This window comes from Bos mutus, chromosome 3, assembly GCF_027580195.1.
Source record: "Bos mutus isolate GX-2022 chromosome 3, NWIPB_WYAK_1.1, whole genome shotgun sequence".
NCBI classification, from domain to species: domain Eukaryota; kingdom Metazoa; phylum Chordata; class Mammalia; order Artiodactyla; family Bovidae; genus Bos; species Bos mutus.
The window spans coordinates 15,879,804-15,951,892 of NC_091619.1; the positions used below are offsets into that span (position 1 = coordinate 15,879,804).

A 72,089-nucleotide genomic window follows, 5' to 3' on the forward strand; every position below is an offset into this window, starting at 1 on the left:
TATAAATGCCAGGTTCAGAATTCAGTTTAAAATTCAAATGTGAAATGGCTATCCATTAAAAGGATACATATTAACAGCATTATTTGAGTTGAAAAATTACAGACTTTTTCTAATAGAAAGATTGATTTCCCTGACTGATTTTCCAATGAGGATTGACTTTACCAATTAGTTCATATGGCAAACATTTTCCAAAACTTAAGTGAGCTTAATCTGCAGCCCTAAGATTTTGACAAAAATATAAAGTACATATTCATTATATAATACACAAAAAATTATAAACCTTACAACTATTTATGAGAAAAAAATTTAATATCACTTTTAAGATGTATGACAATAAACAACTTTTCAAAATTATTTTAAGGTTATTCTAGCAAAAAACAAAAATGTGAAGACAACTGGCTTACAAGATTAACTGAAGAGTATCTGCTAAGTGCATGGGGTATAGTGGTATGGAATAAGAAGTCCAAGGTGATTCCTAGATTTATAACCAGGAAATATAAATTTGAGACTAACCCAAAATTCATGTATGTTCACATAGAGAATGGACAACAATGCAAATAACTGCTGATGAGGGAAATTAACTTTGTCTTGTGTGTTTGCACTTGTCTTGTATATTTGTAGTAATTTGCAATTATTGCCTTGCAAATTTATATTTGTAGTAACAAATGCATTTTAGTGTATCTGATTATACATTTATATATTTTCTCTTTGAATTCTACTTTAAAATAGTTATACATCTTATTGTTTGCCTCATTATATAATAAGTATAATAATAAAAAAAATTCATGTATGTTCATGGTTCATTAAGGTACCTCTTAAATATTTTCCATTATACTTCATTAATTTTTTTTTTCTGGCCACACCATGAGGTTTGTGGGATCTTAGTTCTCCAACCAGGGATCAAACTCTAGGCCCCCAGCAGTGAGAATACTAAGTCCTAACCACTGAACCACCAGGAATTCCCTACTTTATTAAATTTTGCAGGAGATGGTATACATGGTTTAGAGGTGAAAAACTTTCCCCTTCTTCCTTTCTGGCTAACCTAGTAATTAAATTGACATAAAGCAGATTAACAGGAGAGAAACAAATTTCACGCATAAGGGAGCCCCAAAGATATGAAACACAAAAATACTCAAGCAGTTGAGGCTTATACACCACCCTCAGCTAAGGAGAAGGGGGAAGGGTCTGGGGTTTCAAAAGGGAGGAAGACAATTCACAGTAAGATGAGAAGAGCAAGTGCATGGTAAGCAACTGCTTGCCATACCATGTAGTTAAGTCTCTCTGATAAAAAGTTATCTTTGGTATTAGCTCTTTTTCTGCCATCAATCTAAATTCTTTTAGGCAGTTAAAGGGAAAGTAAACAGCTCTTTCAGAGTCTGTTGGGCCTTATCAACTCAAAATAATTCACATGTCAAAGTGGTGTATTTTGGAGTCACATATTCTGCTCCTCCTCAATGGTGATATTGGAAATTTTGGAAATCTGTGAAGGTCTTAAAATTTAACTTTCAAGAATATCTAAGGTCCACTATAGCTTACACATTCACATTAATTCTGACTTCTGTTTTATAAAGAGGTCTAAGTTGCAGTTTTTATGTAATATAAAAGTTAACCAGAGAGGGAGAAAAACAGTTTACCAGGAAATAAGGCACCCAGTTTTAAGTTAAAAATTAAAGGACTGGTTTTTGGTCCAAGATGCAGTTTGTTAACTGGATTTACCTTTTTACCTTAAAGAACTCTGACCCTACCTCATTCCCTACAAAAATCACCACCAACCACCACACAAAATATATGAAACAACAATTTTGAAGATACTGGAGATCCGCCAGTGAAGAACAGTGATCCCTGAGAGACTGGAAGCAATAAAGAGAGCTGTGCAATTAACTTCAGAGGGCTCCCAGGCTCCTGCACAGGGGAGGGAACTCAGGGGAAGCTGTTGGAGTCCCTGAGTTGAGGAAGTGCAGCTGAGATTACGGGGAACTCAAGGTGGCTAATGTCTTCGGGACAGAGTGCTAGAGAGGAGAGACCTGTACAGAGAAAGAACTCTGGAGATCTGCGGAGGGTATTCAGAGCATTGTTTGGTGCCTTTGTGTGAAGAAACTATCCCAAAAATGCTGGGAAGAGAACTATTGAGAGAATGAGAGTAAAGAGCATTCAGCACTCACAGAAAGCTGGGAAGACAGCCTGTTCCCAACAGCTGATACTGGGAAACCTCATGATTCACAGGGCATGGGGTAGAGTATTCAACAGTCTTTCTTCAGTAATGGGAAATAATTAGCCCTTGACTAATGGTTCTTAGTGAGGGGAAATTGTGCTCCACTCCCCCAGGGAACAATGTCTATAACATCTCGAGGTGTTTTTGATTTGTAAGGACTAGGGGCAAGGTGCTACTAGCATTTAGTGGAGAGCCAAGGATGCTACTAAATATCTTGCAGTGACCAGGACAGCCCCCCTGACAACAAAGTATTACTTGGCCCAAAATGTCAATAGTGCTGAGGCCGAGAAACCTTGCTGTAGACTCAGCACTGCTCTTGTCCATTCTGCTGCTGCTGCTAAAGTCATTTCAGTCGTGTCCAACTCTGTGCGACCCCATAGCAGCCCACCAGGCTCCCCTGTCCCTGGGATTCTCCAGGCAAGAACACTGGAGTGGGTTGCCATTTCCCTCTCCAATGCATGAAAGTGAAAAGCGAAAGTGAAGTCGCTCAGTCGTGTCCAACTCTTAGCGACCCCATGGACTGCAGCCCACCAAGGTCCTCCATCCATGGGATTTTCCAGGCAAGAGTACTGGAGTGCGGTGCCATTGCCTTCTCCCTTGTCCTTCCTTAACAAACCTCAAAAGCAAGACTCAAAAGGATCGTACTGTTTCCAAGTAAATTAACTGCATCCCAGAGCAAAGCTCAAGCTTTATAGGAATACAAAAATGAGGTACTTGACAGGGTAAAATTCACAATGTCTGGTATTCAATTCTTCCTCATTTAACAAAGATTACCAGGCATGCAGAGGTACAGGAAAAAAACAGCCAATCAAAACCAGTCAGAACTGACACAGACATAAGAAGTGGCATAAAATGACATTAAAAGTTATTACACCTAAATTCTATAAATTCAATAGGTTAAGCAGAGATATGGAAGATATTAAAAAAAAGATCCAAATCAAATGTTTAGAGATAAAAGTTACAATCTCTTAGATGAAAACTACACTGGATGGGACTTAATAGCAGATTACATATTTCAGAAGAAAAGATTCATTAACTTGAAAGTATAGCAATATAAACTATCAAAAATGAAACAGAGATAAGAGAATTTTTAATGACACTCAAAAAGAAAAATACATCAGTGAACTGTAAGACCATGTTAAATGGCCTAATATCTAAGTACTTGGAGTCCTTAAAAGAAAGAGAATAGAGGAGAGAACTGAAAATATAGCTGAAGCAATAACAGCCAAAAATTTTCCAGATTTGATGAAAACTATTAATCCACAGATCTAAGAATCCCAATGAATCCCCAAATACCAGAAATACTAAAAATACATCAAGGCACATCATAACCAATTTTTTTTTTAAGACAAGAAGAAAATCTTAGATGCATCCAGAGAAAAAAGACATCTCATATATAGACAAAAATAAGGATGATATCAGATCTCTCATTGGGAATAATGCAAGCAATGCTCAATATTATGTGGCCGTCTGGATGGGAGGGGAGTTTGGGGAAGAATGTATACATGTATATGTATGACTGAGTCTCTTCAATGTCCACCTGAAACTATCAAAACATTGTTAATAAGCTATGTGAGTGCTGCTTGCTCATCATGTCCAACTCTTTGTGACTCCGTGGACTGTAGCCTGCCAGGCTCCTCTGTCCATGGGATTCTCCAAACAAGAATTCTGGAGTGGGTTGCCATTTCCTTCTCCAGGGGATCTTCCCAACCTAGGGACCAAACCCACAACTCCTGAGTCTCCTGCAATGGCAGGCAGATTCTTTATCCAATACAAAATTAAAAGTTTTTTTTTTTTTTTTAAAGAAATTATGCAAGTGAGAATATAGTAGAGCAGTGCCTTAAAAATACTAGGGGGAAGAAAACTGTCAGTACAGAATTGTATACTCAGCAAAAATTTTTCAAAAGTAACAGCAAAATAAAGACATATTCAAACACATGAAAGCTGAAAGAATTCATTACCAAAGAACCCACTAGAAGACCCCCACACTACACACATAGATACATAGTTCAAGAATATAAAGGAAGTACTCAAGCTGGATCTTCACAAATGAATGAACAACCCTGGAAATGACAACTACATGGGTAAATGAATAAGATTTTTTTCTTACTATTTAAATTCTTTGAAAGACAAATGGCTGCCTAAACAAAATAGTAGCAATGTAATGTGAGGGTTTTTAATACTTTAAAATGTAGAATGTGTGATAAAAAGAGCATAAATGTCATGAGAGAAGAAACAACACTATTGTAAGGCTCTTACAGTAGGAATGGTCCTGCATCTATCAAAGAAACTGAATGTATAGTTGAAAACCCTCCCACAAAGTAAACTCCATGCCCAGGAGGCTTCACTAGTGAATTATACCCAACATTTTTGAAAAAAAAAAGGCAATTCTACACAAGCTCTTTCAGAAAATTGGAAAGGGTAATACTTCCCAACTCATTCTATAAAGCCAGCATCATTCTAATATCACATCTAGAAAAAGATACTACAAGAAAACAAGGTTAGTTTTACATTCAAAAATCAATCAGGGTAGACTTCCCTGGTGGTCCAGTAGCTAAGAATGCCCCTGCCAATGCAGAGACACAGGTTCCATCCCTGGATCCCTAGTCTGGGAAGATCTCACATGCCATGGGGCAACTAAGCCCCCTTGCCACAACTACTGAAGCCTGTGCACTCTAAGGCCTCCACGCTGCAACTGCTGAAGCCCAAGTGCCAAGAGCCTGTGTTCTGCAACAAGAGAAGCCACTGAGATGAGAAACTCGCACATACCACAACAAAGACCCAACGCAGACAAAAATTAATTAATTCACAATAATAAACAAATTTAGAAAGAAAAAACACACGATCATCTTAATAGATGCAGAAAAAGCATTTGATTAAATCCAACATCCATTCCTAATAAAAACTCCGCACATGAGGAACTTTAGGTAGGATTTCTCCTTATGTTAATAAGCATCTACAACAAACACATAGCTAACATCATCTTTAATGGTTAAAGACTGAATACTTTCCCCCTAAGATCAGCAACAAGACAAGCATATCTGCTTTCATCACTACTATTCAACATTGTAGTGGAAGTCCTAGACAGTGCAATAAAGAAAAAAAAAAAAAAATAGAGCTGTCCAGATAGTAAAAGATGAAGTAAAACTCAGATAACATGATCATATTTGTAAAAAAATCTAAGGAATCTATTAAAAACTTACTAGAACTAGTAAATGAATTTAAAGTTTACAGATATAAGATCAATATATTAAAAAGTAAGTGTATTTCTCTATACAAGCAATGAACAATCAGGGATTGAAATTTTAAATGTTCTTAATAGCATCAATATATATAAACTTCCTAAAGATAAATATGAAAAAAGATGTATAAAACCTGCACTACAAATTGCAGCTGAGGGAAATTACAGAAGATTTAAATAAATGAAGAAAAATAACTTGTTCATAAGAAAACTTGTTTAAAGATATAATTTGTTCATAAGAAGACTCAATTTGCTAAGATATCAATTCAAAACCCCAGAGGTTTTTCGTAGATATTGACACAATGATTCTAAAATTTATATGGAAATGCAAAATATCTAGAATAGCCAAAACAACATTGATAAAGAACAAAGTTGAAAATAATTTCAAGACTAGTCACAACACTTCAGGAATCAAGACGGTATGATGCTAGTGTTAAGAAAGGTAACTAGATCAAAGGTACAGAATAGAGAATCCAGACCAATACACAAAAGTGGATAACCAAAGAATTCCCTGGCAGTCCACTGGTTAGCATTCCATGCGTTTACTGTAGAGGGCAAGGGTATAATCCCTGGTCAGGGAACTAAGATTCCATAAGTCTTCTGGTGTGGCAAAAAAAAAAAAAAAATCAATTTTTTGATCCAGGAGCAAGGACAACTGAATTGAGAAAAGAATGCATTTATTCATATAAAGACGTGTGCTCAGAGCAGTTTTATTTGTAATAGAGAAACACTGGAAACTACCTAAATGGTCATTGACAAGTGAATGGGAAAATTGTGGTACATCCAGACAATGAAATACTAATCAATAAAAAGGAATGAATTATTGATACAAGCAACAACATGGATGAATCTCAAAAAAAAGAGTATATACTATATGATTCTATTTAAAACTTGAGAAAATGCAAACTAAAGTGACAGCAGATCGGTGTTCACTTAGAGGGTAGGAGGAAGAGTTTACAAAGGACATGAGGAGGAAACTTGTGGGTGTGAGATAGGTTCATTATCTTGATTGCAGTGATGGTTCCATAGCTGTATGTGTTCATACATGTTAAGTCTCTTCAGTCATGTCAGACTCTTGTGTGACCCTATGGACCATAGCCTGCCAGGCTCCTCTGTCCATAGGATTCCCTAGGCAAAAATACTGAAGTGGGTTGCCATACTCTCCTCCAAGGGATCTTCCCAACCAGGGATTGAACCCATGTCTCTTATGTCTCCTGCATCAGCAGGTGGGTTCTTTACCACTAGGGCCACCTGGGAAGCCCTCATAGGTGTGTATGTGTATCAAAATTTACCAACTTGTATACTTTAAATACATGGGGTTTATTATATGTCCCCATTTAACCTCAATAAAGCTGTTTACAATATTAAAGGAGAATGGTGAAAATACTATTAAGTTTCATACAGTTGGCTTATTTTGTTATAGTTCTATCAAAAACAAGGAAGAAAATTTATTCTTTATATAAGCCACACAAACACCAAAGAAAAACTTTTCCATATCCACAGGCTACCAATTCTATTGCTAGATTGTCACCTTCCCCATCTCCCTCCAAACTTGGCCAGATATTTCGTATGTGTTGTCAACATGAATACCTCGGAAAAATATCTGGTGAAGGCTCTAGGTCACAGTGTGGGTGACTGGGCCAAATACATTGCTGCTATCTGATATATGCAGAAGTTATATTGAGTATAACTGACCTAGGAGAGCTGTTGGTACCTTTACAATCTCAGCAGAGCTGGAGTCTATTTAGGGGTTTTGATGGATTCTAACTACATGTGTATATATATATATATATATATATATATATATATATATACACTTTTAAGTTATCTGTATAAACTATCTTATTTATTAAGAGAAGTCATCTTGATTTATGGATTTGATTTATAATGTGCCACTATCTGCACGCACGACGTGGAAAGACAACAGGATACTTTGGGCTCTTGCTGCCAAAGAAGTATCGAAGCAATTTGTGTGAGTTAGTAAAAGAAGTACTATAATTAACAGGACAATTTGGCACCATCCATGCCCTGAGGAAACTGGAGTACTGTATTGGAAAGGAGACAACTTAGGCAGTCTGCTAAAATTACAGAACATCAACAGCCACCCCTTATGCCAAATCATCTTCAGTTTGAGTCATTCTTGCATGCTTTATTTCTCAAATTCCATCTGTCTCAGAATGGTATACCTTACCCCCAGTTAATATTGTGGATTTAAAATACTGGGCATTCTTTCCTACTGACAAACTGATGGAGAAGTTCACATAATCATGGAAAACTGTTGTTGTTGTTAAGTCACTCAGTCATGTCCAACTCTTTTGTGACCCCATGGACTGTAGCCCACCTGGCTCCTCTGACCATAGAATTTCCCAGGCAAGAATACTGGAGTGGGTTGCCATTTCCTTCAGGGGATCTTCACAACCCAGGGATTGAACCCTAGTCTCCTGCATTGGCAGGTGGATTCTTTATCACTGAGCCACCTGAGAAGCCCCAATCAAGCAAAATATCTGATTTTTATATAAAGATATTTTAAATAAAAATACTAATTGCTCACCAAAAAAATAGACTGAGGATCTCTGAACTTAGACCCAAACCCAAAGCCAAGTTTGTTTATCTCTGATAAATCTCTCTTGATGATTCCTCCGGTCCCACCTTTACTGTGTGAGTAGTTACAGAGCTGTGTTGGCAGAAAAACTTTGTGTACGGATGTTCTGGGGGTAAGCAATTCTAGTAACCCTTAAGACTTAAAACTAAGACTGTGGTATATTGGTGAATATTTAATAAAGTAAGAAAGGAAAGCCCTCAGTTGCAGTATCTGAATGAATACTCCCTGTCAGTCAGTTTTAAGCTACCACTGTGATGTGACCAAATGCAATGTTTGGAAGGGGTGCCTAGTGTTCCCACCATACAAATGTGACAGAGATAACCTCAAGAGAACATACAACAGCAAAGTGTATTAAAAATAATTAAGCAGGTTTTTTACATTCTAAAAGAACTAATAATTTATTACAGAGCTAAACGATTGTTGGTATTTCATTATATTCCTAAAGAAATATTTTTTTAAGTTTCATACACCAGAATTAGAACAGCACTTATAATTGCTTGTGGCTATGAAAAGGCAGTCAACTTCCACTTAAAACTGTAATCAGTGATGAAATATACTTCAAGAACATAAACAGTTTTTAGTATCTAATACTGTCACCAGCGAAGCCCACGGACAATTCCCAGAAAATAAAATCTGGGTAGGAAAATAAAATCTAACCTTTTTCCTTTGTGCTTAGTCTAGTTTCAGTTGCTCACAGGATGCCCATGTGCAGAGATTTTACACCAGGCCTTTCAGACCAGAGTTCCTAGTGCAAAAAGGCTGTGCCCCCACACCTCAGCTCCAGGAACCATATTCAGAAGCACTGCAAGCAATATTGCAATTCAAGATAGCCATCAGGCCCAGGGCAGGTATGCTGCCCCTCCCTACATTGCCTTCTGAAAGCTTGAGCCGCAAAAGTGGGGGCAGGTGCTTGCCAAGAACCCACCCCCTCCCTGCTGACAAGAACCCTATGAAGCAGCCAGGCCAAAGGCCTATGAGGAAGACCCAAGTACTCTAGAGCTGGAGCTCATATCTCTTCATTTTTTGATTTCCTTTGATTCTGAACCAGACTTGATCTCCTACTGGCTCCAAGATACCAGGCAGAAGAACCTTTATTGGGGACTAACTCAGGGGTGTTGTAACAATACCTTCATTTTTAAAATACAACTTATTAACTGTAAGTTTATATAACTTACATTTTAAATAATGGAAGTGTTTAAGAATTGGCTAGCCAAATTCTTACCATTTTAAAGAGTCTGTACAAGCCCCGTTTCAACGCATTACTAGCCTGGGGTCATTTTCTTTGTGAGCAGGATACAAGGTAACCTCAAATAACTTCTAACTTAAGTGACTCCTACTAAAAGAGAAGGTCCTGGTGACAAGTAAAACTTGATATATTCTTTTTAATACAACAATGAAGAAATAAGAGGACAGGTACAGTTTAAAAGTATATAGTGTTACAGGGCTTCCCCCTTGGCTTAGCAGGTAAAGAATCCACCTGTAATACAGGGGACACAGGAGACCCAGCAGGATTCCTTGGTCAAGAAGATCCCCTGGAGGAGGAAATGGCAACCCACTCCAGTATTCTTGCCTGGAAAATTTCATGGACAGAGGAGCCTGGCAGGCTATAGTCTTCAGGGGTCACAAAGAGTCAGATAAGATTGAGTCACTAAGCACAAACCCACCCACGGTGTTAGGTGGTGCACTGGACTTTGAGCTGTTAGGTCTCCAGAGCTAAGAGATGACTGCATCCTTCAGGTGTTGCTACAATTTCTATTTTTGAGAAAGTCAGACTTAAAGACTTTTATAGCTCTACTCCCTTAAAGATATGTGTGCAGGGGTGGGGGGGGGGGGTGGGGGGGTGGTCTCCAAGAAAAATATTCTATTCCTACAATCTTCTGTGTGCGCTCCTACCCGCCTGAGGGCTTAAGTCAGCTGCCAGCAGTGCAGTGCTAAGTCTCTTCAGTCATGTCCAACTCTTTTGCGCCCCCATGGACTGTCGCCCACCAGGCTCCTCTGTCCATGGGATTCCTTCTCCAGGTAAGAATACTGGAGTAGGTTGCCTTGCCCTCCTTCATGGAACCTGCGTCTCTTACGTTTCCTGCATTGGCAGGCGGGTTCTTTACCACTAGCGCCACCAGCGGCGGGAGGGAGAACTATTAGGAAACAGGACAGACTTTTCCCCCGTGGCTCAGATGGTAAAGCGTCTGCCTACAATGCGGGAGAGACCTGGGTTCGATTCCTGGGTCAGGAAGATCCTCTGGAAAAGGAAATGGCACCCCACTTCAGTACTCTTGCTGGAAAATCCCATGGACGGAGGAGCATGATAAGGTACAGTCCATGGGGTCGCAAAGAGTCGGACACGACTGAGCGACTTCACTTCAGCAAGAGATGACCCACTCCAGTGTTCTTGCCTGGAGAATCCCAGGGACGGAGGAGCCTGGTTGGCTGCCGTCTATGGGGTCGCACAGAGTCGGACACGACTGAAGCGACTTAGCAGCGGCCGCAGCAGCAGCAAGAGATGGGGAAAAGACCAGCGAATCCTCACCAGCTTAGGTGCCGGGCTGGGGGGCTGAGCCATAGTCGCGGACCCGCACTTCTGGCCTCCTCGCCCTCCCCAGGCCGCGCGGCCGCTGTTGCCGTTCTCCCCTCGGTCCAGTGGCCTTCACAAGTCTAAACAGTTTCCCCAGAAAAGGCTCAGGCGCAGGAGGACAGCTAAAGGCCTTAACCGACGCCGCGCTTGCCTTCACGCCCCTCCCTCCCACTGCCCCGCCCTCCCACTGCCCCTTCGAGACACGTGACACCTCCCACCGGCGCGCCAGGCCCCGCCCTCACAGCGCCTCAGTTAAAGAGGAAGAGCAGGCGGGTGGGTAGCTGCGTGTGCGAGTCAGCTTTTACCTCAGCTGGCGCGAGCCAGCTCCCTTACTTCTGGAAGCCATGCTGAGGAGCTGCACCGCGGGACTTCGCTCGATCTGGGCTCTGCGCGGCCGGCGGGAAGGCGCCCCCCGGCTATCGACGGATCTGCAACCCGCGCGGGTGAGTCCAGGTAGCCGGGCAGCGAAAATGGGCAGAAAGGCAGGACTTTTTCGTTAGGAACTAGCCTGTGATAAAGGGGTATGCTGCTGCTACTGGTGCTAAGTCGCTTCAGTCGTGTCCGACTCTGTGTGACCCCATAGACAGCAGCCCACTAGGCTCCTCTATCCCTGGGATTCTCCAGGCAAGAACACTGGAGTGGGTTGCCATTTCCTTCTCCAATGCATGAAAGTGAAAAGTAAAGTGAAGTCGCTCAGTCGTGCCCAACTCTTAGCGACCTCATGGACTGCAGCCTACCAGGCTCCTCCATCCATGGGATTTTCCAGGCAAGAGTACTGGAGTGGGTTGCCATTGCCTTCTCCGGATAAGGGGTAATGTTCAGCTGTTTATCCCTTTCCTCAGCCAACTGACCTCAGAATGAAAGCTAACATTAGCTCCAAAAGGTATCAGTATTAACAAGGTCACCAGATCTTTCAGTCTTGAGAGTCAAGCCATAAGAAACTGGACAGGAGGGTGACACGATTTTGAGGCAGTGTGCAGGATGCTTGAATCGCGTCAGCAAGTCAAAGTATTACCACTACTACTAATAAAGAAGGGTTATGACTTAAGCAAGGTCACGTGCTTAAGAAAACACGTGGTAGAGTTGGAATCTGAACCTAAGCAGTCTGGCAAATAACCAGGAGGATCAGTTTCCTCACATTTAATACTTGTTACAAGATTTACATGAGATAAGGCAAGTATGTAACAGCAGTGTCTGGCGTTAGTATTAAATATTGTTGTGAAGTCGCTAAGTCCTGTCTGACTCTTGTGACCCCATGGACTGTAGCCCGCCAGGCTCCTCTGGCCATGGGACTTCCCAGGCAAGAATACTGGAGTGAGTTGCCATTTCCTTCTCCAGATCTTCCTGCTCCAGGGATGTCGCCTGCATCTCCTGCATTGGCTTCTTTACCCCTGGGCCACCAGGGATGCCCTAAATAACTCTGGCCTGTTGGAGAACTGTTTCCTCCTCTACGTACCCTTAGTACTCTCCCATTGTTTTTGTTGTTCAGTCACTGTTGTATCTGACTCTTTGGGACTCCATGGACTGTAGCACAGCAGGCTTCCTTGTCCTTCACAATCCCCTTCGGTTTGCCCAGACTTATGTCCATTGAGTTGATGATGCCATCCAACCATCTTATACTCTGTTGCCCCCTCCTCCTCCTGAATCTTTCCTAGGATCAGGGTCTTTTCCAATGACTTGACTCTTGCATCAGGTGGCCAAAGTATTGGAGCTTCAGCTTCAGCATCAGTCCTTCCAATGACTATTCAGGGTTAATTTCCTTTAGTATTGACTGGTTTAATCTCCTTGCTGACCAAGAGACTCTCAATAAATAAATATTGCCTGTTCTTATATCCCTATGTTTTGATTCATTGATATATTCAATTAATATTAATCAAGTACTAACAATATGCCAGACATCAGTTTCTAATGCTGTAAAGATGAATAAGAAACAACGCTTTCAGAGAGCTCAAGTCTAATTTGGGAGAAAGGAATGAAAGTGCAAAATTTTAAAATAAATGTACTAAGGGAAGTACTAAGGGTCCATAGAGGAGGGAACAACTCTGTTTTGAGCATGAACTAAAAGCTGTTGTACCTTGTTTTTATTTTTTTTTTTCAACTTAGGCAATTAGGCATTAATATCATAAGTCATTCCCATGTTACAATTTGAAAACACCAATACTAAGAGAACAGAGCACTGGATTCAGATAAATTATCTTTTAGTTATCTTCAAGTTATCTTTAAGCACTTGAAAACTTTAAAAACAGGTGCAGGTAGGGGAGAGGAGACTCAGCAGGCTTCCTGAAAGGACAAAGACAAGAACAATATCATTTCACTTTAGTATAGCAATCCAAGATTTCTTTATCTACTAGAAAAAATAAGATTTTCTTTCTTATCATTTTCTACTCAGCAATTAATACAAATATTTGCTGCCTCTCGCTAGCTATATCTAAGGAATATGTAAAAATAATAGTTTATAAGGATACTGACTTAATTCTAGATAATTAAATTGTACTGCTTAAATTGCCCTCTCTGAAGGAGATCAGTTAGGTGAAAATAATCATTTTAGGCCCTTATAGGACACGCACAAATGGATTCCATTTGTGATAGTTAAAACTATTTTAACATCTCTGAAAATGTTAAGAATTTTGAAACAATTGCTATACAGTACTTAGTATTAAGCAGTCTACTTGAATTGAATAATGAAATAATGTTCACTTTGGAAGATTCAAGGTAACTAATAATTTACAATAAAATTAGCTTCCCCAATTATTTTAATATTAAAAATAATAAAGACAATTAACTTAATATTAGTTATTGCAGAGCACATGCTTCTCATTGCAGTGGCTTCTTTTGTTGTGAAGCACAGGCTCTAGTGTGTGTAGGCTTCAGTCATTGCAGCACACAGGCTCAGTAGTTGTGGCTCCCAGGCTCTAGCATGGGCTTAGTAGTTGTGATGCACTGGCTTAGTTGCATCGCAGCATGTGGGATCTTTCTGGACCAGGGATCAAACCCATGTCCCCTGCATTGACAGGCAGATTCTTATCCACTGTACCACCAGGGAAGTCCAAGGCTGATACTTTTAATAGAAATATTAATTAGTATTGTAATGGAATTCTAATGGTATTAGCTGTAGGGAATAAGTAATAATTGATGAAATGAGGATGTTTTATTGATATTTATTTCCCCGATTACTTAATTTTTCACTAGAAGTCTAAAAATTTGGGGTTGGGTATACAGAAGAGCATTAAGTATGGGCCATTTATAAGAGCAAAGACATCAAAAGAGTATTTTGAAGTTATAGGCTCATTCCCAGGCTTATGCAGAACATGCTTCTCTTTTCAGCGTTGGGTTAAAAAATATCTACAAGACTGTGGTTGGGAGCCTCCAAATAGGGCTATTCAATAGTCATGTTTCCTTCTTCTGGGCCTTTTGCCTTCTGCCAGTTCTTCTCAATTTTCTAGAGACAGGAAATGATACTTCATTCCACTTATCACCATCTTAAGGCATTCAGGATTATCTTGAATAAGTGGTTCAGTTTGTACTGTTTTACTTAAATTCTTTGTTATAAGTGGAAACCTGACTTTGACAAGAAAAAGTGAAAGTCACTCAGTCGTGTCCGACACTTTGCAACCCCATGGACTGTACAGTCCATGGAAATCTCCAGGCCAGAATACTGGAATGGGTAGCCTATCCCTTCTCCAGCAGATCTTCCTGACCCAGGAATCGAACTGGGGTCTCCTGCATTGCAGGCGGATCTTTACCAGCTGAGCTACCAGGGAAGCCCATAACAAGGATGTCAGCCATAAATGGCTGCCGATTAGGTTCACCATATTTTAACCACCAGACTGTGTGCTGTGTGCTTAGTCACTCAGTTGTGTCCGACTATTTGTGACCCCATGGACTGTTACCCGCCAGGCTCCTCTGTCCATGGAATTCTCCAGGCAAGAATACTGGAGTGGGTTGCCATGCCCTTCTCCAGGGGATCTTCCCAACACAGGGATCAAACCCAGGCCTCCAGCATTGCAGGTGGATTCTTTACTGTTTGAGCCACCAGGGAAGCCTGATCCTCTGCTCTCACAGTCAGAGTGTCCTGGTTGAGGAGATGTGTAACTCGCTTGGCATCAAGTTGCAGACATTCATCAATTTTATACAGTTCAATAAAATGCTGATGAATAAAGTCATCTGCTATTTCTTTTAATTCGGGACAGTCTAGACACTCTGCTAGCACACTTAAACTGAGACAGTTTGAAGCATCAGCTTGTTCTTCCAAAAAATCAACACACAAACTTCCCTGGTGTCCAGTGGTTAAGAATCTGCCTGCTAATGCAGGGGACATGGGTTTGATCCCTGCTCAGGGATGATTCCACATGCCATGGGGTAATTGAGCCCATGCTCTGGAGTCTGCAAGCTACAAGTTCTGAACCCACATGCCACAGCTATTGAAGCCCAAGCACCCTGGAGCCCATGCTGTGCAACAAGAGAAGCCATCGCAATGAGAAGCCCTGCTTACCTCAACTAAAGAGTAGCCCCCACTAGCTGCAACTAGAGAAAGCCCACATGTAGCAACAAAGACCCAGCACAGCCAAGAAAAGAAATCAAATTTTCTTCACAGGTTCAGTCTGGTACTAGTTTGCTGCATCTAACAAAGACTGAACATTGTTGCTATTCACAGAAATTCTCATGGTATAAGCAAATTCCACAAGTTATTTGATAATGTCAGATGCAGCAGCTTTGAGTTCTATTTCAAAGGTCTGTGATTCAAGCATGTGAGTTGTGAGCATAAAGTTTAAAAAAATGACTGGCTGCACCAAGGACAACATGATGAGGTACCTTTCATTCCTGGACCATAAGAATCACATCACACAATGTTTTCTTTGTATTTATGTAGCTTGTCAACAAGGCTCTGCAGTCAGTTTCTCCCAGCATGATTGCAAGTTGACCCTGGGTATAAATCCCTGGGTAGACTGTAGATTCAACTATAGTTGGGTAGTGAATTTAAATCACTATTTCTGAATGTTATTCATGATACTGATGAAGCCAGCCAATTTGGCAAATTTCTTCTCACTGGGGCCTCTGTTTACCAAATACTGAGGCTGAGAGAATGCTGCTGCAATGCCCTGCTCCCCAACAGGCAAGCAAGCCAATGTGGTAGGACATGGCCCAACCACCCACTCAAGCTCTCCAGAGACAACAACATGGGCTTTATGGCATTTCCCTTAGAACCAGAGCCCAGCCAACTTACTTTTAAAGAATAAAGAGTGCAGATCCGTTATTAATCCTGTGTCATCACTAACTCAGTGGACATGAGCTTGAGCAAACTCCAGGAGATATGGAGGACAGAGGAGCCTGGCATGCTGTAGTCCATGAGGTCATACAGTCAGACGTGACTTAGGGACTGAACCATACCACCATCTTACACACTGGAAAAGAAAAATGTCCTGTGCTAATCTCACAACAAAGATAGATTCATTTCTTTATATGTTGGTGTCTGGTAGTCTATGTTGGGAATATTTAACAATATTTATGGGCTTCGTAACAGTAGTATTTATAGGCTTTACAAATCATGCCTCTTTTGGTCCAGTAACTTAATCTTAAAAGGAGATACATTAAAAAGTTGTAACTTAAGCCCCACTTGAAACACACATAATCAAACATCTAGCAAGACCTTTCCCCTATTCAGGGCAACAAAAAGTAGTGATTATCCCTAACATTTATCCCTCATGCACAGAGTCTGTGCTGTGAATTTATAGGTACCTTTGCTTCTAAGTATCACTTAGTTCTCATCTCCTTGAACTGAAACTTTCATTATTTTTATTTCCCACAATATCATAGTGTTCATCTGTGGTCCCAAACTCAACATTCCCCAAACTAAAATTAATGGTTCCATTCCTACTTTCCATCTCCTGACATTCACACAAACATTAACAAAAACCTCCTCTTTCTTTTCCTTCTGTCCACTCCAGTCTTCAAACCACAAGTCAGGAATTATCCAATTCTGACCAACCTAGATAGCATATTCAAAAGCAGAGACATTACTTTGCCAACAAAGGTTCGTCTAGTCAAGGCTATGGTTTTTCCTGTGGTCATGTATGGATGTGAGAGTTGGACTGTGAAGAAGGCTGAGCGCCGAAGAATTGATGCTTTTGAACTGTGGTGTTGGAGAAGACTCTTGAGAGTCCCTTGGACTGCAAGGAGATCCAACCAGTCCATTGTGAAGGAGATCAGCCCTGGGATTTCTTTGGAAGGAATGATGCTAAAGCTGAAACTCCAATACTTTGGCCACCTCATGTGAAGAGTTGACTCATTGGAAAAGACTCTGATGCTGGGAGGGATTGAGGGCAGGAGGAGAAGGGGACGACAGAGGATGAGATGGCTGGATGGCATCACTGACTCGATGGACCTGAGTTTGAGTGAACTCCGGGAGTTGGTGATGGACAGGGAAGCCTGGCGTGCTGCGATTCATGGGGTCGCAAAGAGTCAGACACGACTGAGCGACTGATCTGACTGATTTCTACTTTCTCTTCTCCCATGATCAGTCAGTCTCTACAACCCTTGGTCCCAATATCCTAGATATCTCTTAAATCTTTTTCATTCCTTTCTACCTAGTTCAGCTTCTGACCATATTTCTCCTGAATCTCTGCAACAGTCTTTTAACTGGTTTCCTTACCATTGCTTCTCACCTTACAGTTTATCCTTTACATCAGAGGGAGCTTTCTAAAACCTCAGTTCATGCTACTGCTTTGCTTAAAACTCCCTAAGGCACTCCATAATGGAAAAAAAGTACTTTGCTACTCAATTGGCTTGTATTCTTCATGATTCTTTACAGACTTCTTTTCTTTAAATAGCTTCATCCTAGGCAATAACACTTACGAAATCAGTGTGATGCACTATTTATGTCCTTTTATAATATTAATTTTAAAATACACGCCTTATTGTTGTATTGTTGTACCTAAAATCGTCTTTCCTATTGACCTTTTGAAACATTAACCTAGAAGATGAAATCTAAGCTTTCGTTAAAGCCAAAGAGCCACTATAGTGTCACCCCTCTTCTGTTGTGCCATCCCCATCTTGCTACTGTTCTCTTTGTACCTTTCAGCCATAAAGACTGAAATCCTAGCATTTCCCCATATTTCTCTGCCTTTGCTTGGAGCAGCCTGCCTGTTGTTTCTTTAGTGAACTTTTCATCCTTTAGAAACCACCTATATCAGTTCTCATCTTTTTGAAGTTTTACCTAAAAGTCACTTCTTCTGCATCTGTATCTACTTCTGTTGTAGCATTTTTCACACTCAAGGCTACAAGCACTTGAGGACCGGATCTAAGTCTTCTTTCTTTATGTTACCTGTACCTGGCCCAGAACCAGAGCATATAGTAGGACTCAAAAAAGTTTGTTGCAGGACTTCCCTGGCAGTCCAGTGGCTAAGATTCCACACTTCCACTGCAGGGGACGTAGGTTCCATCCCTGGTCGGGGAACTAAGATCCCACATGCCATACAGTGTGGCCCTAAAAAAGGGGGGAAAAAAGCTTGTTACGTTCATCTGAACCCCCTCAGACTTCAAAGTTAAAATCAGACAGGAGAAACTCCTAAACTCATTCTATGAGGCCACCATCACCCTGATACCAAAATCAGACAAAGATGCTACAAAAAAAGAAAATTACAGGCTAATATCACCAATGAACTTTGATACAAAAATTCTAAACAGAATTGAACAACACATTTAAAAGATCATACATCATGGTCAAGTGGGCTTTATTCCAGGGATGCAAGGATTCTTCAGTATATACAAATCAATGTGATATACCATATTAACAGATTGAAAGATAAAAACCATATGATCATCTCAACAGATGCAGAGAAAGCTTTTGATAAAATTGAACACCGATTTATCATAAAAAACTATTCTCCAGAAAGTAGGCATGGAAGGAAAATATTCAACATAATAAAAGCCATATACAACAAACCCAGAGCAAACACTATTCTCAACAGTGAGACCTGAAAACATTTCCTCTAAAATCAGAAACAAGACAAGGGTGCCCACTCTTGCCACTATTATTCAGTGTAGTTTGGGAAGTCCTGGCTGCTTCTCAATCAGAGAAGAAAAAGAAATAAAAGAAATCTAGATTAGAAAAAAAGAAGTAAAACTCTTACTGTTTGCCGATGAAATGAGACTATACATAGAAAGCCATAAGGATGCCACCAGAAAATTACTAGAGCTAATCAATGAATATAGTAATATTGCAGGATGTAAAATTAACACACAGAACTCCCTTGCATTCCTATACACTAACAATGAAAAATCAGAAAGATAAATTAAGGAAACAATCCTATTCACCATTGCAACTAAAAGAATAAAATACCTAGGAAAGTCTACCTAAAGAGACAAAAGACAAAAAGTTTTCAGCATGCAGAAAACTATCAAACAGTGATGAAAAAAAATCAAAGGTGACACAAACAGATGGAGAGATATATCATGTTCTTGGATTGGAAGAGTCAATATTGTGAAAATGACTATGCTACCTGAAGCAATCTGTAAATTCAATGCAATTCTATCAAACTACCAATGATATTTTTCACAGAACTAGAACAAATAATTTCACAATTTGTATGGAAACACAAAAGACCCTGAATAGCTAAAGTAATCCTGAGACTGAAGGATGAAACTGGAGGAGTCAACCTTCCTGACTTCAAACTATACAACAAAGCTACAGTCATCAGGACAGTATGGCATTGGAACAAAAACAAATATATGGAACAAACAAAAAACAAACAATGGAACAAGATAGAAAGCCCAGAGATGAATCCACCCACCTATAGGCACCTTATCTTTGACAAAGGAGGCAAGAATATACAATTGATATTATACATATTTCAATGCCATTCTCCCAAATCATCCCACCCTCGCCCCCTCCCACAGAGTCCAAAAGACTGTTCTATACATCAGTGTCTCTTTTGCTGTCTCGTATACAGGGTTATTGTTACCATCTTTCTAAATTCCATATATATGCATTAGTATACTGTATTGGTGTTTTTCTTTCTGGCTTACTCCACTCTGTATAATAGGCTCCAGTTTCATCCACCTCATTAGAACTGATTCAAATGTATTCTTTTTAATGGCTGAGTAATGCTTCATTGTGTATATGTACCACAGCTTTCTTATCCATTCATCTGCTGATGGACATCTAGATTGCTTCCATATCCTGGCTATTATAAACAGTGCTGTGATGAACACTGGGGTACACGTGTCTCTTTCAATTCTGGTTTCCTCAGTGTGTATGCCCCAGTCCAGGTTCGATGCAGGATACTGGATGCTTGGGGCTGATGCACTGGGATGACCCAGAGGGATGGTATGGGGAGGGAGGAGGGAGGAGGGTTCAGGATGGGGAACACATAAGTACCTGTGACCAATTCATTTTGATATATGGCAAAACCAATACAATATTGTAAAGTTAAATAAAATAAAATAAAAGAAGTCAGTAAACAGAATCAAGTCCAAAAAAAAAAAGAATATACAATTGAGAAAAGACAATATCTTCAATAAGTGGTGCTGGGAAAACTGGACAGGTACATGTAAAACACTGAAATTAAAATACTTCCTAACACCATACACAAAAATAAATTCAAAAGGAATTAAAGACCTATATATAAGACTAGAAACTATAAAACTCTTAGAGGAAACATAGGCAGAACACTCTGACACAAATCACAGCAAGATCCTCTATGATCCACCTCCTAGAGTAATGGAAATAAAAACAAAAATAAATAAATAGGACCTACTTAAACTTAAAAGCTTTTGCACAGTGAAGGAAACTATTAACAAGGTGAAAAGACAGCCCTCAGAATGGAAGAAAACAATGGCAAATGAAACAACTGACAAAGGATTAATCTCTAAAATATATCAACAGCTATTGCAGCTCCATACCAGAAAAACAAACAATCCAATCAAAAAGTGGGCAGAAGACCTGAAGAGATATTTTTCCAAAGAAGACATACAGATGGCTAATAAACACGTGAAAAGATGCTCAACATTGCTCAGTATTAAAGAAAGGCAAATCAAAATTACAATGAGGTGTCACCTTTCACCGGTTGGAATGGCCATCAAAAAAATCTACAAACAGTGAATGCTAGAGGGGGTGTAGAGAAAAGGAACCCTCTTGCACTGTTGATGGAATGTGAATTGATACAGACACTATGGAGAACAGTATGGAGGTTCCCTAAAAAAACTAGGAATAAAACTACCATATGACCCAGCAATCAGGCATATACCCTGAAGGAAACCATAACTGAAAAAGACACATGTACCCTAATGTTCACTGCAGCACCATTTACAATATCAGGACATGGAAGCAACCTTGGTGTCCATCAACAGATGAATGGATAAAGAAGCTGTGGTACATGTAACAATGGAATACTACTTAGCTATAAAAAGGAATGTATTTAAGTCAGTTCTAATGAGGTAGATGAACCTAGAGCCTGTTTTACAGAGTGAAGTAAGTCAGAAAGAGAAAAACAAATATGTAATAACACATATAGATGGAATCTAGAAAGATGGTACTGATGAACCTACTTGCAGGGCACCCAAGGAGACACAGACATAAAGAACAAACTTGTGAACACGGTAGAGAAAGGAGAGGATGAGACGAATTGAGAATAACATTGCAACATATACATTATCATATGTAAAATAGATGGTGAGAATTTGCTGTAAGATTCATGGAGCTCAAATCCATGCTCTGTGACAACCTAGAGGGATGGGATGGGGTGGGAGGTGGAAGGGAGGTTCAAGAGAGAGGGAACAGATGTATACCTACGGCTGATTCATGTTGATATGTGGCAGAAACCAACACAATATTATAAAGTAATTACCCTCCAATTAAAAATAAATATTTTTAAAAGTCAGGTGGGAGAGCCCAGGATCAAGGAAGTCATTCTAATTCCTAGAAGTCTTCTATTATCTCTATCGCACTGGTCCGTAAAAGGATGCTAGAACTGATCAAACCTAGAGTTTCTTATTTTGAAGGAAAACTATAGATGAGGTAAACTCAAATTCAGAACTCCAAAGCTTACACATCCTATACTATCTCTCAATCGACAAGTATTGGTAAATATACACTAATTATGACTAATTGTGTCTGTTATGTTACTTGCAGAATTTATGTACTTTAAAAACTACACAATTGGAACTAAATTCTAAGGAAATAATCCAAAGTAGAGAAAATACCATATTCATAATGTTCCAATGGTCCTTTTCATTTAAAGCAGCAAAAGATTGGAAACAATTTACATGTACAATTTAAATGGTTGAGTAAAATATAGTATATCATTTTAAAGGACTATTTTTCTGCTGTTGAAAATGGTGATAACAGATTAAGGACATGAGAAAGTCAACACTAAAGAATTTTAAGTGATGAGGTAAAAGGGAAAATTATATTTCTTACTGAGATTACAAGTATACTAAGAAAAGTTACAAAAATTTGGAGGAAATATATCAAAATTTTACCATTAGTTATATTAATATGAAGAGATAATACATGGGTTAAAGTTTTTTTTGTTTTTCTTTTCTTTCCTTACCAAAATTTTTGAGCTGAAAATCTGAAGGGACAAGCCAATCCAAAACCATAGAAAAAAAAAAAAAAACAAAGGTACAAGTATTGGGCTAGGGAGTGGAGTAGTCTCAGTCGTACTCATATTTCCCCTCATGAAGTCAAGACTTTTTTATAGCTAGAAAGTTTTTAGTTCCATAGAGTTCTTAAGACAGGCTCCCTAAATTCTTACCATTTGATCAGGACCCAACCCTGAGGTCAGCAGAAGCCTATTTGGCTGGTTATTCCATCACAGTAAGTGTACCTCCCTGTATGCTGGGTGTAGTCCAAGTGTTGTAGGTACTTTGAATCTGAATGACTTGGTAAGGGTGACTGGAAGTAGAATACTACAGATGTGATAGCTTCTGCAATCTTAATGTTCTAGGACTTCTGCACAAGTCACAGTAACTGATTTTCCTTTGTGGTACCTGTGGACATTTGCTTTGTTCAGCTCCTTTGCAGGCGACACTTTGTCCCTCATCCTCCAGGGCCGCTGCACCTTTCCACCTTCTGCGTGGGCACAGGTGTGGTAGCAGTGCTGAATGCTACAGGGAGATGGCACTGGTGGAAGCTGTGGTTATTGTGACACCACAAAGGAGAACTTTTCTCCTCCAACCTCCTCCTCCTCTTTCTTTGTGTTGTCTTTCTGTTCTCTTTCTGAAAGAACATTTAGCTCTTTCACTGACTTTGTTGCATAGTTCAGAAACCTGGGATTAGCTCTGGTATTTTTCCTCTTCCCTCACTCTCCTTTATCCACATAGTCACCAGTTCTGCTTCATGCACTCATAATTTTTCAGCTGAGTTACTCCAGTAGCTTCCGAACAAGGCCCTCTAATTCCAATTTTGAAATCACTCTCCCTATCTTTCATATTATGACCAAATCTCATCTTGTCACTCCCTCGTTTAAAATCCCACCAAGAGCACTGCAGATGCAATTCAAACCAGTTAACTTAATGTGGAAGCATCCCACAGTCAGGCCCTTGCTCCTCCCCTTGTACTGAAACAATGCCAAACTTCCTTGAGGCCTTGTTTCTTTTATTTGTTATTTACTTGTTTGTTGACTGCACTGGTCTTCAGCAGCACACAGGGCTTCTCCTAGTTCTAGCGCACTATTGCAGGGCTTCTCATTGCAGTCCACTATCATGGTTGCCCCTCAGCATGTGGGTTCTTAGTTCCCCAACCAGGGATCAAACCCAAGTCCCCTGCATTAGAAGGCAGACTCTTAATCACTGGACACCAGGTAAGTCCTGAGCTCCTAGTTTCATCATCTATAAAATGGGGATATAATTAGTACATACTTCATATGGTTGTTGTAAGGCCCCTCAAAACTGTTTCATGTCTCCTTGCCTTTGCACACAATATTCCTTTGCCTACAATACTCTTTCTGTCTGGCTGATTTCTGCTTGTCTAATTGAATCTAGTGAAGATTCAAGTCAAAGGACCCCCTCCCTGATTACGCAATCTGAGATGAATACCTCTCCCCTGTGCTCTGGCTTCCTGTGTGTTTCCCACTGGTAGCACCTTTTACGTAGAGAAAAGTTGTCTGACCTTCATCTTTCTTTATCACCAGTTTCTGGCTCACTTGTGCTTCATTAAGGTTTGAGAAAAAGAACGGGCTCTGCAGACCTGGGCTTAATACCAACTCTGCAACTAGCTAGTTGGATGACTTTGAGCAAATCATTTATCCTCTCAATCTCCCATTCCTCCTAAGGAGGGAGGACCAGGTGATGCTAGAAATTTGTTTCCACTTCAAAATGACAAGCTTTAGGGAAGAGGAAAAGCAGTAAGATAGTCTTAGAAAATAGAATATGTTATGAAGTAGGACGTACCTTCCTTTACTCTCCTTTTTCTCCTTTTAGAGGTTGTTTTCTACTGAGAAAGTCATTCATAAGGACTGGGCTCTCCCCAACCCCAGCTGGAGCAAGGACTTAAAACTCCTTTTTGACCAGTTTATGAAGAAATGTGAAGACGGCTCCTGGGAACGTTTGCCTTCATATAAACGTAGATCTACTCAAGAGAGTGAAGACTTCAAGACCTATTTCCTTGGTAGGAACAGCTACTCTCCCATAATATCAAATATCAAATATAAAACTTAAATATCAAATATAAAATTAAGAACAGATTGAAGCACTAGTTATCACTTGAAAAAGGAAGGAGGAACGTGCAGGGGGGTTGCTATATTCTCCAGTTTTATAGGCCAGAAATCGCAATAAATTTTGCAGATTGTGGGAGAGCATAAAGTCTATTGCCATTAAATAAGACTGCCCCCACCATGGCATCATCATCAGCATTAGCAGGAAGGGGTCCCAGAAAGCCTCCACCCTCCCACATTCTCATCACCTTTCTGTCTTGAGGCTGTCATCACTAACCTTAATTTACTATTTATCCCAATATGTGGCTCTGTCCCCCTAGGAAGCTCAGAACACTCAAGTCACCCCCTCATCTCACAGACTCTAAACTCCCATGGCAGACAACCCCACCTCCAACATACACTCACATGGCACTTCTTGTCCTGTGTGTGTGTGTTTTAATTAATAGATTTTTTTTTTTAGTAGTAGTTTCAGGTCTATAGTGAAAAGAGTGGAAAGTGCAGAGTTCTCAAATATCCCTTACTTCCCTCTGCCAGGTTCCCATTTATTAATATCTTATGATAGTAAAGTATGTTTGTTATGATGATGAGACTGTATTGGTAACATGAACTTAAGTCCATAGTTTACATCAGGGCTCATTCTTTGTGTAATACTTTATGCAGCTGGACAAATGTATAATGACATGTATCATACTGAATAGTTCCACTGCCTTAATAATTCACTGTGTTCCTTCTGTTCATCTCTCCCTCCTCCCTCCAAACCCTTGGTGACCACTGATCTTTTCACTCTCTCCATAATTTCGCTTCTTCCAAAATACATACAGTATGTAGTCTTTTCAGATTGTTTTCTTTCACTTAATAATATGCATTTTTAAGGTATATTTATTTATTTTTTCCATAGTACTTATCTCCATAAGACAATGCTTTGTGTTTTTTTAACGGTTTATCTCTCACCACTAGAGTGTTTGCTTCATAAGGGCAGAGATTTTTATGTGTTTTATTCCCCACTGTATCTCCAGTGCTTAGAATAGTACCCGGTACATAGTAAGTGCCTTATACATACTTGTAGGAAGAAGAGAAATAAGAAGGGAGGGAGGAAACACACACCAGGGAACCTGCTTAAGATGCTGTACTTGGTTTTTTGTTTCTATTTTTTACCTAAAACCTCTGCCCTTCTGGAGTAATGAGAGACAAACCACTAAGTAATGAAAACAAAGTAAGTCAGATGGTAATACACGCTGTGAAAAAAATAGATGCACTTCAATAACAACAAAAGAGAGTCCTCATATAGGAATTGGGAGGAACAATGTACAGCCACCTTTTCTACCCATTGCTTTTTTTTTTTTTTTTTTTAAAGGAAATTTATTAGCACATATACCTCATGTATACCTGGGAGATACCCAGGGGAAAGTAGTGAGTAACTCCCCTAGATGGTCTAAGCCACTGGGTTAAATACCATTTCAACTAAAGGCAAAAGAAAAGGGTTAGGGATAGGAGGCAGTATGGGGAGATTACCAGGAAAAGATGTAAGTTGTTGCTTTCTCCCTTGAAAAGAGTCTCTTGTGATACAGAGTTTTCTGTCTCTTACTGATACAGAGATGGATATTTCCTTTATATGTAAATTTCTGAGGTTATTGATATTTCTCCCTTGCAAAAAGTTAACGTCAGTTGTTTTGTAATAGAGAACATGTTGGGAGCTTCCCCGGTGGCTCAGTTGGTAAAAAATCTGCCTCCAATGTGGGAGACCTGGGTTTGATCCCTGGGTTGGAAAGATCCCTTGGAGAAGGGAGCATCTACACACTCCAGTACTCTGGCCTGGAGAATAGCATGGATTGTATAGTCCAGTTTAGTTCAGTTCAGTCGCTCAGTCGTGTCCAACTCTTTGTGACCTCGTGTGCTGCAGCACGCCAGGCCTCCCTGTCCATCACCAACTCCCGGAGTTTACCCAAACTTATGTCCATTGAGTCGGTGATGCCATCCAGCCATCTCATCCTCTGTCATCTCCTTCTCTTCCTGCCTTCAAGGTACTGGAGTTTCAGCTTCAACATCAGTCCTTCCAATTCAGGACTGATTTCCTTTAGGATGGACTGGTTGGATCTCCTTGCAGTCCAAGGGACTCTCAAGAGTCTTCTCCAACACCACAATTCAAAAACATCAATTCTTCAGCACTCAGCTTTCTTTACAGTCCATCTCTCACATCCATACATGACCACTGGAAAACCCATAGCCTTGACTAGACAGACCTTTGTTGACAAAGTAATGTCTCTGCTTTTTAATAATGCTATCTAGGTTGGTCATAATGTTTCTTCCAAGGAGTAAGCGTCTTTTAATTTCATGGCTGCAGTCACCATCTGCAGTGATTTTGGAGCCCCCCAAAATTAAGTCTACCACTGTTTCCACTGTTTCTCCATCTATTTGCTATGAAGTGATGGGACCAGATGCCATGATCTTTGTTTTCTGAATGTTGAGCTTTAAGCCAACTTGTTCACTCTTTTCTTTCACTTTCATTAAGAGACTCTTTAGTTCTTCTTCGCTTTCTGCCATAAGTGTGGTGTCATCTGCATATCTGAGGTTATTGATATTTCTCCTGGCAATCTTGATTCCAGCTTGTGCTTCATCCAGCCCAGTCTTTCTCATGATGTACTCTGCATATAAGTTAAATAACAGGGTGCCAATATACAGCTTTGATGTACTCCTTTTCCTATTTGGAACCAGTCTATTGTTCCATGTCCAGTTCTAACTGTTGCTTCTTGACCTGCATACAGATTTCTCAGGAGGCAGGTCGGGTCTGGTATTCCCATCTCTTTCAGAATTTTCCACAGTTTATTGTGATCCACACAGTCAAAGGCTTTGGCATAGTCAAGAAAGCAGAAATAGATGTTTTTCTGAAACTCTCTTCCTTTCTCAATGATCCAACAGATGTTGGCAATTTGATCTCTGGTTCCTCTGCCTTTTCTAAAACCAGCTTGAACATCTGGAAGTTCAGGGTTCACGTACTGTTGAAGCCTGGCTTGGAGACTTTTGAGCATTACTTTGCTAGCGTGTGAGATAAGTGCAATTGTGCAGTAGTCTGAGCATTCTTTGGCATTGCCTTTCTTTGGGATTGGAATGAAAACTGACCTTTTCCAGTCCTGTGGCCACTGCTGAGTTGTCCAAATTTGCTGGCATATTGAGTGCAGCACTTTCACAGCATCATCTTTTAGGATTTCAAAAAGCTCAGCTGGAATTCCATCACCTCCACTAGCTTTTTTCATAGTGATACTTCCTAAGGCCCACTTTTTTCATTCCAGGATGTCTGGCCCTAGTTCAGTGATCACACTATTGTGATTATCTGGGTCGTGAAGATCTTTTTTGTATGCTGCTGCTGCTGCTGCATCGCGTTAGTCGTGTCCGACTCTGTGCGACCCCATAGATGGCAGCCTTGCCACCTCTTCTTAATATTTCTGCTTCTGTTAGGACAATACCATTTATTTCCTTTATTGTGCTTGTTTTTGCATGAAATGTTCCCTTGGTATCTCTAATTTTCTTGAATAGATCTCTACTCTTTCCCATTCTATTGTTTTCCTCTATTTCTTTGCATTGACCACAGAGGAAGCCTTTCTTATCTCTCCTTGCTATTCTTTGGAACTCTGCATTCAAATGGGTAAACCCTTTTCAAAAGGGTATACCTTTTCTCCTTTGCCTTTTGCTTCCCTTCTTTTCATAGCTATTTGTAAGGCCTCCTCAGACAACCATTTTGGCTTTTTGCATTTCTTTTTCTTGGGGATGGTCTTGATCACTGCCTCATGTACAATGTCATGAACCTCTGTTCATAGTTCTTCAGGCACTCTGTCTATCAGATCTAATCCCTTGAATCTATTTGTCACTTCCACTATATGATCATAAGGGATTTTATTTAGGTCATACCTGAATGATCTAGTGGTTTTCCCTACTTTCTTCAATTTAAGTCTGAATTTGGCAATGCTGCTGCTGCTGCTGCTGCTAAGTCGCTTCAGTCGTGTCCAACTCTGTGCGACCCCATAGACGGCAGCCCACCAGGCTCCCCCATCCCTGGGATTCTCCAGGCAAGAACACTAGAGTGGGTTGCCATTTCCTTCTCCAATGCATGAAAGTGAAAAGTGAAAGTGAAGTCGCTCAGTCGTGTCTGACTCCCAGCGACCCCATGGACTGCAGCCTACCAGGCTCCTCTGTCCATGGGATTTTCCAGGCAAGAGTACTGGAGTGGGGTGCCATTGCCTTCTCCAAATTTGGCAATAAGCCACAGTCAGCTCCTGGTCTTGTTTTTGCTGACTGTATAGAGCTTCTTCATCTTTGGCTACAAAGAATATAATCAGTCTGATTTCAGTATTGACCATCTGGTGATGTCCATGTGTAGAGTCTTCTCTTGTGTTACTGGAAGAAGGTGTTTGCTATGACCAGTGTGTTCTCTTAGCAAAACTCTATTAGCCTTTGCCCTGCTTCATTCTGTACTCCAAGGCCAAATTTGCCTGTTACTCCAGGTGTTTCTTTTCTTTCTACTTTTGCATTCCAGTCCCCTATAATAAAAAGGACATCTTTTTTGGGTGTTAGTTCTAGAAGGTTTTGTAGCTCTTCATAGAACTATTCAGCTTCAGCTTCTTCAATATTACTGGTCGGGGCATAGACTTGGATTACTGTGATATCGAATGGTTTGCCTTGGAAATGAACAGAAATCATTCTGTCATTTTTGAGATTGCATCCAAGTACTGCATGTTGGACTCTTTTGTTGACCATGATGGCTACTCCATTTCTTCTAAGGGATTCTTGCCCTCAGTAGTAGATGTAATGGTCATCTGAGTTAAAGTCACCCATTCCAGTCCATTTTAGTTTGCTGATTCCTAAAATGTCGATGTTCACTCTTAGCATCTCCTGTTTGACCACTTCCAATTTGCCTTGATTCATGGACCTAACATTCCAGGTTCCTATGCAATATTGCTATTTACAGCATTGGACTCTACTTCCATCACAAGTCACATCCACGACTGGGTGTGGTTTTTGCTTTGGCTCCATCTGTTCTTTCTTTCTGGAGTTATTTCTCCACTGATCTCCAGTAGCATACTGGGTGTGTGTGTGTGTGTGTGTGTGTATATATATATATATATATATATAAAATGCCTAAAATGTATACATTCTTTATTTTTAGAGTCAGCCTTTTTGGTTTCCTACTTGCAACACCCTTTGTATGTTCATTCAGCAACTATCTGTTGAGGATCTGTGCTCTACAAAGCATATTCCTGAAATAAGCCTGAGTGCACAGATAGGGTTCCTGACTTCATGAAGTTTTTACAGATATTTCTCATTTTACTCATTACCTTTTAATCATGTAAACATATCTTTAGGGAGGCATTTGGGGATTGTGATGTTTTGGGGTTGTTTTCTTTTTTCTTTTGGCCATGCTGTGCAACTTCCTGTATCTTAGTTTCCCAGCCAGGATTAGAACCCATGCCATCTGCGGTGGGAACAGAGAGCCCAAACCACTGGGCCAGGGACTTCCCATGATGCTTGTTTGTCTAAGGACCCCAAGTAGGTCCTTATTGTTGCCTGGCCATCGTATTTCATTTTTTCCCTTGTCTCCTCACTCTCCTGCTCTCCTGGATGACTGTCTCCTACCTTCTTTTTCTCAAGCCTTACTCTTAGCTGCTCTTGTCTCCTGTTTCATAGAAAATCAAAGCAATCAGAAGAGAATTTCCAAACAACCCCTGCTTCCTCCCTGTATCTGTGCCTGATGTTCTGCTTTGTCCTGTGGTGAATGAAGTAACCATACGCTAATGAGAGGTCAAGCTGTCGATGTGTGCACTATACCCCTTTGGCCTACTTAAGGACATCCCTTCTCTGCTACATCTTTCTCATCAGTGTACAGACATGCCACATCTCAGTTTCTTTCTTCCTAGTCTCTCTTAAACCCTCTCCAGGCAGACTGTCACTCACACCACTCCATCAGAACTACTGTCACCGATGACCTTCATGTTGCTAACCAGTGACCTCACTTAGCTTTTGGCACAGCTGACGACTCCTTTCTCCTTGAACGTGGCTTCCAAGACACCACATTCTTCTACTTCACTGCCTCTTGACTTTTAGTTTCTTTTGCCGGTTCCTCCTTGTCCTCAAACTTGGTGTTAGGATGCCCCATGTCTCCAACCTTAGTACTCCTTGCTTCACTATACTCTGTTGGTAATCTCATTCAGTCACATGGCTTTAGAGGCCATCCAAAAGATAACTTCCTCATCTAATGGTTGAAATTTAGTGAGTGCATTCAAATTTTGCTTCCACAATTTAAAGCTGTGTTGCTTTGGGCAAGTAATTTTACCTTTCCTTGCCTCAGTTTCCTCATGGCATTTGCTGAGTACTTCAGTATTTGCTGAAGGAATGAAACAAAAATAAAACCACCTTTACCAAAAAAAATGGTTATTTATAAGTTTCTTTATAGAACTACCAGTATAGAGAGAAATGAGAATTAACCATTTTACAAATAAGGGGGAAATTTAGCAGTTTGTAGTACTAATTCCACTCTAACTATTGAACACCTCACACAATTAATTGAATATACTTAACCAGTACAGTTTGGCTTCTATGCTAATAGCTCTACTGAAATTTCTTCACTTAAGCCACTAGCAACCTAATTGTCAAGTTTGATGGACATTTTTCAGTCCTTACTGTGCTCGATCTAGCTATTAATTTCATTCTCCTTGAAATGTTTTGTCTGTTGGCTTTCACAAACTTCTCTGAGCAATTTTCCCTTTCTCCTTCTATCCACTCTGTAAATATCAGTGGTTTCCAGGGTTCAGTTCCCACCCACATGTTTCTGCTCATCCTTTCATCCAACCTAACTACCCTCTCTTGCCTGAAACTTGACCCTCTCAGACTAGGGAGGAGTTTGAGGTCCTCTCTTCTACCCACACTTGCTTTCAAATCATTACTTCCTCTGCTTCTTAGAAAACCCCATTCCTTTTGAGGTTTATACCTTCTGACTTTATCACCCTCAACTTCCTCTATCATCTACCAACCTCTCCCTCATATGTTGAGCATTTCAGCACCTGGTTAACTCTTCCTCTCTACCCAGTTCCATACAGTATTCTCGGCAACCCAGCATCCAGATAATGGCTACTTGGTTTATTTACCTCCTCATAAACTTTCTTTTGCACAGCCCCAGCAACATGCTCCTGTAGACATCTTGAGCCTTTTCGTCTTCAGAAAATGCACAACCTCCAAATTCACACATTTAGACATCCTTTTTTTTTTTTTTTAATAAATTTATTGCATCCATCACGGGTGTACATGTGTTCCCCATCCTGAACCCCGCTCCCGCCTTCCTCCCCATACCATCCCTCTGGACCATCCCAGTGCACCATCCCCAAGCTTCCTGTATCCTGCATCGAACCTGGACTGGTGATTCAACCTGGACTAGACATCCTTTTTTTGACTACAACCTTTTTCCTACCAGCTTACTTGTGCAAAGGCCCCACAGAAAAAATTATTTGGCTTCATTAAGACTCATTGAGTCATCTCATTGAGTCCTCTACTTTCTCACTATCTCCATAGCCCTCTTTTATCTGAACTTCTTTAGCGTACTTGTGCAGGATAACCCCAGCCCTGGATGAATCCAGCCATCTGCCACCACGTATTTGCACAGGCCCTCACATAGCTGGAAAAAATCACCCCTCGACTCCAAAAAGTTTGGTGGTTGTGATTTGATAGTGTTTCAGTGATCTTCTCACTCATCTTTTTTTTTTTTAATAGGCTCTCTTTTTTTTTAATTTTTATTTATTTATTCAGTTTTGGTTATGCTGGGTCTTCGTTGCTGTGTGTGCTTTTCTCTAGTTGAGGTGTGGGTTTTTCTCTAGTTGCAGCAAGCAGGGGCTACTCTGTTGCAGTATGCAGGCTTCTCTTGTTGCAGAGCATGGGCTCTATGGCCCACAGGGTTCACTAGTTGCAGAGTGTGGGCTCGGTAGTTGTGGTTCCTGGGCTCTAGATCACAGGCTCAATAATTGTGGCACATGGGCTTAGTTGCTCCTTGGCATGTGGGGTCTTCCCCAGCAGGGATCAAACCTGTGTGCCCTGCATTGGCAGGTGGATTCTTTTACCAGTGAGCCACCAGGGAAGCCCCTCACTCATCTTTCTTATCGGCCTCCGTTCATCCGGCTGGCAGAGATTCTGAATGCAAATTTGATCATGTTACTCCTCTGCTACCTTCAGTGTTATCTCATGTATTAAAAGACCAGTTCTTCTCAGATTTTAACATGAATATGAAGCAGCTGGGAATCTTGTTAAACTGTAGGTTCAGCTTCAGTAGGTCAGGAGTAGAGCCCAAGAGCCTGCATTTCTAACAGACTTTCCCACCATCTTTTTTCCCTCATTTTTATAAGGTAACCTCAATGTTTAGTAATCTAGACCAGAAGTTCTGAAATCCTAAGTAAAAAATTAGAAAGACTTGATGCTTATCTTATCCTGAAGTCCCAGAATGTCAGAGTTGGGACAAACGTTAGGGGTCATTTGGATTTATCTACTCGCTGTATGGAGAAAATATGGAGAAAGGAGCAAATTCTAGGCTAAAGCTAAGTCACAAAAAATTTTCCGACTCTCAGGACAAGACTCTTTCTACTGTGCCATGAGACTGATTCTCAATTTTAAGTTTCTTTGGCTCTTCAAATCATTCAATTTCTCAACAACTGCTAGAATGAACATAGTGTGTGCCTATGTGCCAGTTGTTGAGCACATGGAGTCCAAAAGACAGGGTGTCTGCCACCAAATGCTCAAGACATAAATAACAGGCATCCTTTCTTGTCCTCCCCACTTCTCCCAGATCGTCTCATCTCATATCCTTTTCCAAGTTTGTAAATGTAAATCTTATAGCAATAAAGGAAACAGCATTATACATAGCAAATCATGATGAGCTGTAAAAGAAAGCTGAGAGTTTTGGGAATTAAATCTTAAAATGTATATGAAAGAAAAAATATGCCCTTCCCTCAGAGCAGTAGTTTTTAGTCTTTATTTTGAAGTTACCTACATTTTGACTCACAACCCAGAACGCACAACTTGTGCACAGTTGTATAACTGAGAAAACATATCTAAATGAGTACACTAGTACTTATCCAGGATATATGTGAAGCATGAGGATTTTTTTTTAAGTTTCTTTTTAAAGTCTTACAACCCACTAACTTGATTTCATGAACCATAATGGTTCTGACCCTGAGTTTCAGACTCAAGCATCATAATCACATTGAATATTGGGTTGAACTGGCTCAGTTTCTGATTCAGTATGATATCTATCTTCTGCTCAGGTTAAACTCATGTCTGCAAGGAAAATTCCTCTACTATTACATTCCTCACTCTCTTCAAATCCCATTTTAACTGCACTTATTTGAAGAAGGATTTCTGTCTATACTTTATTATATTATTCCATATTCCCTTCACATTTATGTACTGTATTTCCTGATTGCCATGTGTTAGTACTTTGTTTTGATTTCATTTATTTTTTACTGTGTCCCCACTTAGACCAATTCCACAGGAACAAATATCCTATATTCTCTTTCTTTGGAACTCTCCCATCCCCTTCGATTTTGCACCTGGCTGGCATTTTAATCAATCATCCATTGACCTGTGATTCTCACAGGGAACAGATATTTGTCTCTGACATGGTGTTTTTCTCATACCTGTTTCTCATGTGCGCATCCATCTGATTGCCCTGCAGACCCAAAGCTTGGGGAAGAAGAACGATTATCACAGGCCCAGCTCTTCACCAGAGGCTTTGAGGATGGCCTGGGCTTTGAATATGTGATATTCAAGAATAATGATGAGAAAAGGACAGTTTGCTTGTTTCAAGGAGGTCCTTATCTGCAAGGAGTACCTGGGTAAGAATGATAGCCTAGAAATGTGGATCTAAGATGAGTATCGCCTTGTATCAATGGACTACAATAAAGGCATTCAAGTGGTAATATAGATATATATTTACTGACATGGATATATATATATATAGAGAGAGAGAGAGATGCAAATTATTGAATGACAAAAGCATAGGACGTAGTGCAAGCATATAATTTTAGAGAGTATCATTAACATGTTAATAATGGTTTGTCACTAGATGGCCTTATAGCCTTCCCTGAAGGTGGCTCAGCAGTAAAGAATCCACCTGCAATGCAGGAGATGTGGGCTTGATCCCTGGGTCAGGAAGATCCCCTGGAGGAGGGCATGACACCCCACTCTAGTATTCTTGTCTGGAGAATCCCATGGATAGAGGAGCCTGGTGGGCTACAGTCCATGGAGTCACAAAGAGTCGGACACGACTGAGCGACTTAGCACACTTTCATCTAGATGTATGCCCAGAAGTGGGATTGCTGGATCATATGGTAACTCTATTTTTAGTTTTCTAAGGATCCTCCATACTGTTCTCCTTAGTGGTTGTACCAACTTGCATTCCCCCCAACAGTATAGGTGAGTTCCCTTCTCTGACCTAGCAACAGCAGCAGATGGCCTTATAATCTTTAGTTTCTTTTTCTTCTGTTTGTCTGCATTTCCTAAATTTTTAAACAATGATTTATATAGTTTGGTAAAAACATAAATTTCCTAAATTGCATTTCAGCTTTTTGCTTACTTGTGACCTGATTATTATTAGGTTCTAGCTTTGTTACAAATACTACAGTATTATGCTATGAACAAAACAAAGGTGAGAAGAACATGAATATAATTTGATATTTAGTACCTTGCATGTGAACTATTAAATAAGTGGAACTTTCAGAAATAAATTATATGGGATGCTTGGATAATTTTTGTCTCTGAAGAGGCTGTTCTCAAAACTTCTGATACCTTTCTCATTTCCTCCTGTTGTACCTAGATTGCTTCATGGAGGTGCCATGGCAACAATGATAGATGTTGCTCTTGGTTCGTGTACTGGCGGAGCTGTCATGACTGCAAATCTCAACATCAATTTTAAAAGGTAAATTCATGGGTATTCTTTACTTCTTAGTTGGATTCCCCAGCAGCAGACCCTGAGAAAAGGATTTCTGTGCAAGAAAGAACGTACTCCGAGAGGAAACTAGCTAGGGCATGGGAGAAGGACAGGGAAGGAAGTCACCCAAGGTTAGGCTCTCAGTCCTGCAAAGGGTAGCTTCATCCTGAACATGCAAAGAATTCCAGAGTGAAATGTGTACCTCGGGATTGTCCCTACCTCAGGCAAGGGAGCTGGAGTCTTCATATTCTCTCACACATTCGTCATAAGAAAAGAACTACCCTGGGACCATAAATTCCCAAGTACTTCTCGCTCACAGTCTTTCAGCAGAGCAGGCTCTAAGAAAAGTATCCAAAAAGCAAAGGGAAAAAAGGATTGAAAGGAATCTGAGTGAAGCACTAAATACCTCTACATAACAAAACATAAGTTTTATATAACATTACACAAAGAAATAAAAGGGCAGCAAGAAAATTTTGGTATCCATTAAAAACAAAGCTCAGCATGATCTTATCTAATTCTTCAATTATGCAGCTATACCTCTACAGTTAATCAAATATTATGGATGTTGGCATAAGCATAGAGAAGGAGACCAATAGGGCAGAACAGAGTTTAAAAACAGAGGTTAGTAGAGAAGAGCTCCAAACAAGGTTCTGAGGGTTATTATTTCACACAGTAGGAAGCATGTAGGTAACAAAACATCTCCATATTATATTCCAGAGAGTTGGATGGCTTCTGTTGGATGGCTTCTGTGGCAGTCATCAGGGAGCCATGCTTCATAGATTATGGGTTTATTCACTTTAAGTAATACTTATCCAGGTATGTCCTACTCAGGGCATCCTATAGAAAAAGACTCTTCCCCCCTATCATGTATCATCAGTTTATTTCAGGGGTCAGCATAACTTTTTCTACAAATCTTTTATGCTTTATGGGCCATACAGTCTCTGCAGCTACTCAACTCTGCCAGCATAGCACAAAAGCAACCACAGACAATACATAAATAAATGGATAAAGCTGTGTTCCAATAAAATTTTATTTTTAAAACAAGTAGCTGGCCAATGAGACATACTTTGCCAACTCTTGGTCTAATTACCTGCAGGCCCAGTGAGAAAAAATTAGTCAGAGTCACTTGCCCCCTGGGAGCGTTTCTCTTTGCTCCCCACAAGACACACACACACACACACACACACACACCAAAAAGTTGGAGGCCAGCTGCTTTAACTCCATCCTCCCCAACTGCCAATAATAGTAACTTCAAAATAAAAATAACTTTAACAAGATAGAAACTTATGTGAAAGAAATCTAGTATGGCAGCTCCAGAGATGCAGGCTCTTTCCAGCTCATCTTTTCACAGTTCAGAGTGGCAATAAAACCTGTCATCACATGTCCTGCACAGCAGGATTGAGGAATAAGGATAGAGTTCTCTTCTCTCTTTCAAAAAGACTTCTTGTATGTACTGCACAACACACCCATTTAATCTCATTAGCATTAAAAGAGATTGGGAAAGTGGTTCCTTAACTGCTATTACTGTCACCCCAATTAAATTCAGTGTCATCAACTAACACAACTACAGACATTTTTTAAAATTTTATTTATTTTTTGTCTTGGTTGCTGCACGAGGGCTTTCTCTTGTTGCAGCAAGCAGGGGGCTACTCTTTAGTTGCCATATGCAGGCCTGTCATTGCAATGGCTTCTCTTGTTGCAGAGCATGGGCTCTGGGACACACAGGCTTCAGTAAATTGTGGCTTATGAGCTTAGCTGCCCTAGGGGCATGTGGAATCTCCCCAGACCAGTTATCGAACCCATGTCCTTTGCATTGGCAGGTAGATTCTTAACCACTGGACCACCTGAAAGTCTACAACTATAGACATATTAATAAATCCACACATAAATAATACAATATAAATTATTTTAAATACTAAAGCACTAATTAAAAACATAATTGGATTTAACTGAACATCAAGTTAGTTTCTTCTAATTATCAAATTATCTCAGTGATTACAAATCTTATTATTTCATCTACACTTAACCTTGTATTTCCCAGGTGGCACTAGTGGTAAAGAACCTGTCTACCAATGCAGGCGACATAAAAGATATGGGTTTGATCCCTGGATTGGGAAGAATCCCTGGAGGAGGGCATGGCAACTCACTCCAGTATTCACACCTAGAGAATCCCATGGACAGAGGAGCCTGGCAGGCTGCAGTCCATAGGCTTACAAAGAGTTGGACACAACTGAAGTGACTTAGCACACATGCACATTCCCATTTGCACAGAATTTTTTAAGTTTGATGTATTCCCCTTTTTTTAAAATTTTGTTGTCTCTGTCTTTGGTGTCATATCCAAGAAATCATTACTGAACCAACATCATGAAGCTTTTCCCCAATGTTTTCTTCTAGGAGTTTTATAGTTTTAGGTCTTTCATATAGGTCTTCAGTCCTTTTCACATTATTTTTCTTATATGTGGTTTAAGGCAAGAGTCCAACTTCATTCTTCTACTTGTGGATATCCAGTTTTCCCAGCACCATTTTTTTAAGAGACTGTCGTTTCCACATTGAGTTGTTTTGGTCACTTGTAGAAAATCATTTGACCATATATGTGAGGGTTTATTTCTAGGCTTTCTATTCTATTCCATTGATCTATATAGTCTGTCTTTAGCCAGTACCACATTATCTTGATTATTGTAGTTTTGTAATGTTTTGTAATCAAGAAGTGTGAGATTTACAACTTTTTCCTTCTTTTTCAAGATTGTTTTGGTTCTTTGGAGTCCCTTGAGATTCACGTAAACTTTAGGTGGATTTTTCTTTTTCTACAAAAAAATGTCATTGAGGAGAGAACAAGATGGCAGAGAAGCAGGTGGACATGGAGAACATCTCTCTCACGGATACATCAGGAATACACCTTCAGACACAGAAGTGCATGCAGAACACCAGCTGAGAGCAGATGGAAGTACTTGACCAGCAGAAAAGAATATATAGAACCATGCAAAACTTGGTAGGATAAAGGAACTAGGGGGAAAAACAGGAATGTTAGCGGGACCGGACCTGCCCTTGGCGGGTGGCGGAACTGAGGCAGGGGTCCGATCCCCACACTGGGGCAATTGTCTGAGTAGGAGGAGAAACATTTAAGGCTGAGAGTAAGACAGCTGCTTTGTGGCAGCCTAAATGGAATGAGAATCAGACAGTCCTTGCCACAGCTATACATGCCCCAGACAGGGATGCAGGTCCCCTGGAAGGCGCAGAGGCTGGGAGCTGGAGTTTAGGGGTTGTGGAGCAATCCCAGGGCGAGGGCTGCTGTTGACTGTGGAGAGACGGATCAAGGGGAGGTGAGGAAGGAGACTGTGGTGGGAAATACCTGTGGAGGAAAACCGGGCGGCCATGGAAGCCAGGCGATACTGCTGAGTCACACGTAGCAGGTGGAGCCTCCACCATAGCCTCTCTGTCCCCATATGCCAGTGTTGGCAGCTGAACAATAGAGAGGCTGGCCCATCAAACACCTGATGCACTGAACTACAGAGTAGGACCCCACCCAGGGTGCTCCTTTAAGTGACTGGTGTGCCAAACTACAGAGTAGGACCCCAGCCGAGGGGGCCCCTCTGTGTGCCTGACATGCGGAACAACAGAGAAGGGCCCCAGGCAAGGGAGCAAGCACTCTAAGTGCCTGAATGGGTGGAGCTACAGAGAAAGACTGGCCAAAGAGGCCTTCTGATCACCAGCTCCAAGAGACTCGAAAAAAGACTCTGAGAGTGCCATAACTCCTATGGTGGAGGCAGTTCATGTCCCTGCACACTTGGTGCTGCCAGGGTCCCCACAAGCCAAGCAGCTGTGCCACCTTCATGCTCAACTCTCACTGGGGCAGAGCTGCCACAGACAAAAAAAAAGTCTTGCATCTATGCGCACAGGGCTGCTTCGGTCCTGTCCAACTCTGCACTCCTGTGAACTATGGCCTGCCAGGCTTCTCTGTCAGGGGGATTCTCCAACCAAGAATACTGGAGTGTATTGGCCAATACTGGTTGCCATACCCTTCTAGAGCACTATATTTCCTGCTGCCCTAGCCACCAACTCCCCTGAGTACCTGGTGCTGCCAGAACCCCTGTGACCCAAGCAGCTGCACCATCTCCACACCTGGCCCTCACGTGGGCACACCCAAGTCTTCCAGGGCAGCCTCAGGAGCAAACCCCAGTGGACGACCCACATGTAGAGGTGGAAATAAAACCACAGTTGAAACCCAGAGGCAGTGTGGCTACAGAAGAAGACCCAAAACCTTCCCACCAGATGTACAAGCTGTAGATTAAATCTACAGAATCAACTAGGCAGACTCTGTGTCTATGAAATATATAAAAGGCCACTGAGAGCTCCCACAAAAGAAAACGTATTAGCTCTGATAGCTGTGGACATTGGAGGCAAGAACGCACAGGAGTGGGACCAGATTAGAATCTGAGCTGCCCCCACAGCAGATCCAGAGATCAGCACAGTGTTGGAGGGCATCCTAGGGAGGTGAGGTGCACTGTGACTCCCAGAGGGGGAAAGAACTCTGACACCAGTGACTCAAGAAAAACATTTATTATTCTTATGTTTTGACTTGTTCTGTAGATACTTTTGGATTTTTTTTTCTCCTTCTTGTAGTTGTCAATTTTATTGGCATCATGAAATCTAATTAAGCTTCTGAGCTTTTTTTTTTTCCTCAGTCACATTTTTTATTGTTGTTTTAAACCTCTGCTTCTATGTTGGGCTTTTGCAGTTCTGGGGAGTTTTCCTTTTTTTTTTTTTTCTTTTCTCTTTTTTTTAATTTCAATTTTTCATTTTTTAAACCAATTACTATCTTTCTACATATATTCCTTTGTTTCCTTTTCCTACTGTTCTTTTCCCCTTGCAGTTCAGTTCAGTTCAGTCACTCAGTCTTGTCCAGCTCTTTGTGACCCCATGGACTGCAGCATGCCAGGCCTCACTGTCCATCACCAACTCCCAGAGTTTACTCAAACTCATGTCCATTGAGTCGGTGATGCCATCCAACTATATCATTCTCTGTCATCCTCTTCGCCTCCTGCTTTCAATCTTTCCAGTATCAGGGTCTTTTCAAATGAGTCAGCTCTTCGCATCACATAGCCAAAGTATTGGAGTTTCAGCTTCAACATCAGTCCTTCCAATGAATATTCAGGACTGATTTCCTTTAGGATGGACTGGTTGGATCTCCTTGCAGTCCAAGGGACTCTCAGTAGTCTTTTCTAATACCACAGTTGAAAAGCATCAATTCTTCGGTGCTCAGCTTTCTTTATAGTCCAACTCTCACATCCATACATGACTACTGGAAAAACCATAGGATTGACTAGATTGACCTTTGTTGTCAAAGTAATGTCTCTGCTTTTTAATATGCTGTCTAGGTTGGTCATAACTTTTCTTCCAAGGAGTAAGCATCTTTTAATTTCATGGCTGCAATCACCATCTGCAGTGATTTTGAAACCCAAAAATTAAGTCTCACTGTTTCATTGTTTCCCCATCTGTTTGCCATGAAGTGAATGGGCCAGATACCATGATCTTAGTTTTCTGAACATTGAGCTTTGAGCCAACTTTTTCACTCTCCTCTTTCATTTTCATCAATTAGTCTCTTTAGTTCTTCTTCACTTTATGTCATAAGGGTGATGTCATCTGCATATCTGAGGTTGTTGATATTTCTCCCAACAATCTGGATTCCAGCTTGTGCTTCATCCAGCCCAGCGTTTCTCATGATGTACTCTGCATATAAGTTAAATAAGCAGGGTGACAATATATAGCCTTGACGTACTCCTTTCCCGATTTGGAACCAGTCTGTTAGTTCCATGTCCAGTTCTAACTGTTGCTTCTTGACCTGCATACAGATTTCTCAAGAGGCAGGTAAGGTGGTCTGGTATTCCCATCTCTTTCAGAATTTTCCATAGTTTGTGGTGATCCACATAGTCAAAGGCTTTGGCATAGTCAATAAAGCACAAGTAAATGTTTTTCTGGAACTCTCTTGCTTTTTTGATAATCCAAAGGATGTTGGCAATTTGATCTCTGGTTCCTCTGCCTTTTTGAAATCTAGCTTGAATATCTGGAAGTTCAGGGTCACATACTGTTGAAGCCTGGCATGGAGAGTTTTGAGCATTACTTTACTAGCATATGAGATGAGTGCAATTGTGCGGTAGTTTGAGCATTCTTTGGCATTGCCTTTCTTTGGGATTGGAATGAAAACTGACCTTTTCCAGTCCTGTGGCCACTGCTGAGTTGTCCAAATTTGCTGACATATTGAGTGCAGCACCTTCACAGCATCATCTTTTAGGATTTCAAAAAGCTCAGCTGGAATTCCATCACCTCCACTAGCTTTGTTCATAGTGATGCTTCCTAAGGCCTACTTGACATCTCATTCCAGGATGTCTGGCCCTAGTTGAGTGATCACACCATTGTGATTATCTGGGTCATAAAGATCTTTTTTGTACAGTTCTTCTGTGTATTCTTACCACCTCTTCTTGATATCTTCTGCTTCTGTTAGATCCATACCATTTCTGTCCTTTATTGAGCCCATCTTTGCATGAAATGTTCCTTTGGTATCTCTGATTTTCTTGAAGAGACCTCTAGTCTTTCCCATTCTATTGTTTCCCTCTATTTCTTTGCACTGATCGCTGAGGAAGACTTTCTTGTCTCTCCTTGCTGTTCTTTGGAACTCTGCACTCAAATGGGTATATCTTTCCTTTTCTCCTTTCCTTTTTGCTTCTCTTCTTTTCACAGCTATTTGTAAGGCCTCCTCAGGCAGCCATTTTTCTTTTTTGCATTTCTTTTTCTTGGGAATGGTCTTGATCCCTGTCTTCTGTATAATGTCACGAACCTCCGTCCATAGTTCATCAGGCACTTGATCAGATCTAATCCCTTGAATCTGTCACTTCCACTGTATAATCGTTAAGGGATTTGATTTAGGTCATACCTGACTGGTCTAGTGGTCTTCCCTACTTTCTTCAATTTAAGTCTGAATTTGGCAATAAGGAGTTCATAATCTGAGCCACAGTCAGTTCCCAGTCTTGTTTTTGCTGGCTATATAGAGCTTCTCCATCTTTGGCTGCAAATAATATAATCAATCTGATTTCAGTATTGACCATCTGGTGAAAACAAAACTAACAAATTGACCCAGTGAATAAAGGAAACCAAAAATTATATCTACCAATTAAGAACAAAACTAACTAAAACACAAACTGGAAAACAAAACTAAAGCAAGGTGCCAAATGGGAAATAAAGCAATGAAAATAAAACTAACAAATATGTTGAGAGGAAGGGAAAGAAAGGAAAGAAAGAATATATATGCAGTAGTTTTGTTCTTAACTGATAGATATAATTTTTGGTTTTCTTTGTTCATTGGGTCAATCTACTGACTTTATTTTTGTTGGACTGTTTTTATTTTGCTTATGGGTGTATAAATGCTGGGCTGGAAGAAGCACAAGCTGGAATCAAGATTGCCAGGAAAAATATCAATAACCTCAGATATACAGATGACACCACCCTTATGGCAGAAAGTGAAGAGGAACTAAAAAGCCTCTTGATGAAAGTGAAAGAGGAGAGTGAAAAAGTTGGCTTAAAACTCAACATTCAGAAAACTAAGATCATGGCATCTGGTCCCATCACTTCATGGGAAATAGATGGGGAAACAGTGGAAAGAGTATCAGACTTTATTTTTGGGGGCTCCAAAATCAGGGCAGATGGTGATTGCAGCCATGAAATTAAAAGACACTTACTCCTTGGAAGGAAAGTTATGACCAACCTAGATAGCATATTCAAAAGCAGAGACATTACTTTGCCAACAAAGGTCCGTCTACTCAAGGCTATGGTTTTTCCAGTGGTCGTGTATGGATGTGAGAGTTGGACTGTGAAGAAGGCTGAGCGCCGAAGAATTGATGCTTTTGAACTGTGGTGTTGGAGAAGACTCTTGAGAAAGTCCCTTGGACTGCAAGGAGGTCCAACCAGTCCATCCTAAAGGAGATTGGTCCTGGATGTTCATTGGAAGGACTGATGCTGAAGCTGAAACTCCAATACTTTGGCCACCTCATGCGAAGAGTTGACTCATTGGAAAAGACCCTGATGCTGGGAGGGATTAGGGGCAGGAGGAGAAGGGGACAAAAGAGGATGAGATGGCTGGATGGCATCACCGACTCGATGGACATGAGTTTGAGTGAACTCCGGGAGTTGGTGATGGACATGGAGGCCTGGCGTGCTGTGATTCATGGGGTCGCAAAGAGTCGGACAGGACTGAGTGACTGAACTGAACCGATGGGTATATATGTATATGTGTATATTCAGTCACACTTTTTATTGTTGTTATAAACCTCTGTCTCTATGTTGGGCTTTTGCAGTTCTGTGGTGTTTTCCTTTTTTTTCTCTCTCTCTTTTATAATTTTAACTTTTTTAAACCTATTATATTTTTTTCTATGTTTATTCCTTTGTTTGCCTTTCCTACTATTCTTTTCCCCTTGCAGTTAATCTTTAATGTATATAAATCTTCTTCATCTACCTCTGTTTAACTTTGCATGTCTATTCTTTCTTATTTTTTCTTTCTTTCCTTTCCTCTCAACATATTTGTTAGTTTTGTTTTCATTGCTTTATTCCCTACTTGGCACCTTGCTTTAGTTTTATTTTCCAGTTTGTGCTTTAGTTAGTTTTGTTCTTAACAGGTAAATACAATTTTTTATTTCATTTGTTCTCTGGGTCAGTCTACTGTACTATATTTTTATGGACTATTTTGACTTTGCTTTTGGGTATATATGTATACTCCATTATTTTAATTATTATTTGCCTAATTTTGTAACTGCCATTTGTCTGGGGTTCATCTTTGCTTTGGAGAAAGCGATGGCCCCCCACTCCAGTACTCTTGCCTGGAAAATCCCATGGACGGAGGAGTCTGGTAGGCTGCCGTCCATGGGGTCGTGAACAGTCGGACACGACTGAGCGACTTCACTTTCACCTTTCACTTTCACGCATTGGAGAAGGAAATGACAGCCCACTCCAGTGTTGTTGCCTGGTGAATCCCAGGGACGGGGGAGCCTGGTAGGCTGCCGTCTATGGGGTCACACAGAGTCGGACACGACTGAAGTGACTTAGCAGCATCTTTGCTTTCTTGTTTTGGGGTATTTGTTTTAATCTTACTTAATGCCATAACAAACCACTTGTGGAATCTTCATTCCTGACCAGAGATCAAACCCTGAGCCTTTAGAATGGGAGCATTGACTCCAATACCCTAGACTCCCAGAGAACTAACCCTAGGGAGTATCAAATGGTGAGAACTCACACAAAGGAAGCCACTTGAATACAAGACCCAGCATCACGCAACCACCAGTAGCACCCTGTGCAGCATGCCTCATCTAAACAACAAACAAAACAAAAATATAAGCCCAATCATCAGTAGACAGGATTACCACCTCACTCAGCCTTGGCCATCAGAGGAAAAACAAACAAAAAACTCAGCACAAATCTCACCCAGTACAAAGCTTACACAAACCACTGGGCCAACCTTAGAAAGGCAGAAACCAAAAGGAAGGAGAATTCAGCCTTGAAGCCTGGGAAAAGGAGACCTCAAACACACACACACACAAATAGTGAAAAGGCACAGAAATACTATACAAATGAAGGAAAAAGTAGAAACACAGAAGTTCAAATAAATGAAGAAGAAATAGGCAAACTACCTGAAAAAGAATTCAGAATAATGATAGTAAAGATGTTCAAAAACCTTGAAAACACAATGGAGAAAAATGCCATTGACATTTTAATGGGGATTGCCCTGAATCTGAAAATTGCTTTGGGTAGTAATGACATCTTAAAAATATTGAGTCTTCATTATCAGAGAAATGCAAATCAAAACCACAATGAGGTACCATCTCACACCAGTCAAAATGGCTGCTGTCAAAAAGTCTAGAAACAATAAATACTGGAGAGGGTGTGGGGAAAAAGGAACCCTCTTACACTGATGGTAGGAATGAAAACTAGTACAGCCACTATGGAGAACAGTGTGGAGATTCCTTAGAAAACTGGAAATAGAACTGCCATACAACCCGGCAATCCCACTGCTGGGCATACACACTGAGGAAACCAGAATTGAAAGAGACATGTGTACCCCAATGTTCATCGCAGCACTGTTTATAATAGCCAGGACATGAAAGCAACCTAGATATCCATTGGCAGACAAATGGATAAGAAAGCTGTGATACATATATATAATGGAATATTACTCAGCTGTTAAAAAGAATGCATTTGAATCAGTTCTAATGAGGTGAATGAGACTGAAGCCTATTATACAGAGCAAAGTAAGTCAGAAAGAAAAACCAATACAGTATATTAACGCATATATATGGAATTTAGAAAGATGGTAATGATGACCCTATATGCGAGACAGCAAAAGAGACACAGATGTAAAGACCAGACTTTTGGACTCTGTGGGAGGAGGCGAGGGTGGGATGATTTGAGAGAATAGCATTGAAATATGTATATTATCATATGTGAAATAGATCACCAGTGCAGGTTCCATGCATGAGACAGGGTGCTCAGGGCTGGTGCACTGGGTTGACCCTGAAGGATGGGATGGGGAGGGAGGTGGGAGGGAGGGTCAGGATGGGGAACACATGTACACCCATGGCTGATTCATTGAATGTATGTCAAAAACCACCACAATATTGTAAAGTAATTAGCCTCCAATTAAATTATATATATATAGAGAGAGAGAGAGAGAGAGAGTCTTCTAACTAATGAACACAAGATATCTTTCCATTTATTTGTGTCTCTAATTTCTTAGTCTTTTGTCTCCTTGATTAAGGTTATTCTTAAGTATTTTATTCTTATTGATGTTGTTTTTAATGAAAGTGTTTTCTCAGTTTTCTTTTTAGATTGTTCATGGTTCGTGTATAAAAATGCAATTGATTTTTTATGTTGATTTTATATCCTGCAACTTTGCTGAATTTGTTCATTAGTTCTAATGGTTTTTCTGTGGAATCTTTGGGAGTTTCTGTAGATAAGACCGTTTCACCTGTGAACAGAGATTATGTACTTCTTCCTTTCTGATTTGTCTGCCTTTCCTTTCTTTTTCTTGCCTAACTACTCGGGCTAGACTTCTAGTACTTTATTGATAGGAATGGCAAAAGTAGGCATCTTTGCCTTCTTCCAAATCTTAGAGGAAAAGTATCAAGTCTTTAAACCATTGTGTATGGGATTAGCTATAGGCTTTTCATATGTGGCCTTTATGATGTTGAGATAGTTTCTTCTTATTCCTAGTTGTACCTTAGATTTTTAGCCCCTCACCCAGATTGTCACTGTACCTCATTCTCTTGTTTAACCCTGTGTCTCATCAACCAACTCTCTGTCTCACTTGAGTGAACCAAATTAAAGTTAGAATAAATTTGTCGACTTCTACCCAAAAGCAAAATGTGATTTAGATAGCAGTTATGTTGACTTTAAAGATTAATTTGGGAGAAATTGTCATCCTTACATGTAGTCAATATTTTATATAATTTATGACTAAAAATTAGATCCTAGAAATGGCTTTCCTAACATGATAAATAATATATTTTAAATTAAATTTTTAGTATTTTTCCTTGTTTCACAGTTTTTAAAATATTTTTCTCTGTTTACATAAAGGTGAAGAATACACTACAACCTCAATTGTCAAAAAAAAGTGGGGGGTTTCATCTGGAAACAAGTTCAGCAGAGTATTTATCTGGATTACAGTTTAGTGCAACAAGTGTTTGTGTGTTGAGCACACGCAACCTGCCAGGTCTTATATTTAGTCCTTGTCTCATCCAACAAACTATTCACATAAATCAGTTACTTTGTTATTTATTTGTTATCCACAATTGGAAAATGTACTGAAAATAAGTTTTACCTGAAATCACATGGATAGAGAGAATACAGCCAGGGTTAGAACTCAAGTCCTCTAGGTCTGGTACTTGACACTACAATGTACAACCTCCATTCTCTTCTGAGGATTAAAGATCAGAATAATGCATTAGATTATATAAGTAGTCTAGAAGTTAATATTTATCAGACCCTGTATTTTTGTATGAAGTTGTTAGATTCATAATAATAATAGTAACAGTAAAAAAGCATGCTTAATCAACTGATGGCCCTCTGGGATGCTAGAGACAACCACCTGGGATTAAAATTTAATTGAAGATAATTTATAGTGTCAGTTTCGGGTGTCTTAACCTACCCTTCTGCTTCTAACAAGCAAAACTACTTTCTTTTTATACTGGTTCTGGTCTTCACTGATGTGTGGGCTTTTCTCTAGTTGTGGTGAGCTGGGGCTGCTCTCTAGTTGCAGTGTGCAGTGGCTTCTCCTGTTGCTGAGCACAGGTTCCAGGGCACATGGGCTCAGTAGTTGTGGTTTCCAGGCCCTAACGCACTGGCTCAATAGTTGTGGCACGCAGGCTGAGTTGCTCCACGGCATGGGGATCTTCCCGATACCCAGAATGAAGCCATGTCTCCTATGTTGGCAGGTGGATTCTTTACCACTGAGACACCAGGGAAACTTGCAAAACTGCTTCTTAATCATCCCAAATACTTTTCAGCCCCCTGATCCAAATGTCACACTTGATTTATTTCCTTGTGCTTAGTACATTAAGATAATTAGACAAAGAAGCTAAGTTGAGTTGTGGTGACTAGGCAGCCAAAAGGATTAAGATCTCAACATTTCTATAACCCATCCATGCTATATTGGTTGGGAAGTTCTAGATTAGACTTTTTCATGCAACATAGCAGACCAGAAATTCTGAAGGACATTCCTCGTTGACAAAAACTAGATCCTGCGCCAAAATGTAAGGAAATAAACCACCGTAAGTGAGAATCAGCAGAAACAATAAGCAATGGACTTGGACCCTCAGGGGCTTAAGATAGCATGATAATTAGATATATAGTATAAAATAATTATGTATGAGATGTTTAAAGAAATAAAAGATGAAATCACAAAAAGAGAAAGCAACACAAAGCTGTAAAAATTAACAGGATTGCCACAGAACCTAAAACTTACAGAAATGAAAATATTGTATAAAAACAGAAGCATCTCAGCAGATAGATTAAGATCAGATCAGATCAGTTGCTCAGTCGTGTCTGACTCTTTGCGACCCCATGAATCGCAGCACAAGCCAGGCCTCCCTGTCCATCACCAACTCCCGGAGTTCACACAGACTCACGTCCATCGAGTAAGTTATGCCATCCAGCCATCTCATCCTCTGTCCCCTTCTCCTCTTGCCCCCAATCCCTCCCAGCATCAGAGTCTTTTCCAATGAGTCAACTCTTCGCATGAGGTGGCCAAAGTACTGGAGTTTCAGCTTTAGCATCATTCCTTCCAAAGAAATCCCAGGGCTGATCTCCTTCACAATGGACTGGTTGGATCTCCTTGCAGTCCAAGGGACTCTCAAGAGTCTTCTCCAACACCACAGTTCAAAAGCATTAATTCTTCAGCGCTCAGCCTTCTTCACAGTCCAACTCTCACATCCATACATGACTACAGGAAAAACCATAGCCTTGACTAGACGAACCTTTGTTGGCAAAGTAATGTCTCTGCTTTTTAATATGCTGTCTAGGTTGGTCATAACTTTCCTTCCAAGGAGTAAGCGTCTTTTAATTTCATGGCTGCAATCACCATATGCAGTGATTTTGGAGCCCAGAAAAATAAAGTCTGACACTGTTTCCACTGTTTCCCCATCTATTTCCCATGAAGTGATGGGACCAGATGCCATGATCTTCGTTTTCTGAATGTTGAGCTTTAAGCCAACTTTTTCACTCTCCACTTTCACTTTCATCAAGAGGCTTTTGAGTTCCTCTTCACTTTCTGCCATAAGAGTGGTGTCATCTGCGTATCTGAGGTTATTGATATTTCTCCCAGCCATCTTGATTCCAGCTTGTGTTTCTTCCAGTCCAGCGTTTCTAATGATGTACTTTGCATATATGTTAAATAAACAGGGTGACAATATACAGCCTTGACGTACTCCTTTTCCTATTTGGAACCAGTCTGTTGTTCCATGTCCAGTTCTAACTGTTGCTTCCTGACCTGCATACAGATTTCTCAAGAGGCAGATCAGGTGGTCTGGTATTCCCATCTCTTTCAGAATTTTCCACAGTTTATTGTGATCCACATAGTCAAAGGCTTTGGCATAGTCAAGAAAGCAGAAATAGATGCTTTTCTGGAACTCTCTTGCTTTTTCGATGATCCAGCGGATGTTGGCAATTTGATTTCTGGTTCCTCTGCCTTTTCTAAAACCAGCTTGAACCTCAGGAAGATCATGGTTCACATATTGCTGAAGCCTGGCTTGGAGAATTTTGAGCATTACTTTACTAGCATGTGAGATGAGTGCAACTGTGCGGTAGTTTGAGCATTCTTTGGCATTGCCTTTCTTTGGGATTGGAATGAAAACTGACCTTTTCCAGTCCTGTGGCCACTGCTGAGTTGTCCAAATTTGCTGGCATATTGAGTGCAGCACCTTCACAGCATCATCTTTTAGGATTTGAAATAGCTCAACTGGAATTCCATCACCTCTGCTAGCTTTGTTCGTAGTGATGCTTTCTAAGGCCCACTTGACTTCACATTCCAGGATGTCTGGCTCTAGGTCAGTGATCACACCATCGTGATTATCTGGGTCATGAAGATCTTTTTTGTACAGTTCTTCTGTGTATTCTTGCCATCTCTTCTTAATATCTTCTGCTTCTGTTAGGTCCATACCATTTCTGTCCTTTATCGAGCCCATCTTTGCATGAAATGTTCCTTTGGTATCTCTGATTTTCTTAAAGAGATCCCTAGTCTTTCCCATTCTGTTGTTTTCCTCTATTTCTTTGCATTGATTGCTGAGGAAGGCTTTCTTATCTCTCCTTGCTTTTCTTTGGAACTCTGCATTCAGATGTTTATATCTTTCCTTCTCTCCTTTGCTTTTTGCTTCTCTTCATTTCACAGCTATTTGTAAGGCCTCCCCAGACAGCCATTTTGCTTTTTTGCATTTCTTTACCATGGGGATGGTCTTGATCCCTGTCTCCTGTACAGTGTCACGAACCTCATTCCATAGTTCATCAGGCACTCTATCTATCAGATCTAGGCCCTTAAATCTATTTCTCACTTCCACTGTATAATCATAAGGGATTTGATTTAGGTCATACCTGAATGGTCTAGTGGTTTTCCCTACTTTCTTTAATTTAAGTCTGAATTTGGCAATAAGGAGTTCATGGTCTGAGCCACAGTCAGCTCCTGGTCTTGTTTTTGCTGACTGTATAGAGCTTCTCCATCTTTGGCTGCAAAGAATATAATCAATCTGATTTCGGTGTTGACCATCTGGTGATGTCCATTTATAGAGTCTTCTCTTGTGTTGTTGGAAAAGGGTGTTTGTTATGACCAGTGCATTTTCTTGGCAAAACTCTATTAGTCTTTGCCCTGCTTCATTCCGTATTCCAAGGCCAAATTTGCCTGTTACTCCAGGTGTTTCTTGACTTCCTACTTTTGCATTCCAGTCCCCTATAATGAAAAGGGCATCTTTTTGGGGTGTTAGTTCTAAAAGGTCTTGTAGGTCTTCATAGAACCGTTCAGCTTCAGCTTCTTCAGCATTACTGGTTGGGGCATAGACTTGTATTACTTAAACATAGCTGAAAGTGAACAGAAATAAAGATCCGAAAAAATCAAAAAGAAAAAGAATTCAATAGAAAAAGAAGTGAAAAACAAGAGAGGTTAAGCTAAGAGGACAAGTGAAAAGTCTTAATGTGCTGTGGTTGGAGTTCCAGAAGACAGCAGGGTGAATGGAAAAGATCTAATATTTGAAGAGATAACGAGTGAGTATATTCTAGAACTAAAGAAAATCATGAGCCATAGATACAGAAAGTACAACTTGATATAAGAAATATAAATAAAAAGAAATCTGTATCTTCAGAAATTACAGAATACTAAAGGCAAAGTGATCTGAAAGCAGTCAGAGATAAAAGACAGGATTCTCGTAACAGAGTAGTCTTGCCTCTTAGAAGCAGTGTATGTCTTTTCAGCAATAGTGCATGTGAGAAGATAATAAAATATCTTCAGAGTGCTAAAAGAAACATGTAACTTAGAATCATGCTCTTGGCAAAACTAAACTTGAAAAATGAAGTTTTTTATTTTTACTTAAACAAAAATGGGAAACATTTACAAACAGGACAGTCCTAGGGAACTTCTAAGGAATATACTTAAGAAAGAAGAAAAGTAATACCACCAGACAGGAGGATGAAAGAAAGAATAATGAGCAAATATATCAGTAAATATGTTGATAATGTACATCTCCACAAAATCTATATGTAAGTAGTAATAATGGCTATATTCTGGGGATTTCAAAAAAGAACAGCTAAAATACTGAACGAAAATAGTATGGGGACTTCCTTGATGGTCCAGTGGTTAAGACTTTGAGCTCCCAGTGGAGGGGAACTAAGATCCCACATGCTGTGTCCAATAAATAAATAAAATTTAAAAAGCATTTTAAAAAATAATATGTAGTTTGGGGAGGGGGTAAACATAGGTGAACATAATTAATTTTTGTATTTTTCTGTGGCAAAGTGATTAAAATAATAATGAAAAAATGAGTATATATAGTTAAAGCCTAACCAGTAGAAGAGTCAAAACCAAATAACTGTATAAATAAATAGAAATTTTTAATTTCTTGAAATGTAAGAAAGGGAGGGGAAGCATCATTAGAGTCAAATAGAATACCAAAATAAGATGGTAGAAATAGCTCTTAATGAAACACTAAGTACACTAACTATAAATGGACCAAACCATCAGTTCAGAGAAAGAAATTATAAAATTGACGTTTACAATACAAAAATCTATAAACTGTTTATATGAGACATATCTAAAACATGACACAGAAAATGGAAGGGAAAATATGCTAGGCAAAAGAAAGTGGAGTAGCCACAGAAAAAAATAAATTATCAAAAATTAATACTGGGGGTAGAGGAGACTACTTCATAATAATGAGATTCAATTCAGTAGTGGATAGAAACAATTCTAATCCAGTATGTATATAATAAAATAATTTTAAAGTTAGTAGATTCTTAGGAATAAATTAATCTGTTTTCATAGTGGGAGATTCCAGCAAGCTGTTCTCAATTATTAATCAAGCAGACAAAGAAATTTGAACACCTCAAGATAACAAGTATGATTTATTAGACATATGTTGAACCCTATATTCAGTAATTAGAGAAAAATATACTTTCTGCTTAGACATTCTTGGAAAATTTACAAAAACCAATCAGGATTAGTCCATAGATCAAACCTCAATATATTGTAAAGAATCAAGATATTATAGGCCAAGTTCTCTGTACATTAAACTAGAAGTCAAAAATACAGACTTTTTTTTTTTAATGTAGTAAATTAGTTGGGATAGCACTAGGTACATTTATAACGCTTAACGTTTTTACCTGATTAAATCAATAGACTTTTTGTTTGCATTGTCTTATGTGTGAAAGTTAGTAAAGGACCCACCCCTGAAATGATTCAAAGACCTGGATCCTTCCTGGGTGTGGCTGCTCTATCCTCTTAGGGCCTCAATGACTTCTTTATTCAATTATTCAGGCTTTCTAACCCTTTTCTTTTTTTTGTCAACTTCAAAAACTTTTTTTTTTGCAACTTTTTCCATTTCATCTGAGTTTTTAAATTTATTAACATGAAGTTATTAATAGTGTTCTCAATTTTTCTTACCTCAGGTAAGTACTTAGTTATGTCCTTTTTGGTCCCAATTCAGTCAGTTGAGTCCAGTCACTCAGTCATGTCTGACTCTTTGCTACCCCATGTACTGCAGCACGCCAGGCCTCCCTGTCCATCACGAACTCCCGGAGCTTACTCAAACTCATATCCATCGAGTTGGTGATGCCATCCAACCATCTCATCCGCTGTCGTCCCCTTCTCCTCCTGCCTTCAATCTTTCCCAGCATCAGGATCTTTTCCCATGAATTGATTCTTCCCATCAGGTGGCCAAAGTATTGGACCTTCAGCTTCAGCATCAGTCCTTCCAATGAATATTCAGGACTGATTTCCTTTAGGATGGACTGGTTGGATCTCCTTGCAGTCCAAGGGACTCTCAAGAGTCTTCTCCAACACCACAGTTCAAAAGCATCAGTTCTTCAGCACTCAGCTTTCTTTATAGTCACATCCATATATGACTCCTGGAAAAACCATAGCTTTGACTAGATGGACCTTTGTTCAAAGTAATGTCTCTGCTTTTTAATATGCTGTCTAGGTTGGTCATATCTTTTGTTCCAAGGAGCAAGCGTCTTTTAATTTCATGGCTGCTGTCACCATCTGTAGTGATTTTGGAGCCCAAAAAAATAAAGTCTGTCACTGTTTCCATTGTTTCCCCATCTATTTCCCGTGAAGTGATGGGACCAGATGTCACGATCTTAGTTCTCTGAATGTTGAGCTGTAAGCCAACTTTTTCACTCTCCTCTTTCACTTTAATCAAGAGGCACTTTACTTCTTTTTTGCTTTCTGCCATAAGGGTGGTGTCATCTGCATATCTGAGGTTTTTGATATTTCTCACAGCTATCTTGATTTCAGCTTGTGCTTCATCCAGCCCAACGTTTCTGATGATGTACTCTGCATGTAAGTTAAATAAGCAGGGTGATAATATACAGCCTTGATGTACTCCTTTCCCAATTTGGAACCAGTCTGTTGTTCCATGTTCAGTTCTAACTGTTGCTTCTTGACCTGCATACAGATTTCTCAGGAGGCATCAGGTGGTCTGGCATTCCCATCTCTTTAAGAATTTTCCACAGTTTGTTGTGATCCACACAGTCAAAGGCTTTGGCTTAGTCAATAAAGCAGTAGATGTTTTTCTGCTTTATTTATTTATGCTTTCTCTGTTTTCTTGATCTGTTTGTCAGACTCACCATTTAACTTTTTAAGCCTCTTTGTTGTATATGTATGTTTTCTCTTTTATTTTTAAAATTTGCTTGTGTCTCTATTATCTTTCTTTTTGCTTCTAACACACATCTAAGTAAGTTGTCTAATAAAACTGGATAAATAAAATTATATGAAGCCTGTTTTTTATGCCAATCAAGCTTATCTGTGCCTAAATATTAGTTGCACTAAGAAAATTATATTCTATAAACAGTTATATTATTTTGTATTTCTCCTTTCTTTACTCTTTCTTATTAAACAAGGAACTTTTCATTCTAAGCGACAGACCTCTTAATTCACAATAGTGCAAGGAAAAAAGGAACGTATTGGCTTGCATGGTGGAGAAGACAGATATGTCTGGGTGCAGACATTCAGTGATGCCATTGAATCTGTGCCTGTGTCTCAACCACACTTTCCTTTAGACCTTCTCCATCCTTGGGTAGCCTTTCCCAATTTAATGCCACAGCTAACAGGCAGGCTTGTATCTTGCAAGCCTAGCAACTCAAGCAGAAAGAAAACCCAGCCCCAAGGGCTCCAGCACAAGTTCCAAGATTGAGAGTCTCAGCTCATGCTCATATGCACAACCAATCACTGTTGGGGGGGGGGGGGTGAGTCAGGGGGTGTGGGGGATAAAAGTCAGCTGTCAACCCTAGTCAACATACATGGGTTAAAAATGGTGCTGATTCCCCAAAGAAAAGGGAATGTTGGTGTGTGGATGAGTGGTGAGAGGTAGAACAGATGGATAAATGAAAGGAGTGGTGTTAGTAGGAAAGGAAGATGCTGAGCAGGCAAGAACACCTAATGTCCCCTAGGTCTTAGTAAATACTGGATTGGCAAAGCTCAGTTTTTTCATCAAGAAGTTCAGGAAAAGCTAATGGGAGCAAAAACTGGACAGAAGGGTAATCAGAATGTTCATTTCCTTTCCTCGTGGAGTAGTTCCTTAATCCACATGATGGTACTACAGGAACACAAAACACATCTCCCTGCTCTACTTCGTGTTTCTACCAACTAAAATTTTACCTTTAAAGGGTTAACATTTTTCACTACAGCACTTTCTCTAAGATTCCCAGAGTTGACTATAGATGCATATAGCCATATATCCAGTAGACACATATAGCTATATAAATTTAAATATAAATTAATTGAAACTAAAAGATGCTTACTCCTTGGAAGGGAAGTTATGACCAACCTAGAGAGTGTATTGAAAAGCGGAGACATTACTTTGTCAACAAAAGTCTATCTAGTCAAGGCTATGTTTTTCCAGTGGTCATGTATGGATGTGAGAGTTGGACTATAAATAAAACTGAGCACCGAAGAACTGATGCTTTTGAACTGTGGTGTTGGAGAAGACTCTTGAGAGTCCCTTGGACTGCAAGGAGATCCTACCAGTCCATCCTAAAGGAAATCGGTCCTGAATATTCATTGGAAGGACTGATGCTGAAGCTGAAACTCCAATACTTTGGCTACCTGATGTGAAGAGTTGACTCATTTGAAAAGACCCTGATACTGGGAAAGATTGAGGGCAGGAGGAGAAGGGGATGACAGAGGATGAGATGGTTGGATGGCATCACCAACTCAATGGACGTGGGTTTGGGTGGATTCTGGGAGTTGGTGATGGACAGGGAGGCCTGGCGTGCTGCGGTTCACAGGGTCACAAAGAGTCGGACACGACTGAGTGACTGAACTGAACCAAACTGAATAGAAACTAAACTAAAGATTTAGTTTCTCATTCACAATAGCCATATTTTGAATGCTCAGTAGCCATCTCTGGCAACCATGTTGGACAGCTCAGCTGTGGCCCATCGTTTCTGTCATCACTTACAGTTCTGTTGGACAGCTCTGACTTAGCACATTAAGCTAATACCAGCAATTTGTTATTCAGTGTCTTTCTAGTGACAGTTACTCTAAAGTGGATGGGTGAGAAATTTTGATTATGACAGAGAAAACGAGAGACGCTGACTAGGATTTCAGCTCCCTTCAGATGGGACAGTCCCTGCCATCACAGAGCTGGAATCCCTGGTGATCTCTTTGCACGTACCCCACAACAGCAGGCTGGGACTGGATGCCCAGGAGCCACCTGAGCGCAGTGTGCTTGGGAGCAAGGGAGTGTGAGCGTCTGGTGATGTCAGCCCCACTTTAGGAGCAGTTTATCTAAGTCAGTCAGTACCCACTGATACCCACATGTCATAAATTTCCACCCCTGTCATGCACTTCATCATCTCTCAGTGTTACATAAATCTGATAAAAACAGATGTTTTTTCCTTTTTTGTTCTGCAGACCTGTCCCTCTTTGTTCTGTTGTTGTGATAAATAGCCAACTTGATAAACTTGAGGGGAGGAAATTGTTTCTTTCCTGTAATGTTCGAAGTGTTGATGAGAAGACACTATACTCAGAGGCAACAGGTAAGAAGCTGCCACTTGCTATTTTAGGTTTGGTTTCAGCTGTTTGGGGTTTTTTTTGTTTGGGGAGGGGTGGGGTTGATTTGGTTTTTTAACCCATGCATGCCCAGAAATTCTTAATTCCCTGTCATGCAGAGAACAAGCTATTCTTATTCACTGTTTTCCAGTATCTCTCAAAATTATAGTCATGTGCCTTTTGACCCATTTTCAGGATTTTATTCCAAAGGTGTACTGACATGTGTTCAGCATTACAATGTGTGTAAGGTTGCTCTGTTGTTTAGTTGCTGAGTCTCATCTGACTCAATTGGGACCCCATGGACCGCCTGCCAGGCTGCTCTGTCCATGGGATTCTCCAGGCAAGAATACTGGAAAAGGTTGCTGTTTCCTTCTCCAGGGGATCTTCCCGATCCAGGGATTGAACTCACATCTCCTGCTTGGCAGACATATCCTTTACCACTGAGCCACCTGGGAAGCCCCTAAGGTTGCTCTAGAGTTCTAGTATTGGTGCCACTCATTCAGTGTTATTTGACCTAGCCAAAGATTGGCCAAACATAGATATCCATCAATAGGAGACTAGGTAAAGAGACTACAGCTCATCCATATACTATATTGTGTGTGCCATAAAAATTATTGTGGAAGAAAATGGCAACCAACTCCAGCATTCTTGCCTGGGAAATCCCATGGACAGAGAAACCTGGCAGGCTACAGTCCATGGGATTACAAAGAGTCAGACACAACTGAGCAATTAAACAACAAATAAGAATAAGGGAACTCTTTGGGTATGATATGGAGCTATATGTCATTACTATACACTGAACGAAAAATACAAGATACAGGACAGTGACTGTATTTATGCTATCATTAGTGCAGAAAAAATGATAGGTTCTTCCCATTCTCCTCCCTTTTTCTTCTTCCTTCCATTTCACCCCTTCCTTTCTTCTCAAATATTTCTAAAGCTATTAGGGAGAGTCGGGGTGGGGCGTGGTAGGCCCAGGGGTGAGGGCAGGGCCATGGGGAGGGATGGCTACATCAGCCCACCGCTGTCTAGGAGCCTAAGTGGAGTAAAGGATGTCGGCACAGGGCAGTGGCCCAGCACAGGATGTCAGAGTCCAAGTAGGGAAGGGGAAGAGTTCACATGGGGAGCAGCATGGGTGGCGGAGCCCACAGGGGAAGGGTGGCATCTGCACAGGCTGGGAACCAGAGTTCCAGATATGGAAAAAGTGCAAGTGAGAATGAACCCTATGGTCCTGGATTGGAGTTGGAGATATTGGACACGGATATTTTCTGTCTTTTGCTCTTGCAAATACTGTTGTAATCAGTAACTTTGTATATTGTCAGCTCTCACAGGGCCTTTGCAAGTGATGGGTCCTGGAAGCCTCATCTTCAATAGCTTCAGATTCAGGAAAGTTAATTTAGATATCCAATACTTTTTGTTTGTTTTTTTCTTCTTATTTTAATGGAGCTCAGATTCACATGTTTGGGTTAGTCAGAATCCTTGATGTAGAATATATACACTCATTATTAGTATTTACATGAAAGGTAATCTTTTACTTACTCGTTCACTAATGTGTTTATTTTTTCTAATTTAACAAACATCTTGAAATTTTCAATCAAACAAGAACAGAATCTTAATAATATTATATCCCTACCTAATTACTTTTCTCCATCTCATCCTTCTGTTTTTCCTTCGGAAGTAACTCACTGCCTTCAGAAGTGATCTCAAATTTTGTGGTTTTCATTCCTTTATACATTATTTTTTTAAGTTTTATTAAGAATATATGTGTGCCTAAGTAATATATTGTTTAGGTGTTTGTTTTTGAACTTTGTAGAAAAGAGATTGTACTGTATGTGCTTTTCTGGGATTTGATTTTTTTTTCCCCACTTAGCTTCATATAACAAGTTCACACATGTTGGTTCTGTAGCTTGTTCGTTTACTACAGTATAATATTGCATTGTGTGACTATACTGCAATGAATTTATCTCCTCTTCTAATGGTGGAAGTCTGACTATTATGAATGAGGCTACTATGAACATTCTTATTCATGTCTTCTGCTGGTATATATGGGCAAGAGCTTGGCCTATGCTTAGGAGTGAAATTTCTGGGTTGTGGGGTGTAAGAATGTTCAGCCTTACAGAGGAATGCCAGATTATTTTCTCAAGCTGTAACAAATTACATTCCCACCAGCAAAAGATGAGATTCTCTTGATTCCCTATTTTTTCCAGCAATTGATAAAATCAAACTTCTTGATTTTTGCCAATCAAATGGTTGTAAAATGATATATCAGTATGATCTTAAGTTGCATTTTCCTGATATATTTATTAATCATATTTGTCTCCCATTCTGCAAAATTCCTATTTGTTCAGCCTCTTTTATTGTTTTTTTCTTACTTTTTAAATTGGTTTATAGAAATTCTTTATCTATATTTTTATTAAACTAATCTTTTTGTTGACTATATAAGCCGCATATATCTCCTAGAATATGTAAGTTGCCTTTTATTTGCTATGTTATCTTTTTATGAACAGAAGTTTTTGATGTAAATATATTCACATTTATTAAATTTTTTCCTTTACAGTTAATGCTTTTGTGTCTTGTTTAAGAAATTCATTTTTCCCTTAAGTGTCAGCTTTTGCAGGAATGATGGATAAAAGAAGCAGGAGGAAGATCATGAATAATTTGAATCCACAGTTAATTTAAACCCCATCCCAGGCTGTGGTTTGTGCTTCCTGTCTCATTAAATCTTTCAGTATCATAAAGGTACCAGATGGCTCAGTTGTAATTTTACTTCCTTTCACCTTCTTGACTATCTCTAATGGAAGTGGTAAAGAACCATGAAATGACCAAGAGGTAGACGACTTGGTTACCCAGGAGTTGCTAATACAGTATTGTGATAGTCAAAAATTGATTCTTAATTTAGCTGAAAAATGAGAGTATGCAGATATCCTGAGAGTACCAATATGAATCAAAGTGCTTTTCTTTGTGTGTATTTATATATTTCTACTTAGAGAAGTTTCATCAGGTCAAAGTCAGTTGACTTATAATCATCTCCTTCTATTTTGTTTAGGTTTATTTATAAAGCTGGATCCTGAAAAAAGGTCAACATAAAAGAGCTTCTGGTGAATTCCATAGCAGTCTGCATAAGGCTGCCCCTCCTCTAGAAGAAGCAGTGGTCTCCAGTCCTGCTCTTGTCATCCACTGTTAAATCCCCATCAGGCAAAACCTGCTAACACAGACCTTCCTAAATAAGTCTTTTGAATTCAATTCCAGGAGCTCCATTTCCACCTTCCAAACTTTTTTAACACAGAGACACTCTCTGTGACAGTATCAGCAATTCTTTCTGTCTCCTTAGGATGAGTGTCTGGTTCTCCTAAAATCTGAATGGGCTCCTTAAGGTTGCTCAGGTGTGATGTCTGATCCATTGCAGACTAGAGGAAAAATTCATACTGAAACTTTTACCACAAACTTGGAAATGCCAGAAAACTGAAGAAAGGAATGAATATGTGGGTACATGAGTGTGTGTGTGTGTGGTGTGTATGCATTATAAATTACAAAACTAGCTTTGTTGTATCTAAACAAATCTTCTAGGCTACAGTAGGAAACAACCAGTTTCTATAGAATCAGACCCTTCACCTCTGTTGTCTTGGAGTCTAGGGATTAAACTACTTTACCATTTTAACATAGACTGTTATTATCTCTTACCAGTAGCATGGTTTATCATCACTGGAAGCAGCCTGTATTCATTTCCTAAGTGTCTTAATCCATTTGGACTTCTATAACAAAATACCACAGGCCAGGTAGCTTGTAAAAAACAATAATTTATTGTTCACAGTTAAAATGAGTTAAAATGGAAAGTCCAAAGATCAGGATGCCAGTGTGTTCACCTTCTGATGTGGGCCCACTTACTAGTTCATATCTGGTACCTTCTCATTGTGTCCTTACATGGTGGAAGGAGCTAGAGATCTCTCTGGATCTTTTTATAAGGACACTATTCACATTCTTGAAGGCTTCACCTTAAGCACATCCCAAAAGCCCTGCCTACTGATACCATCATATTGGGCATTAGGACTTCAACATATGAATTGGGCCAGCCCAGGGTGGGGTGAACCAAACATTCAGACCATAACATTAAGGCTGCCATCATGAAGTACCACATACTAGGTGGCTTAGAACAACAGAAATTCATTGTCTCATGGGTCTGAAGACTTTAAATCCAAAATCAAGGTATCAGCAAGGCTGTGCTCCCTCTGAAGGTCTAGGGAAGGGACTATTCCATGCTCTCTCCTAGCTTCTGGTTGCCTAATGCGTTCTTTGGCTTGTAGATGCATCACCCTACCTTCAAATGGCATTCTCATGTGTGTCTTTGTATCATTTTCCCTCTGTCCATGTTTCCCCATTTTATAAGGATACCAGTCATATTGGTAGGGTCCACCTTAACAACCTAGTTTTAATTTGATTACCTCTATAATTGATTACCTAAGATGGGAGGGTCATGGTGGAGAGGTCTGACAGAATATGGTCCAGTGGAGAAAGGGATGGCAAACCACTTCAGTATTCTTGCCTTGAGAACCCCATGAACAGTATGAAAAGGCAAAATGATAGGATACTGAAAGAGGAACTCCCCAGGTTGGTAGGTACCCAATATGCTACTGGAGATCAGTGGAGAAATAACTCCAGAAAGAAAGAACAGATGGAGCAAAAGCAAAAACAATACCCAGCTGTGGATGTGACTGGTGATAGATGCAAGGTCTGATGCTGTAAAGAGCAATATTGCATAGGAACCTGGAATGTTAGGTCCATGAATCAAGGCAAATTGAAAGTGGTCAAACAGGAGATGGCAAGAGTGAATGTCGCACATTCTAGGAATCAGCAAACTAAAATGGACGGGAATGGGTGAATTTAACTCAGATGGCCATTATATCTACTACTGTGGGCAGGAATCCCTTAGAAGAAATGGAGTAGCCATCATGGTCAACAAAAGAGTCTGAAATGCAGTACTTGGATGCAATCTGAAAAATGACAGAATGATCTCTGTTCGTTTCCAAGGCAAATCATTCAATGTCACAGTAATCCAAGTCTACGCCCCAACCAGTAACGCTGAAGAAGCTGAAGTTGAATGGTTCTATGAAGACCTACAAGACCTTTTAGAACTAACACCCAAAAAAGATGTGCTTTTCATTATAGGGGACTGGAATACAAAAGTAGGAAGTCAAGAAACACATGGAGTAACAGGGAAATTTGGCCTTGGAATACGGAATGAAGCAGGGCAAAGACTAATAGAGTTTTGCCAAGAGAACGCACTGGTCATAGCAAACACCCTCTTCCAACAACACAAGAGAAGACTCTACACATGGACATCACCAGATGGTCAACACCGAAATCAGATTGATTATATTCTTTGCAGCCAAAGATGGAGAAGCTCTATACAGTCAGCAAAAACAAGACTAGGAGCTGACTGTGGCTCAGATCATGAACTCCTTATTACCAAATTCAGACTTAAATTGAAGAAAGTGGGGGAAATCACTAGATCATTCAGGTATGACCTAAATCAAATCCCTTATGATTATACAGTGGAAGTGAGAAATAGATTTAAGGGACTGGATCTATAGAGTGCCTGATGAACTATGGACAGAGGTTCGTAACATTGTACAGAGGAGACAGGGATCAAGACCATCCCCATGGAAAAGAAATGTAAAAAAGCAAAATGGCTGTCTGGGGAGCCAGACAAATAGCTGTGAAAAGAAGAGAAGTGAAAAGCAAAGGAGAAAAGGAAAGATATAAGCATCTGAATGCAGACTTCCAAAGAATAGCAAGGAGAGATAAGAAAGCCTTCCTCAGCAATCAATGCAAAGAAATAGAGGAAAACAACAGAATGGGAAAGACTAGAGATCTCTTCAAGAAAATTAGAGATACCAAGGGAACATTTTATGCAAAGATGGGCTCAAAAAGGACAGAAATGATATAGACCTAACAGAAGCAGAAAATAGTAAGAAGAGGTGGCAAGAATACACAAAAGAACTGTACAAAAAAGATCTTCATGATCAAGATAATCATGATGGTGTGATCACTCACCTAGAGCCAGACATCCTGGAATGTGAAGTGAAGTTGGCCTTAGAAAACATCACTATGAACAAAGCTAGTGGAGGTGATGGAATTCCAGTTGAGCTATTTCAAATCCTGAAAGATGATACTATGAAAGTGATGCACTCAATATGCCAGCAAATTTGGACAACTCAGCAGTGGCCACAGGATTGGAAAAGGTCAGTTTTCATTCCAATCCCAAAAAAAGGCAATGCCAAAGAATGCTCAAACTACGGCACAATTGCACTCATCTCACATGCTAGTAAAGTAATGCTCAAAATTCTCCAAGCCAGGCTTCAGCAATATGTGAACCATGAACTTCCTGATGTTCAAGCTGGTTTGAGAAAAGGCAGAGGAACCAGAGACCAAATTGCCAATATCCGCTGGATCATCAAAAACGCAAGAGAGTTCCAGAAAAGCATCTATTTCTGCTTTATTGACTATGCCAAAGCCTTTGACTATGTGGATCACAATAAACTGTGGACAATTCTGAAAGAGATGGGAATACCAGACCAGCTGACCTGCCTCTTGAGAAACCTATATGCAGGTCAGGAAGCAACAGTTAGAACTGGACATGGAACAACAGACTGGTTCCAAATAGGAAAAGGAGTACGTCAAGGCTGTATATTGTCACCCTGCTTATTTAACTTCTATGCAGAGTACATCATGAGAAATGCTGGGCTGGATGAAGCACAAGCTGGAATCAAGATTGCTGGGGGAAATATCAATAATCTCAGATATGCAGATGACACCACTCTTATGGCAGAAAGTGAAGAGGAACTCAAAAGCCTCTTGATGAAAGTGAAAGAGGAGAGTGAAAAAGTTGGCTTAAAGCTCAACATTCAGAAAACGAAGCTCATGGCATCTGGTCCCATCACTTCATGGGAAATAGATGGGGAACAGTGGAAACAGTGTCAGACTTTATTTTGGGGGGCTCCAAAATCACTGCAGATGGTAACTGCAGCCATGAAATTAAAAGATGCTTACTCCTTGGAAGGAAAGTTACGACTAACCTAGACAGCATATTCAAAAGCAAAGACATTACTTTGTCAACAGAAGTCCATGTAGTCAAGGCTATGGTTTTTCCAGTAGTCATGTATAGATGTGAGAGTTGGACTGTGAAGAAGGCTGAGCGCCGAAGAATTGATGCTTTTGAACTATGGTGTTGGAGAAGACTCTTAAGAGTCCCTTAGACTGCAAGGAGATACAACCAGTCCATTCTAAAGGAGATCAGTCCTGGGTGTCCTTTGGAAGGAATGATGCTAAAGCTGAAACTCCAATACTTTGGCCACCTCATGTGAAGAGTTGACTCATTGGAAAAGACTCTGATGCTGGGAGGGATTGGGGGCAGGAGGAGAAGGGGATGACAGAGGATAAGATGGCTGGATGGCATCACTGACTCGAAGGACGTGAGTTTGAGTGAACTCCGGGAGTTGGTGATGGACAGGGAAGCCTGGTGTGCTGCAATTCATGGGGTTGCAAAGAGTCAGGCAGGACTGAGCGACTGAACTGAACTGAAAGTGAAAGTGAAGTCGTGTCCAACTCTTTGCGACCCCATGGACTGTAGCCTAGCAGGCTCCCCCATCCATGGGATTCTCCAGGCAAGAGTACTGGTGTGGGTTGCCATTTCTTTCTCCAGGGGAATCTTCCCGACCCAGGGATCAAACCCGGTCTCTCTCATTCCAGGCAGACGCTTTAACCGCTGAGCCACCAGGGAAGCCCTGAACCTCTATAAAGACCATATTTCCAAATAAGGTCACATTATAAGATATTCTGAGGGTTAGGACTTTGCCATACCTTTTTAGGGGCAGGGGACACAATTCAAACCATAACAGAACTTTAGACAAGAATAAAAGTAAATTGAGAAACCAATATCGTAGAAAATATATTCTCTTCCAGTAGATTGAGTTGAATCTATTGCAGGCAATGGATTCTTTGGGCTTCAGGTTCTTGCTTGTTTTCTCCTTATTGAAAGTTTAGGCTGAACTGAGATCACCATTTCGAAGGTCAAACTGGTTTAGTATTGACAATTTCCTATGGCTCAACCTAATAAATTAGAAATATCTTTGTGGGGGCTTCCCCAGTGGCTTCCCTGGTGGCTCAGTCATGAAGAATCTGCCTGCCAATGCAGGAGATATGGGTTTGATCCCACATTCCTCAGAGTAGTTAAGGCCATGTGCCACAACCATTGAGCCTGTGCTCTAGAGCCCAGGAGCTGCAATTATTGAGTCAACGCACTGCAACTACTGAAGCCCACATACTCTAGAGCCCATGTTCCACAAGAGAAGCCAGCACATTGAAATGAAAAGTGGCTCCTGCCCACCACAACTAGAGAAAGTCCTCACACCAATGAAGACCCAGCATAACCAAAAATAAATAATACAATTTTTGAAAAAAGAAATATCCTTGTGGTACCCTAGCCAGTCATCCTTCCACAGGCACAAGATCAGCTGGACTCCTCTGCTTCCAGGGCCAACTGATCCTGGGATGGCCAAGTCTCCTGTCCTAGAAGCTCTGTCTGTAGGGCCCACCTGAAGTTCCCAAACTCCAAGAAAAGCCCCAGCAGATGACTCACTGCAGAGGCGAGGCTAGTAGTTTCATCTCCCTGGAAACTCAGAGCTTGCGAAAGTGTCAGGGAAGTGCCTGGGCTTGCAGCTCTGCAGTTTACATGTCTGGCAACAACCACCCTTTCTTCCCAGTCTTCCTTCCATCTAATCCTAGGACTACAGAGACAGTGGGCTTTTATGACAGCTCTGTCTCACAGCTTGCTTTCAAGGACACTAGGCATGTTAAAAATGTGAAGCTGAAAGAACAAGCCAGCACTGCCATCTATTCTCTCACTTAATTAGTACAATTTAGACAGTGAAAGTACTTAATCATTTGGTCAGACTTACAAAGCTTTGGTAAAGAACCCGCCTGCCAATGCAGAAAACATAAGAAATGAGAGTTGGATCCCTGGGTCAGGAAGATCCCCTGGAGGAGGGCATGGCAATCCACTCCAGTGTTCTTGCCTGGAGAATCCCGTATACAGAGGAGCCTGGCAGGCTACAGTCCATAGGGTCGCTAGAGTCAGACACAACTGAAGTAACTTAGCATGCACACACGAAACTGCTACAACACACCAGACCTTCATCCAAGGAAAAAGAAGCTAACAGGAAGAATGCCAAATGACTGGTTTCTCTTCTTTCTGTCAAATATGCCCATACCTCCGCTTCTAGCCATTGTGCAGTTTTAGTTCCGACACTGGTTGGTCTACGTCCAAGGTACGTGGAAGCATATGGGTGAAACTACACCAAATAACTAAGGGAAAAGCTCAGTAGCTGTTCACACAGGGTTTCCCCCATAGCTAGTGAGGGCAAAATGGGTTCCCTGTTTTGCAACAGACTGTTCCTAGGCTTGACCAAGCCCTGGCATTCTTGCCCTTATCAGATTTTTACTTTGATAAATACATAAGATTAGCAAAAGGTGGCTAAACAGGAAGGAGGTAAGAGCCCAATTGTTGCAACCTTCACTCTATTACTAGCTTGCTGTGTAATGCATGCAGTTGTTCCTCACTGCCCATTTCCCCTCTACACTGGATGGAAAATAACATTTTGAATGAAGATTAGGAATAGATGCTGGTCAGTGTTAAAATATCCTTGAACTATCAGTGCAAACATAACAATGCAGTGAGTTTTTGCTCTTAACCCCATGCTTCTAAATGTCTAAGAAGCGCAATAAGAAGATAGTCACGTACAGAAATACATTATTGGAGAAATAAAATATAACGGAAAATAAAGGTAACTTTTTTCCTCTAATTGGAAAGTGAATGGAAACAAAGGGAAGTCAAGAAAAACTTACTCTTTATTAAGCAACTTCCTGTCTCCTGTGTTGCCCACCCCATTACCTTCTCAGGACCCTGACATTCCCTCTACCCTAGGGAGCTGTAAAGTCAAACTGGTGTTCTACTAGTAACCAGCCATCATGGAGCCCTAGCAAAACATATTTTTCAGTGCCAACTATAATGGTAGGAACAAGATAATCTCTTTCAAATTTATATCATTGAAAATAAACCATGGACTTTTCTTCTCAGGAAGGGTTCAAATGTCTTCTGATAGTATTCTTGGTCTTGCACTTCTATGGTCAACACAGAATTGCAGAATTAGCTCATTCTTAAGTGAAGATTTAAAATTAAGTGGACTGCAGACAAAGGTGCCACAAGAAAAAAGAAAAACACCACAAGATTAATGTCCTTTTTGAATATGGTTACACACATTCTCAACAAGACAGAAGTAAACTGGATTTCAACAGCACATGTAAAAGATTATATACACCACGACCACAGGGGTTATCCCAGAAACACAGCAAGAGTTCAACACAAGAAAATCAGTAATAGAACAAAGGCATAAAACTACATGATCGTCTCAATAGATGCAGAAAAGTCATTTGAAAAAATTCAATATCTTTTCATGACAAATATACCAAAAAACAGAAATAGAAAATAACTTCATTAACATAGTAAAGGGCACCTATGAAAAATCCACAGCTAGTATCATACTGAATAGTGAAAGACTGAAAGCTTTCCCCTTTAACTCAGAACCAAACAAAAAAGGATTCCTACTTTTACTACTGCTGCTGCTGCTGCTAAGTCGCTTCAGTCGTGTCTGACTCTGTTCAACCCCATAGACGGCAGCCCACCAGGCTCCCCCGTCCCTGGGATTCTCCAGGCAAGAACACTGGAGTGGGTTGCCATTTCCTTCTCCAATGCATGAAAGTGAAAAGTGAAAGGGAAGTCACTCAGTTGTGTCCAACTCTTAGCAACCCCATGGACTGCAGCCTACCAGGTTCCTCCATCCATGGGATTTTCCAGGCAAGAGTACTGGAGTGGGGTGCCATTGCCTTCTCCATTACTACTGCTATTCTACATAAAACCAAAGTCCTAGACAATAATTGAACAAGAAAAATAAAAGGCATCCAAATTGGAAAGGAAGAAGTAAAGCTATTTTTAGATGATATGGGTTTATACATAGACAATGCCAAAGAATCTACCAAAAAACAAGCTATAGCTAATAAATGAATTCAGCAAAGATACAGCATACAAGACTTCATATAAATTTTAAACTTTTGTGCATCAAAGGACATTATCAAGAAAGTGGAAAGGCAACCCATAGAATGGGAGAAAATATTTACAAATTATGTATCTGATAAGGGTTTAGGGCCCAGAATATATAGAGAATTCTTAAAACTCAACTCCAAAGGCCCACAATTTAAAAATCAGCAAAGCACTTGAATTAACATTTCTCCAAAGAAGGAATACAAATTGCCAACAAACACAGGAAGATGTTCAACATAATTGGTCATGGCTGCTGCTGCTAAGTCACTTCAGTTGTGTCCAACTCTGTGCGACCCCATAGACGGCAGCCCTAGGGAGTTTCATATCAAAACCGCACTTCATACTCACTAAGATGACTATAATTTTGTAATGGGAAATGTGTCAACCAGAATGTGAAGAAATGGGAACCCTCCTACATTGTTGGTCAGAATATAAAAGGGTGCTGCTATTATGGAAGTTTGGTGGTTCCTCAAAAACTCCTAAAGGAAAACATAGGCTAAACACTCTCCAGCATAAATCACAGCAGGATCCTCTATGACTCACCTCCCAGAATATTGGAAATAAAAGCAAAAATAAACATGTGGGACCTAATTAAAATTAAAAGCTTCTGCACAACAAAGGAAACTATAAGCAAGGTGAAAAGACAGCCTTCAGGATGGGAGAAAATAATAGCAAATGAAGCAACTGACAAAGGATTAATCTCAAAAATATACAAGGAACTCCTGCAGCTCACTTCCAGAAAAATAAACAACCCAATCAAAAAAGGGCCAAAGAACTAAACAGACATTTCTCCAAAGAAGACATACAGATGGCTAACAAACACATGAAAAGATGCTCAACATCACTCATTATCAGAGAAATGCAAATCAAAACCACAATGAGTTACCATTTCACGCCAGTCAAAATGGCTGCTATCCAAAAGTCTGCAAGCAATAAATGCTGGAGAGGGTGTGGAGAAAAGGGAACCCTCTTACACTGTTGGTGGGAATGCAAACTGGTACAGCCACTATGGAGAACAATGGAGATTCCTTAAAAAACTGGAAATAGAACTGCCATACAACCCAGCAATCCCACTGCTGGGCATACACACTGAGGAAACCAGAATTGAAAGAGACATGTGTACCCCAATGTTCATCGCAGCACTGTTTATAATAGTCGGGACATGGAAGCAACCTAGATGTCCATCAGCAGACGAATGGATAAGAAAGCTGTGGTACATATACACAATGGAGTATTACTCAGCCATAAAAAAAGAATACATTTGAATCAGTTCTAACAAGGTGGATGAAAATGGAGCCTATTATACAGAGTGAAGTAAGCCAGAAAGAAAAACACCAATACTGTATACTAACGCATATATATGGAATTTTAAAAGATGGTAACAATAACCCTGTGTGCGAGACAGCAAAAGAGACATAGATGTATAGAACAGTCTTTTGGACTCTGTGGGAGAGGGCAAGGGTGGGATGATTTGGGAGAATGGCATTGAAACATGTATAATATCATATGTGAAATGAATCACCAGTCCAGGTTCGATACATGATACAGGAAGCTTGGGGCTGGTGCACTGGGATGACCCAGAGGGATGGTATGGGGAGGGAGGTGAGAGGGGGGTTCAGGATGGGGAACACATGTACACCTGTGGTGGATTCATGTCGATGTATGGCAAAACCAATACAATATTTTAAAGTAATTAGCCTCCAATTAAAATAAATAAATTTATATTTTAAAAAATATTAAGCACAGAATGACCCAGCAATTCATTCTCAGGTGTATGTTCAAGAAAAATAGAAACATGTCCACACAAACTTATACACAAAAGTTTATAGCCACATTATTCATAATAGCCAAAAGGTGGGGAAAAAAAACCCAAATGGAAAATAACAAATGTTGGCAAGCACATGGAGAAATTCTAACCCTCATATGATGCTAGTGGGAAAATAAAATAATGCAGCCACTATGGAAAACAGTTTGGCAGTTCATCAAAAAGCTAAACATAAAAATTACCATATGACACAGCATTTCCAAAGGAATTGAAAAGACACTCTCCAGCCATCAGAGAAGAAAAAGAAATAAAAGAAATCCTGATTGGAAAAGAAGTAAAACTCTCACTTTTTGCAGAAGACATGATTCCTTACACAGAAACCTCTAAAGATGCCACCAGAAAATTATTAGTGCTAATCAATGAATTAAAGTTGCAGGACATAAAATTAATACACAGAAATTCCTTGTATTTTTATACACTAACAATGACAATTCCTATCTCTTTCAGAATTTTTCACAGTTTATTGTGATCCACATAGTCAAAGGCTTTGGCATAGTCAAGAAAGCAGAAATAGATGTTTTTCTGGAACTCTCTTGCTTTTTCAATGATCCAGCACATGTTGGCAATTTGATCTCTGCACTTTCTAAAACCAGTTTGAACATCTGGAAGTTCACAGTTCATGTATTGCTGAAGCCTGGCTTAGAGAATTTTGAGCATTACTTTACTAGCCTGTGAGATGAGTGCAATTGTGTGGTAGTTTGAGCATTCTTTGGCATTGCCTTTCTTTGGGATTGGAATGAAAACTGACCTTTTCCAGTCCTGTGGCCACTGCTGAGTTTTCCAAATGTGCTGGCATATTGAGTGCAGCACTTTCACAGCATCATCTTTCAGGATTTGAAATAGCTCAACTGGAATTGCATCACCTCCACTAGCTTTGTTCATAGTGATGCTTCCTAAGGCCCACTTGACTTCACATTCCAGGATGTCTGGCTCTAGGTGAGTGTGATTCATGGGGTCGAAAAGAGTCAGACACGACTGAGTGACTGAACTGAACTGAACAATGAAAAATCGGAAAGAGAAATTAAGGAAACAATCTCATTCACCATTGCAACAAAAAGAATAAAATATTTAGAATAAACTTCTGAAGAGACAAAATTTCAGTGAGAGTTGTACTGTGAAAAAAGCTGAGTGCCGAAGAATAGATGCTTTTGAACTGTGGTGTTTGAGAAGACTCTTGAGAGTCCCTTGGACTGCAAGGAGATCCAACCAGTCCATCCTAAAGGAGACCAGTCCTGGGTGTTCATTGGAAGGATGGATGCTGAGGCTGAAAGTCCAATACTTTGGCCACCTCATGAGAAGAGTTGACTCATTGGAAAAGACCCTGATTGTCAGGAGCCACATTAGGCATTACTGACAAAAATGGAGGCACGGCCCCAACCCCCTCCTCATCCTGCAGGCACGGTCCTGGGATGAAGGAGTTAGGTCTTGTGATTCTGACTTGTTTTCTCCTTTCTTCAGTTGAGTTGGTTGGAAAGAATGTTAAGGTGCTTATTGTTCTTGAGAGGAGCATGAAAAGGCACAAAGCCTTCTGCAGTTGTGCCCAGAGAATAATCCGTAAAGTTAACCATTGACATTTGTTCAAGGATCTTTACAAAGAATGTTCCAGAATGAGCACGTAGCCCGCAGCTTGAGGCCATGGGAAGGATTGTTATCTGAAGGATTGTTTTTGAGGGAAATGTTTATGGCAAAAGAAATTTGCTGAATTTAGGGTTTAGGAATAATTAAGAATGGTTAGAAGCTAAAAATTTGAGGAATGTTGTAGTGTTAGCATATTTTACATAGCTTGTAGGGATTAGGAATTTTAGACATATTAATAGCTAGAAGCCTTTTTAGGAGATAGCTTAAGATAGGGGCAAACAGGATTTAGAAAGATAAGAAATAAACTGAGAAAAAAAAAAGAAATAAACTGAGGAATGTGGCATGAGTTACAATGTAATCACAAGTTAAGTATAGGACACATAAAAGGAAGTAGATAATAGATAGTACACCCGATTCTGAGAGAATCAATGAAGCAGGAACTCTGTTTGAAGGGCAACAATGATCTCTGGAGACAATAAATCTGGGTGAGGGGGAACTGAAAATGTCAAACCTCTGACCTAATGCTTTTGTCAAAATATAAAAGAGAACCTGAAGCTTAAAATAAACATGCAGTCCTGCACTTTGAGTCAGAGGCTGCATCATTCTCCACCGACACTGCTCATCCCTTCAGGCTGATTCCCTGGCTGCTGGAGCTGGACTCCGGCACCTGATGCTGGGAGGGATTGGGGGCAGGAGGAGAAGGGGACTGCAGAGGATGAGATGGCTGGATGGCATCACCGACTTGATGCACATGAGTTTGGGTGAACTCCAGGAGTAGGTGATGGACAGGGAGGCCTGGCATGCTGCAATTCATGGGGTCGTAAAGAGTTGGACACGACTGAGTGACTGAACTGAACTGATATATGGAATCTAGAAAGACTGTACTGATAAATCCATCTACAGGGCAGCAGTGGAGATGCAGACATTGAGAAGAGACTTTTGGACACAGTGGGAGAAAGAGAAGGTGGGATATTTGAGAGAGTATCATTGAAACATATACATTACCATATGT

At 40.3% G+C, this 72,089-nt stretch overlaps 1 protein-coding gene across 2 annotated transcripts; it reads left to right on the plus strand.

The window, feature by feature from the left end:
- Positions 1-10,861: 10,861 nt before the first annotated feature.
- On the plus strand, positions 10,862-60,180 carry THEM4 (thioesterase superfamily member 4). Of its 2 annotated transcripts, XM_005894976.2 has the most exons (6): positions 10,862-11,070; positions 24,047-24,233; positions 33,983-34,142; positions 35,123-35,224; positions 56,385-56,509; positions 59,569-60,180. In XM_005894976.2, the coding sequence occupies exons 1-6, from the start codon at positions 10,972-10,974 to the stop codon at positions 59,607-59,609; spliced, it is 714 nt and encodes a 237-aa protein (XP_005895038.2). In that variant the 5' UTR covers positions 10,862-10,971; the 3' UTR covers positions 59,610-60,180. The 2 variants fall into 2 exon arrangements, with proteins under 2 accessions (XP_005895038.2, XP_070223178.1); XM_070367077.1 differs by lacking the exons at positions 56,385-56,509; positions 59,569-60,180 and adding an exon at positions 42,667-43,031.
- The last annotated feature ends 11,909 nt before the right edge of the window (positions 60,181-72,089 follow it).

Excerpts from the sequence above, each read along its gene's own strand:
- THEM4 (XM_005894976.2), top strand. The coding sequence starts at position 10,972 with ATGCTGAGGAGCTGCACCGCGGGACTTCGCTCGATCTGGGCTCTGCGC. Across the intron at positions 24,234-33,982 it reads CTTCAAGACCTATTTCCTTG|ACCCAAAGCTTGGGGAAGAA; the intron begins GTAGGAACAGCT and ends ATTGCCCTGCAG. Across the intron at positions 56,510-59,568 it reads ACTATACTCAGAGGCAACAG|GTTTATTTATAAAGCTGGAT; the intron begins GTAAGAAGCTGC and ends TATTTTGTTTAG.